At 53.3% G+C, this 60,948-nt stretch overlaps 2 long non-coding RNA genes across 2 annotated transcripts; both read right to left on the bottom strand.

The window, feature by feature from the left end:
* Positions 1-12,172: 12,172 nt before the first annotated feature.
* Positions 12,173-21,176, bottom strand: LOC121818779 (uncharacterized). The gene is made up of 2 exons (XR_006058890.2): positions 20,753-21,176; positions 12,173-12,605 (listed from the first exon to the last, which is right to left on the bottom strand). It is a non-coding gene; the product is annotated as an uncharacterized LOC121818779 (long non-coding RNA).
* A 9,647-nt stretch (positions 21,177-30,823) lies between these two features.
* LOC114112907 (uncharacterized) lies at positions 30,824-48,288 on the bottom strand. The gene is made up of 2 exons (XR_003588042.3): positions 48,081-48,288; positions 30,824-31,111 (listed from the first exon to the last, which is right to left on the bottom strand). It is a non-coding gene; the product is annotated as an uncharacterized LOC114112907 (long non-coding RNA).
* Between the last annotated feature and the right edge of the window lie 12,660 nt (positions 48,289-60,948).

Raw genomic sequence — 60,948 nt, forward strand, 5'->3', positions numbered from 1 at the left:
TGTTCTTGCCTGGAGAATCCCAGGGACGGGGAGCCGGGTGGGCTGCCTTCTACGGGGTCGCACAGAGTCGGACACGACTGAAGTGACTTAGCAGCAGCAGCAGCGGCTCTTAGGTCAGCCTTGGGCTCAATGCAGCTCCATTGGCAGCTTTGTTTCACAGATCTGCCCTCCCAGCTCTGGCCATGATTGAGCCCTGACCTTGGCCCAGCTGGTCTTTGACCTCGGTGATGAATGGAGTCCTGATCTGAACACAGACTGACTCTATCCCTGTCTCAGACTGACCCCAAACCGTATACTGACTCTTGACCTGGCCACCAACTGACTTTTGATCCCAGCTACAGATTGAGCCCAGCTACAGACTGACCCCTGATCCAACCACAAACCTCAGACCCAGGCTGACCTCTGATCTCAACCACAGGCTGATCTCTGATCCCAGCCACGGGCTGACCTCTGACCCCAACCACAGGCTTTCTGGGCAGTGCTGGTCAGGCCAAGGTTAGTCATCAATACTCCTCAGCTCCTCACCCTGCCAAGTGGGTTTGAGGTACCACCCCTCCAAGTAGAAGAGCCCCTCACTGAGCTGGAGGAACCCTGGGCAGGGTGGCAAGGAGGCTGGGCCTGTCTGACTCTGAGGTTCCACCACAGTTGATCACAGCCTCCAACTCCAGCTCTGCATTCATCAGGCTGGGATCCAGCTCCTATCCTTGGTTGATTAGTCCTTCTGGAGTCTGCATCCTACCCTAATTCCCTGGGGGCTCTGACCTCTGGGGTGCTGGATGTGATGTATTCCTTTGGATACTAAACACCCTCTGAAGAGCCCTGATACAGGGTCTGGATCTCAGCTCTGCTGCTGACTCACTGTGTGACCTTCCGCGTGACCTTCCTGGCTTCAGTTGCTCCATCTGTCCTGCCTCTTCCCTGCCAGACTTGGAAAGTGCTCCTTAAACTAGGGTATGTATGAAAGGGGTTTGGTTCAGTTCAGTTGCTCAGTCGTGTCCAACTCTTTGCAACTCCATGGACTGCAGCACACCAAGCCTCCCTGTCCATCACTGACTCCTGGAGCTTGCTCAGGAGTCGTGTCTACCACGTCGGTGATGCCATCCAACCATCTCATCCTCTGTTGCCCCCTTCTCCTCCTTCCTTCAATCTTTCCCAGCATCAGGGTCTTTTCCAATGAGTCAGTTCTTTGCATCAGGTGGCCGAGGGATTGAAGTTTCAGCTTCGGCATCAGTCCTTCCAATAAATATTCAGGCCTGATTTCCTTTAGGATGGACTGGTTGGATCTCTTTGCAGTCCAAAGGACTCTCAAGAGTCTTCTCCAACATCACAGTTCAAAAGCATCAATTCTTTGGTGCTCAGCTTTCTTTATGGCCCAACTCTCACATCCATACATGACTACGGGAAAAACCATAGCTTTGATGAAACGGACTTTTGTTGGTAAAGTAATGTCTCTGTTTTTTAATATGGTATCTAGGTTGGTCATAGTTTTTCTTCTAAGGAGCAAGCATCTTTTAATTTCATGATTGCAGTTACCATCTGCAGTGATTTTGGAGCCCAAGAAAATAAAGTTTGTCACTGTTTCCATTGCTTCCCCATCTATTTTCCATGGAGTGATGGGACCAGTGCTTATTTAACTTACATGCAGAATACATCATGAGAAATGCCGGGCTGGATAAAGCACAAGCTGAAATCAAGATTGCTGAGAGAGAAATCTCAATAACCTCAGATATGCAGATGACACCACCATTATGGCAGAAAGCGAAAAAGAACTAAAGAGTCTCTTGATGAAAGTGAAAGAGGAGAGTGAAAAAGTTGGCTTAAAACTCAACATTCAAAAAACTAAGATCATGGCATCTGGTCCTATCACTTCATGGCAAATTAGATGGGGAAACAATGGAAACAGTGAGAGACTATTTTAGGGGGCTCCAAATCACTGCAGCCATGAAATTAAAAGACGCTTGCTCCTTGGAAGAAAAGCTATAACCAACCTAGACATCATATTAAAAAGCAGAGACATTACTTTACCAACAAAGGTCTGTTTCGTCAAAGCTATGGTTTTCCCGTAGTCATGTATGGATGTTAGAGCTGGACTATAAAGAAAGCTGAGCCGAAGAATTTATGCTTTTGAATTGTGGTGTTGGAGAAGACTCTTGAGAGTCCCTTGGACTGCAAGGAAATCCAACCAGGCCATCCTAAAGGAAATCAGTCCTGAATATTCATTGGAAGGACTGATGCTGAAGCTGAAACTTCAATCCTTTGGCCACCTGATGTGAAGAACTGACTCATTGGAAAAGACCCTGATGCTGGGAAAGATTGAAGGCAGGAGGAAAAGGGGATGAGATGGTTGGATGGCATCACAGACTCAATGGACATGGGTTTGGGTGGACTCCGGGAGCTGGTGATGGACAGGGAGGCCTGGTGTGCTGCTGTCCTTGAGATCGCAAGGAGTCGGACAACTGAACTGAACTGATGGGGCCAGATGCCATGATCTTAGTTTTTTGAATGTTGAGTTTTAAGCCAGCTTCTTCACTCTCCTTTTCACTTTCATCAAGAGGTTCTCTGGTTTCTCTTCGCTTTCTGCCATAAGGGTGGTATCGTCTGCGTATCTAAGGTTATTGATGTTTCTCCCTGTAATCTTCATTCCAGCTTGTGCTTCATCCAGCTTGGTATTTCATGTATTCTGGTATATAGGCAGAGTACCTCACTGCATGTAAGTTAAATAAGCAAGATGATAGTATACAGCCTTGACATATTCCTTTCCCAGTTTGGAACCAATCTGTTGTTCCATATCCAATTCTAGCTGTTGCTTCTTGACCTGCATACAGATTTCTCAGGAGGAAAGTGAGGTGGTCTGGTATTCCAATCTCTTTAAGAATTTGGTGACAACTTCTGGAGAAAAATTAGGTAGAGGGGAAAGATGGAAAGCTTTTTGGAAGGGTGGTAGAGTCCCTTGAGATGGCTTTTGAGCAGAAAACTGAAGGAGAGGAGGAAGTGAACCTTGGGGATGTCTGAGGGAAGAGTATTTAAGCAGAGGACACAGAGAGTGCAAAGGCTCTGAGGCAACAGCCTCACTGATCCATCTCGCTCAACTTTGAGTTGTAAACCACCGCTGTACCCCTTTCATCCTGGAGTGTGCAGTCAAGGATGTCTGGCTCTACATGAGTGATCACACCATCGTGGTTATCTGGGTCATTAAGATCATTTTTGCCCAGAAGAACTATACAAGAAGGGTATTCTTCCTCTCCTTCAGCTTTCTGCTCAAAAGTCATCTCGGGGGATTCCACCTCCATCCCCAAAAGCTCCCTATCCTTCCTCCCTACTTAGCTTTTCTCCAGAAGTTGTCACCACCTAGCACACAATATATATTTAATTATATATTATAGTGACTTATTTTGCCCAGTGTCTTTTCCCCTTGTCTGCAATACAAGTTTCAAGAGGACAGGGATTTTTCTCTGCTTTATTTGCTGTTTTGATCCTGACACCTAAAACATAGGAGCACAGAAGATGCTTGATAAATATTTGTTAAGTGAATGAATGAATGAATAATAACTGACTCATGGGAAGTACTTAAACCACAGCACCCAGCACTAAATACTTAGTTGATGACACTTTCTGTCATGGTGATTGTCGTCATCATCAGTGGGTGATGGGGCTGAAAGGGATTGGGTCTGGCCTTTGGGATGGTGTGACGCCCGCCTCCTATAGGAATCCAAGCTGACTGCACTCGCTCAGATCTGCAGTGGTTATCATGGGGGAAAGTTGAATAAGCCCTAGACTTATTCCTTTCCCAATCTGGAACCAATCTGTTGTTCCGTGTCCGATTCTAGCTGTTGCTTCTTGACCTGCATACAGATTTCTCAGGAGGAAAGTGAGGTGGTCTGGTATTCCAATCTCTTTAAGAATTTGGTGACAACTTCTGGAGGAAAATTAGGTAGAGGGGAAAGATGGAAATAAGCCCTAGGAATCTGCCAGTTTGTGCTTCACTTCCCAGCTCCTCTATTCTTGGGTGGCGATGTACACAATTATGTCCTGTCTCTGAGTCTCAGTTTCCTAACAGTCAATGGAGAGAATATGAGTGGCTATCCCTTAAGATGATGTGGGCCTCAAAGTGATGGGCCATCCAAGGTGTTGGGTGCACAGCTGGCCAAGGCTGTGGCCCCTGGGACTTAGGCACACACACTCTCTGCTCTGTTCTGTGGGCCAAACTGCTTCATTTGTTGGACTGTGAGTCCCCAGAGGGACTGGAGCCTGATCCTCTTGGTCCCTTGCCTTCCCAATAGCCTGAGGTTGAAGTTGAAGCTCCAGGACTTTGGTTATGTGATGCAAAGAGCCAGTACATTGGAAAAAACCCTGATGCTAGGAAAGATTGAGGGCAGGAGGAGAAGGGGGTGACAGAGGATGAGATGGTTGGATAGTATCACTGACTCAATGGACATGCTGCTAAGTTGCTTCAGTCGTGTCCGACTCTGTGCAGCCCTATAGACGGCAGCCCACTAGGCTCTGCCGTCCCTGGGATTCTCCAAGCAAGAACACTGGAGTGGGTTGCCATTTCCTTCTCCAATGCATGAAAGTGAAAAGTGAAAGTGAAGTCACTGAGTTGCGTCCAACTCTCAGCGACCCCATGGACTGCAGCCTACCAGACTCCTCCATCCGTGGGATTTTCCAGGCAAGAGTACTGGAGTGGGGTGCCAAAGAGGTAGTGAAAGACTGGGAAGGCTGGCGGGCTGCAGTCCATGTAGAGTGGTATCAAAGGGTCAGACACGACTTAACTCCTGGCCTGCACCTGTAATGTGGAGATGCATCCCACTGGCTGATGGATCGACACTCTCCTGACTGTGCCTCTGGGTACCTGACAGTTACAGCCACCAGGGGGCGCCCTGGCTATGTGCACAAAGGGCTGCCCCGGGCTGGTAACTTCTAACTTCTGCTATTCTCTTCACAGACAAGGAAAGGCTTGGTCCATACCCGAACCTGTCAGCTATTTCTACCATTCTGGTGGAGAAAGAGACCAGGAGACTCGGATTCCCAGCCTGGCTTTGCTGTTCACATGCTGTGTGATCTTGGGGGGAAAACCTCTCCCTCTTTGGACCTCAGTTTCCTCAGCTGTCAAATTAAGAATACCAGCCATGGTATCCTATTGTGGGACCCAGAGTTTGTCTCAACTTGCTTTTAGTCAGTAACTGTTCCTGCCGGCTACAAAGTATTTCCTCCTTTTCCTCCTAATTCCTTCTTCCTGATGCCTGGAGCGAGGTCTTGCCTTATTATACATGCTGCCCTCTATTGGCTGGCAAGAGAACTACAGCTTCAGGAACCTCCCTCAAGTGTGGTTCAGGGGAAGAAGTCAGAGCTGGCGAAGTGTTGGAGGCGAGTACTATCAGGCCAGTGATTCCCTTAACGAACATTTACTGAGCTCCTTCTGCACACCAGGCCTAATGCTAGACCCTGAGAACACAGCAATGAAAACAGCACGGCCTGTGCCTTCAAAGAGATCACAGGCATTGCAGGGTTTGCACATCTGGGGGTGGGGAGAGGGGTTCTTTGGCCTGCTCCATGCTTCTCTGATCTGATACTGGAGTGGCTAAAAGCCTGGATTCAAATCTGGTGTAATGATGCCTGGGTTCAAATCTTGGCTTTGTCATTTGCTAGACGTCTGACCTTGGACTTCTCAGTGCCTTTGTTTCCCCAACTACAAAGTAAAATAAAAACACTACTCGTTTCACAGAGTTGCTGATAGGGTTGAAGTAGTCATACCTCTAAAGTCCTGAGAACAGTGCCCACTCAGTGCTGGATAGGTGCCAGCTACAATAATAATGAAAACATATTTGTGGAAAGATTAAAGGAACAGCATCCAATCTTAATTGGATAAGAGCTTGCCTGCATGAGCTATCTCTAAGCAAGCCTTTCATGAGGGTCAGGGCAGTTGAGTGCATTTTGCAGTGGGCATTTCAGTTCAGAATGGCCCCACAGGGCTCTACATGAGGCCTGAGCTGGGCATCCCAGCTGCCACCAGCAGAGGCAGGGTGACAGCGGAAACAGGGTGGCTGACGCAGTCTGTAAGGGCGATCCCGTGCTGATGGTGATGCTGAGGCGGTGATGCTGATGGTGATGCTGATAGCAGCAGTTAGTCATACTGACGATGGGGATGATGGTGCTGACGGTGGTGGTCTTGATGGTGATGGTGATATTGGTGATGCTGCCAGGAGCTCTGGGGCTTGGTACAGGGGACCTGACCTAACTTTCTTTTCTCCAAATCTCCTCAAGCCTCAGCCACCCTCCAAGTCCCGGGACAAGGAGATGGGATACAGATCACCTCTGAATTTCCTAGGGGCTATTTTTGAGCCCGAAAAAGGCAATCATAATCGAAGCACTAAGTAACCCTCCTCAGCCTTCCCATAAGGGCGGTGAGACAACTCCTGTCTCTTGGCTTCACTTTCTTCTCCTGTGAAATGGGAAAGGGGAGGAACGCACATTGATTCTGAAGTTTAAAGTTTTGCTTTGAAGACTTAATGAAATCTGGACCCTCCTCTCAGGAAATGCAGACACACACATGCAAGCAAAGCTCCACACACCCTGACACATGACCACACACACAAAAGAACCACACATACATTCAACAGCATGCGTTCAACCGCATGCACGTAACCACAAGTCTGCGCGACCTGGGAGTTTCCAGCTCTTCTTCAGGTCCATAGATCTCGGTTCTATCCCCTGGGTGGGCTAATCTCTAACTGTCTGTCAGCCCTGTCATCTAGGACTCCCTGGTCCGAGGCCCTCTCTCCTGCAGCCCAAGCCAGGTCTGGGTGGCCTGTGCCAGGTGGCACCAGGGGGGCCTGGTGTGGATGGGCTGCCCCTGTCTGACTTGGCCTGCCCATTCCGCTGGCCCCTACCAGAAAGGTAGCTTGTGCTTGCGGTCCTAGGCGTGTCCTCCTGGCCTGTAGGAGAGGAGGAGTTGGTGGGTAGGAGCTGTGACCTGAGGGGTGGGTGTCAGTGGTGATAGCATCTTTGGCTACTGATGTGGGCAAAGTGAGTTTTTCACACCCGGCCCCACCAGGAGCACGGCCTCCGGTGGTGACTCAGTGGACTCAGGGAAAGAGATTTGCATTTGCCGCTGTTGGTGGTACGGTGGTGAGCATCGCTGCCTTTCAGGCAGTTGACCCAGGTTCGATCCCTGGCCAGGGCAACTGGCATGGGCTTCCCTGATGGCTCAGTGGTAAAGTCTTCTTGCCAATGCAGGAGATGTGGGTTCGATCCCTGGGTCAGGAAGGTACCCTGGAGAAGCAAATAGCAACCCACTCCAGTATTCCTGCCTGGGAAATCCTATGGACATAGGGGCCTGGTGAGCTACAGTCCATGGGGTCGGAAGAGTCAGATATGACTTCAGAAACTAAACAACCACCAGGCAGCTTTCTGGGGCCCAGGATGTTCATTATACCATCGAGCCTCAGGTAGGGGGCAGCAGAGAGAAGAACGAACCATGAGATCCAGGTTCCAGCCTGATTCCACCTTGGCTAAAAAGCCGTTCATAGTCACAGCCTGTTACAGTTCGCAACTCATCCCCATGTGAATCATCACAGGTGAGCCCCGCCGGAACCCTGGGAAGTACAGCTTGCTCCCTCACTGCAGAAAAAGGCTCAGAAAGGCTGATCGACTTGACCAAGGTCCCATCGCACGGGAGGCCTGGAACCCAGTCCTGGCTCCCAATCCAGGGCTCTTTCCAAAACCTCAGAACCCTTGCTATACCTGACTGTGGAAACGGGAGCAACCCCCTTCCCTCTCCAGACACTGGCCCCGGGGAGCCCTGGGAGCCTTTCTAGCCCTGAGCTTTTACGACTGTCCGTTTTCATTCTCTGAGGTAGCAGGTAGGGGGATTATCGCCCCATTTCGCAGATGGGGAACAGGTCCAGACAGGGAAGCCGCTTGGCCAAGGCCGAGGAAGTGGCAAAGGTGGGACGAGAAACCGGGTCTGCAGACCCCTAGCCACAGAGCCAGGGCCCCAGGCCAAGCTGAGTTTCTAAGAATAAAGCCGGCTCCCAGAACAAACCAAGAACAGGGACTTTTGGGCCCAGCTGTTTCCCAAGTGTGAGCTCAGGCAGGGCCGGCTTGCTGGGGGGACGGGGGGTGGGAAGGGGCGACCACTTCCTGCTCGGGCTGGCGCGGTCCCCATGAGGTGGTCATCAGAGGCCGACCACTTCCCGGTCTGGGCCGCCTTCCCCTTTCTGAGCCTGGGAGGGGACGGGCAGCCCAGCGAGGCGCCCCTTGCGTGCTGCGGCCTGGACGGCGTCTGGCCTCTTTTCATTTCCCCCGCTCGCCGCATCCCTCTCCACAGCCACCAACGGTCGGAAGTTGCGCAGGGCGGCCTTGCTCCGTCCCCTGGCCCCGGCTCCCCAGCACCTCGGGGGTGCTGTCCACGGAGGGTCTGCCACGAGGCCTTCTCACTCCCCACTGAGTCTCAGAGAGGGGGTTGGAGACCCCAGGTCACACCGTGAGTAAGTGGCAGAACCAGAGTTAGAACTCAGATGGGCCTGCCTCCAAAATCTCCATCCTTTGTACGTTTAACGTTCCCCAGGTGCCTCCAGACAGAAGTGTGAGCCCGAAGGGGCTTGGACGTGAAAGGCATTGGAAGGATCCCACCAGACACTGAGCCCCGAGGGCAGCGAGGGCGTCTGCTTCTTCTCCTTGTTCTGTCCCAGAACCCGACCCATGTGCCTGCTCTGGAGCAGGTCCCCAGGGACACATGGAAAGACGAAAGGCGCCCCATCACCTGCTCCCAGCCAACTCCACAGACACGTGAGGGCCCTGGGTTTGGGGTCATGGAACTGAGGGAGACGTGGTCCCTTACCCCTTACACCATCATCCTTATACAGGCGCAGTGCTCCACATTTTTTAAGTTTTATTTATTTTTTGGCTGTGCCTCATGGCATGCAGAATCCTAGTTCCCTGACCAGGGATCAAACCCACGCCCCTCACAGTGGAAGCACAGAGTCTCAACCGCTGCACTGCCTGGGAAGTCCCTGAAGACTTTTAAATACGCCTCAAATCCCGCGGAGGAGATCGCAACAACCTATGTGCATAGTCCTTCTAGTGGGGAAGCCAGAGGCTCGTAGAGACTCAGAGTGTTAAGGAGGCAGCCGACTGCAGGGATACAGAGCATGGAGCCAGACCAGGCCTCCTTCAAACCCCAGCACTTCCCAGCTAAGGGTCGCCTTGGGGAAATGACTTCATGCACCAGTTTCCTCACCTGCAAAATGGGAACAAAGCAGCAGAGGCGGTCTTAACTGGCCGCCATCGGATGGATTCTCTGGATTTATAAACGTTCTCCCTTCCTCTGAAAGGCAGGCTAGTGAGGGTCACAACGTGCTGAATGTTCCAGGCTGGCGGCTTCTTTCCAATGCCATCAACTCCTCCAGCTGGCTCAGGAAGGAGCTGCCAGTTGTAACTGTTAAACCAATGCAACGTGAGGGAGAGCGGGACAGAGTTGATATGTCTCTGAAAACTAAGAAAGGGCCCCAGAAAGATCCAACAGAGGAGAACTGTCCAAAAAAGAAGAGAAACGCTGAATTAAATGTGAGCAAGACAATTACAAATTAGGGCTACCCTGGTGGCTCAGAGGTTAAAGCGTCTGCCTGCAGTGCAGGAGACCTGGGTTCGATCCCTGGGTTGGGAAGATCCCCTGGAGAAGGAAATGGCAACCCACTCCAGTACTCTTGCCTGGAAAATCCCATGGACAGAGGAGTCTTGTAGGCTACAGTCCATGGGGTTGCAGAGAGTCCGACACGACTGAGACTTCACAAGACAATTATAAAAGATCAGAAAAAACAATTGTTTAAATCCATCAGAAACTTATGTTGAATTAGGTATAGGTTATAACTTGGGGGGAGGGGTTATTAAAAATCCAGAAGGATTCTGCTTACAGATTGCTTGACAACTATCTCTAAGATATCTCACTCCATTTGAAAGAAACCCAAAGGGGGACCATCAACTTTGCTGCACAGGTTTGTTTTATGGAAGAAAAACAAGGTAGGACTCTAGCCAGAGGCCTTGGTCTCAAAGAGCCTTGGCCCTCCTGCAAAAGAGTATCTAAAAAATATAACATGCACAGATGTTATGTTTAATATAATGTCTATTTATGTATCGTAAGATGTCCTGCTTTAAATATTCTCTTTTTTCTAGTAATAGACCACTAGTTTTGCTCTCATTGGATAGGAGATTTCTTCTATTAATAGCACTTACCTCATGGTGCGGATGTAAGGACTGAACGAGGTAACATATGCAAAGCATTTGGTGCAATGCCTGGTACACAGCAAATGTTCTGCAAATATCAGCTATTACAGTTATCTTCAAATCTAGGCCTCCACTTGGCAGATGAGCAAACTGAGGCTCAGGGGACAAAGTAACTTGCACACAGCCACAAAGTAAGCGGGTTGCATGCAGATCAAAGCCTACAAATGGATCCTTGAATCCCAATCTGATTCCTGAATTCCCTGGGGCCTCTCCCCAATCCCAAATCTCAGAGGGCTAATGCTTCCCAGAGGAAGAGTGGAGGGCAGGCGGCAGTGGGCAAGAAGAGCCCAGAGAGAGGCTGGGGCCTTGGGCACCTCTCAAGAGCAGGCACCCCACCCTGACCTCCCACCACCCACCCCACTCCAGGGGCTACAAGAGTTCTCCCTCTAGTTACATTTACGTTAATTGCTAAGTTTATCATCTCAGTGGCCCCTCTGTGTTCCTTCACAGATCCTGTGTATTTTTATCTCAAAGAGCTTCATTCATGTCTTTAATTATTTGTCTCCACGGCTGTCTCCTCCAGCAGCCTGGGAGTCCCCGGGGAGAGGGCACCAGCTCTGATTCATCTCTAACCCCCGAGCCCAGCCCAGTGCCTGGCACCAGGGGGCCACTTTACAGATGTTTGCTGAACAAACGAGCTACTGAACAAATGTCAAGAAACAGGGCACCCCGGATCTCTCGCTGACTTCCTGGCTCGGGAAGTAGCAGAGGCCTGGAAGACATGGCCTCGGTCTGCTCCCCTCTGGCTCCTTTTTCTCCTTCTCCGTCCCTCCAGCCTCCTCTTCCCAGGGAGTCCTGAGAAACACAGGTAGGGTAGGGCAGACGCTGAGAAACCCAGCCCTGGGGGGCAAAGCTCTTCTCTTCAGGGATGAACGGGGTGTGGTGTGGGGCTTTGTCTTCTCTGAGTCACCTTGGTGCCGTGGGGCTGACTCAGAAGGAGAGTGAGAAGGAGAACTATGTCAGTCCTGGTTTCCACGGGTCCTGGGCCCGGCCGGGTGGGAGGAGGGGAGGGGCCTGGCACGGGAAGATGTTAGGATACACGGAGTGGACCTCCGATCTCCTCAGAAGCACCAAAGCCCCACACTCGGCTGCACCTGGAACTGAGGCTTGAAAGAGGCAGCTGGGTGTGGTGGAGGGAGGAGTCGGTCCTGTCTTTACCTCCTCCCCTCCCTGAACCTCAGATCCTTCACCTTTAGCCAGAGACTTAGACCCTGGACTCCTCCAGCCAGCTCCCAGCTGGGGGCCAGAGCTTTCCCCAAAGGCCACTGGGGCCTGCGAGAAAAGACTCACAACCAAGAACTGCCAGAGTCTGAGTGCCGGCTACGTGCTGGGGGCTGGAAGATCGTCTGTTTACAGATCTCACCAAGTCCTCATGCCAGGCCCCTGGAGCCCCATTTTGCAGACAAGGAAACTGAGGCTCACATAGTCAGTGATGTGACTCACGTGGTACCCTGAGCTAAAGGGGGAGCTAGACCCAGGATCTGTTGACCTAACATTCTCCTCCTTGTCTACTACCCTCCATGCTGCTGCTGCTGCTGCTAAGTCGCTTCAGTCGCGTCCAACTCTGTGCGACCCCATAGACGGCAGCCCACGAGGCTCCCCCGTCCCTGGGATTCTCCAGGCAAGAACACTGGAGTGGGTTGCCATTTCCTTCTCCAATGCATGAAAGTGAAAAGTGAAAGTGAAGTCGCTCAGTCATGTCCCCCATACCCCCCCCCCAAACTATCCCACCCCAAGATGCTCAGACTTGGGAGGCTGGCCACTGGTCCCTGTCCCCTTGTGTGTGAAGCCAAGTGGCCACCTCGCTGGGGAGCCCTCTGGTCGTCTGCAAGCCGCCCAGACCACCTCTCCTCGAAACCCTCAAGCCCCAAGTAGGTTAGACAGCTCTGGCTTAGGTATCTGATTTCCCTTTTATTGTTTCTCTTCTAACCTCCTGTAGCGAGTTTGAAGAATTTGCACATTTACACAGAAAAGAAAAAGGCAATTCATGCTTTATCCTCCTCAGTATTAACATTTGGGTACATGTTATTCCAGTATTAATCTTATGCACATGCACCCACAGTTTTGTTTTTATGCGAACAGGATCAGTGGTCAACAGACATTTCCTGAACCCCCACTGAAGGCGAGAGTTGTGCAGTCTTCCTGGTCCTCTTCCGTCTCGACACAGGGTCCTGCCGGGCAGGGCGGTGCTCCCGAGGTGCTGCGGGTGTGGGAGGCGGAGGGCCCTGCAGCTGAGCGGCTCCGAGCATGAGCTTCAGTCTTGGTCTCGGCTGTCATTTGACGTCTCTGCGCCTTGGCTTCCCTGGAAGCGATCATCACGGCACCTGTCATGAAACAGATGTGAGAACTAAACAGGCAAATGCATGGAAAGCGTCTGGCGCCAAGTCAGTGCTCGACGGAGATTCTGTCGTGTTCTCTGTGGCTGGTGGGCCCTCTGGGCCAGGGGTGTCTCTCTTCCTGACGTCCCGAGGATCCAGATCGTGGGAGATACCTAATGCCGGTTCAGCGATTAAATCTTGCCTGTTGGCCTTGAGGTCAGGGCCTGGAAAACCTTTCCACCACCCTGTGGTGTTTCCAGAAAACAGAATCTGGCCCCAGGCATCTTCCTTCCCGCGGGTTGTGAATGTGGGTGTGATTCTCAACCGAGAAACCAAAGCTGACCTCACAGCTGAAGACCCCCCGTCAGTCTCCCTCCTGGTGACAACCGCGGCCCCTCTGGGCTTCACCCCCGCCACCCCCCGGGCTCAGGTGGGGCGTGCTTCTGCGGTGACACGGGGGATGCAGGTGGGCCTACACGTGCCCACAGCACTGGGCCACTGGCCGGTGCTCATTCAATGAGCAAACCAGCCGGCTGAGGGGGTGGGTGCTGGGAAGAATTGGGGGGATATTTTATCCTTTCTACCAAACCTCAACCCCCAGTTCTCACCATAGAGCCTAGGGGTGCCCGCAGGATCCAGCAGGCCACAGACCACCTCACCCCCTGCTCAGAGCCCTTTCTGTGACCCCTCCCCGGGCTCATTCCCTCTTAAGTATGCCAGCTGCTCTGTTTCCTGGGAGAATTTACCAGGAATGTGTTCTGACCCCAAAGGATGGCTGGCTAGTGATGGACATTTTGGCCTCAGGGCGAGATATTCTAAAGTGGCGGTCCCCAAACTTTTTGGCACCAGGGACTCATTTCGTGGAAGACGGACGGGGTGTGGGGAGGGGGGAGCAGGGGATGGTTTTGGAATGATTCAAGCACATTACATTTAGTGTGTACTTTATTTCTGTTTTTATTATATCTGCTCCACCTCAGATCATCAGGCATTAGATCCTAGAGGCTGACTAGATAAAAAAAAAATCAATCTCCTGTAGGCAACCAACTGTTCCACCTGCAGATAGAACCTGCTTCAGGGGGGTGTCAGAGCAGCCCATCTACTCAGCCATCCCCAGGGACCCAGGGTCCGGAGATGGCTGACACAGAACGTGCAGTGAGAATGGGGCTGGGGTCTCCGCATGCTAAGAGCGCTGTGTGGTCCTGGACAGGTGGCTGAGCGAAGGCCTGCAGGAGGCCCCCCTCCCCAGCCTCTTGCCCAGCGACAGGCACAGCCATGAGGGCTGGGGGTACAGAGAGGGCAGAGGGAGGGTCCCAGATCAAGGCAGGGGGGCACCCAGAGACAAGCAGTGGGAAGCCGTGTGGACTTAGGAAGTGGTGTTGGCATTAACCAGGGAAAGCGAAGCGAGAGGAAAGCAATAATAATAATGATGATGATAATTTTCCATGGGGTCGCAAAGAGTCGGACGCAACTGAGTGGCTGAACAACAATGACAACAACAGGACAAGTGAGGAACTTCGCTCAGATTATCTCCTCTAATCTTCCCAGTGATCCCTCTTGTATGGCAGGCATCAAAGACGGTGGAATCTGGAGTCAGATAGCTGGCGTTCAGATTCTGGCCCACCAAGCCTCGTTCCCTCATTGCCCACAAGATTTAAAAAGAGCCCCTACCTTCTGCGTAGCTGGGCATGTCTGGAGTGGTCAGCTGGCCCTGGGGCAGAAAGGAGACGCTCAACTCATGTGATTATTAGTTCTATGAATGCAGAGTTGGAGGCTCAGAGAAGCCAAGTTACTTGCCCAAGGCCACACAGCAAAGAAGTGGCCTAGCAGAATTTGATCTCAGATCTCTGCGACTCAAAGCCGTACTCCTTCCCGAAACCCCCTGCCTCAGTCCCTCCTGTGTCTCTTCTGTTTCTTCAGGAGAATGAAGTATTCAAATGACATATATTTTAGAGGAGAGAGGAGAGGAAGTTGCTGGAAGTCACACAGTGAGCCTGCGGTCTGCCCAGGACTGGACCCTTGGAGGCAGACTCTCACGCCAGCACCTCCAGCCACGGCTCTGCAGTACCTGATGGTGGGGCTGCTCCCTTTCCGGACCTCTGCCCTGCCCTGCCCTCACCTCCCTTGGGGCACAGGAAATGATGGCCGCGATCCATTCCAAACCACAGGGGAAATTTTATGTCTGGGCTGGACTAGAATCCAGCCAGAGCCCCAGCTCAGATGTTCCCAGTCATATGCAAAGGGCGGGGGGTATGTAAGCGGGTGAGAGGGGGCATTACACTTCCACTCCTGTCTGACCTTGGGATTTCCCTCGCCTGGTGGCTCTGAATCAGGCGGGCTTCCGAGCTGCAGCTACGGACAGAGGTCCCTGACCTCACCTGCACAGACCATCTGGACGCCATGCCCAAGCCAGGCCTTGGTCAGCTCAGCTCCAACCTCAGATCAGAGGCAGTGCTAGGCAGAGCAGATGGATCTCCCCTGCTGACTCAGCCCAAACTTTCTGTGTGATCCTGGATGTGTTCCTTGTCCCCACTGACCCCAAATCCACTGTCTCAAATCCTCCCTGAACTGCCGGTCAGGAATTCACAGGGAACTTTCTTCTGCCTCTAAAAGACCCAGCCTCCTGAATCCAACACGGAGAGAAGAGCTGAGGTTAACTGTGGCTTTTCCACTGAGCAGGTGCTTCTGGCTTCCCTTCTGTTCACCCTCTGGGCTGGTGTGAGGCAGTGAGCTCTCCAAGGAGAAATCTTGGCTCTACAAACTGCAAAGGGCTGGGAAAGAACTGCAGATGGCTCCTCCTTACGTGGGCCCAGGGGGCAGCTCTTGGCCCTGCTGTGGCCTAATGGAGCCCTGGCACTAAACTCTGGCCAGGCCTCTCTAGCCCTTTCCTAGGGGCCGCTTGGGTGGCAGCAGGGAGTGCCCGGGGCCCCTGAGGCTGGCAGGGCTGAACCTCAAGGCAAGGGTGTGGTTGAAGCTGAACCCAGAACTGAGCAGCCCCAGACAGACCAGAGCTGACTTCTGGGGCCCTCGATAAATCCTTTTTCCTTTTTGTTTCCCGTGGTAGTGAGGAGACCACATGTTTGGACCGCTGGATTCAGGACTCTGCTCTGGACTGGCCTCCTTGAGGGGGAGGGGAGGGGTGGGCGCCTGTGATGAGTCCGTTGCCCTTGATGGGCCGCAGCCTTTTTCTCTGTGCCGTGGGGAGACCCCCATGATTCTTGCTGCTCCTCATGCTACCAGGGCGGGGAGTTGGAGTGGACGGAGTGGGGGCCTGAGTTTGAGTCCATTTGTGCCTTTCTGAGTGAGGTGGGCCGCTGTGGCCTCAGGCAAGACAGCGCTCTCTGTGTTTCAGCAGCCTGGCGGGCAGGGGCGGGCGGTGGGCACTGAGGGCGCAGTCTTCTGCCCATCTCTGCTGAGCCCAAACGGCCAGCGCTCGCCTTCCCAATCAAGCTCGGTCTCCCTTTGGGGTAACGGAGCTGTGCAGACCTCGGTGAGGAGCAGCCTGTCCTGGCCACGTGCCATCCCCCGCTCTGACCCCGTGAGACCCACCAGCTAGGAGAGCCCCAGGTGGGGGTGGAGGCCACGTGGCTTCACAGATGCAGGAAACTGAGGCCCAAGCAAGCGAGGCCAGCCTTCCCCAGCCCGCAGGCCCTGTTTCATAGCCTCCCTCGCCATCTTTCCTCTCTCCCCCTCCAGGAGCATCTGAGGGGTGGCGTGGATCTCACCCATGTGGAGAGGCCTGTGTCTGGGGCTTCCAGTCCTGGTGCCTCAGCTTTCAAGCTTCCAGGCTTCCCTGCCCCACCCCTCCCACCCCCCGACACCGTGTTCTCATCTGTGCTCCGGGTAGGGTGAGGGTGAGCGGGGAGAGGGCAGATCCCACTGTCCAGGATGGCCTCGCTCTCCTCCCCACCCCCCTGGCCTGTGCGGGGGCCCAGGCCTCTCTCCCACAGTCCTCCCGCACCCTGCCTGCGGAGTCCCTCCTGGGAGTGCTCCTGGGGCCTCCACGGGCCCAGGCTGCCTCTCACGAGGCCAGCAAGGCAGTCAGGAGAACCCGGGAAGGAGCCAGCAGAGATGCTGGGTGGTGGGCTCCCAAGGCCCAGGCCCCCGCGGGGGTATTCACAGCACTTGATGCCAAAGGGAACGTCTGTGTTTGGTGTCCGCCTCGCGGCTCCTGCTGGTCCTCTGCGCCGTTCCTACCAGGTGGGTGGTGGTCGTGGCTTCTTCCATGGTCCGTCTTCCGTTCCTCCCCTGCTCCCTGCTGGTGGGGCTACGCCCGATAATCACAGCCTTGCCCCTGCTGGTGTGACGATGCCCTCTTCCACGAGCACAGAGAGGGCCCCTCTGCTGGCACAGCACTCCTGCGGTCGGATAAGCTGTCCCCCGCTGGCATGGCTGCTGGGTCTGGGTCTGAGGCCACAGCTTTCTGTGTTCGTGGCAGTACCCAGGGCACCTGCCAGACATCACCATACTGCCTCTTCCACCAGGACAGTTCAGATCCATCTCTCAGGGGCCCCCAGCCCCCTCCAGTTTCCAGGGATCCAAGACCGGGTGCTCCTCTCTGGCCTGGAACTTCTCTCTGTCCCCAACCCTACCTGTGCTGAGCACCATCAGCCCGGGCCCTCTGGGCCCCCAAGGATAGAGCTGAGCGCTCCTATTTCATGGGACCTCAGCTGCTAGCAGAGTGGGCATACAGGACACCCTCCTTCCCTTTTACTCCTCACGAAGCTCCAGGGTCATAGTAAGCAAATAGCCAGGGCTTCCACAGCTACAGAGGGCTGGCCACTTGCTGTCTGTGGAAAGTGGTCCTCTGCCTGACCCCTCTGGGACCCTCCTGTCACCCCTAAACCCTCCCTGAGCAGCAGGTCCCAGGGCCTGCCTTTCCCAGAGGTCACCAAAGGCGAGAGGGAGAAGTTCCTGGAAAACTTTCCGAGTGACTGCTGCTCCACACTTCTCCCAGCCTCTGGCTGCCTTGGTGGCACTTATTCAGTCCACAGCCTTGGAAACCTACCATGTGCCAGGTACTGTGCCCGCCTGGGGTTGCAGCCATGAGGAGCCAGACTCGTCCCTACCCTGGGGACAGTCACGGTCTGGGCAGACACCCAGGCAGAAAATTGTGCAAACCGTGATTTAAGCAATTACGATGAGCATGCAGAGCGTGAGGGCATTGTGAGGGCATGTGCAGAGCCAATCCAGGAGGAAGTGACCTTCCAGCTCAGGTCTCAAGTTTGGGGAGGATAGGGTCAGGCAAGTGGTAGCTGGGGGGCAGGCAGTGCTCAGGCAGAGGAAAACTGCATATGCAAAGATTCTGAGCAGAAGGGCGTGCTCTCCATAGTTCCTGGGGTCCAGATCCTTTTCTTTTTTTTTTGCATATTTATTGATTTATTTGGCTGTAGGGTCTTAGTTGTGACACACAGGCTCCAGAGTGTACGAGTTGCTCAGGCATTGCTCTGCAGTGTGTGAGATCTTAGTTCCCTGACCGGGGATCGAACCCACATCCCCTGCATTGAAAGGCAGATTCTTAACCAGTGGGCCACAGGGGAAGTCCCTGGAATCCAACTCTTCAGCAGCCACGAGGTGCCAAGCTCCTGAGACAGGCTGGCCCAGTGTTACCCGCTCGGGTTCTGGGGCCACATCACGTAGGTTTGAATCTCACTTTGCACTCACGAGATGTGAGACAATGAGGAAATAACTCAACTCCCTATGCCTCAGTTTCTTCCTCTGTAAAACGAGATAATACTATTGACAGGAAAGGACTTCCTGGGGTTGCTGGGAAAATTAAATGCAATCACTCAGGTAACAGAAGCACCCAACGTTAGCAACTCTCCCTAACCATAAATCCCGTCCACGGAGCACCTGCTGCGTGTCAGACACCATGCTACAGGTTCTGCAGTTAATCTTCCCGCAGGATCCAAGCTTGGACTCAATGGGCCCATTTCAGAGATGAGAAGACTGAGGGCAGAGGCCCGAGTCACTAAGGGGGAGACTGGTTGAGGTTTCAGAGGGCTCGGGGGCAGCTTCTTGGAGGAGGTGGTGGCTGTGATGAGTCTTGAGGATGGGCACCCTCCCAGCCAGGCAGCCCCCCAACCGCAGCTGAGCATTTCAGCCCTTGGGCTTCCTGAGTCTGGTGACAACGGGACAAAAGGGCAGCTCAGGGCACTTCCAGGACCTTCCAGGAGTCCCAGCGAGGGAAGGCCCCATCGGGCCAGGTTCTCAGACCAGAGAGCCTCGAGCGAGCGCCAAACAACAAAAAGGCTTTTCTCACTCAGGATGAGTCACCAGACCGAGAGAGCAGACGCCCGGTCCCTGTGCTGAAGAAGACGAAACCACACATCTGAAGAAGTTTCCCACGGCCACCACTTGCTTTAAATAGCTGCAGAGGAGTGGGGGATGGGAGGTCGGGAGGCAGGGTTCTCCTGCCCTCGGGCCCTGGGCTGGGGTCTTCACCCCTCCACTCCGCGGGACCCTGGCCCGAAGCGACTCCCTCCCACCCTGCACCCCAAGACTGGTGGTTGCTGGGAACGCAAGGCCTCATGGGCACCAGGGGAACCCAGCAGAGGTCCAGAGCTCGTGGTGGGACGGTGGCGTGGTGGTGGGGGCAGGGAACAGTGGACAGACAGACAGCTGGAGAGACATCCCGCCAGGCAATTGGCGTGGGGGTACAGACCCGGGAAGGGGGAAGTTGACCTCCCCCTGCACCCCGGTGCAGCCTCCCGGCCCCCACTCAAGCTTCCTTGCAAGTCACCTGACTCCCCTCCTTGAGCTCCAGCTGCCCCCCCGCCGCCCGCCCGGTTCGTGACTGAGCCCCGGGCGGCGTTTCCGGAGGCAGGCCAGGAGCCGGGGCTGCTGACGCACTTGCTGCACTCCCCCCCAGCCAGGCCGGGTGAGAAGAGCGAGCCCCCCATCCCCCTTTCCCGTAAGTGAGCTCACCCCCCAGGCCTCGCAGGAATTCTAAGAAGTGGAAACCTCTGCACCTGCTCCTCGCCCACCATCTCGGCCTCCCCACGCCGGGGGAGGAGGGGTGGGGGTCCTTCCCCCTCTCCGGCTCAGTGCTCAGGCCCAGGCTGGGGGCTCAGGGGCTGACAAAGGTTTCTCCCCCACTTAGGTTAGGAAGGACGCAGAGATCAGGTTAGCTCAGGGCGCCCCCTTGGCTTGGGCTCCTTTTTCAGAAGATAAAGGGGGGAAATCCAGAGAGGCCTGTGCAGTCCGTCTGAGTCCCTCCCAGGCTGGGAGGAACATCTCCTCCTGGTGTTCAGACAGCCCTTGTGGGCCAGCAGTGGCTCAGGAAGAGTCAGCCCTTAAAGACTAGCAGAGCCAAGGCCCAGAGAGGCGGTGACTTGCCCATGGCCACCAGTGGAGACCTCAGCTACACCCCTCCAGGGGCCTACAACCCTGGGCAGCCCACTGATGGCACCATCACACATTTATTGAGCATCCTTTGGAGGGACCCAGGATGAAATAAGACGACACCCAGCTAGAATCACAAACATAACAAGTAGCAGTCAGCAGGGGCCCAGGGCCAGGGGTTCTCAGCCAGAGCTCTAGGCTTTGCAAAAATACCGATTCTAGGCCTCTAGCCCTGAAACTACGATTCAGCGGATTGGGAAAGTGCCCAGGAATCTGCATTTTATAAGATTCCTCTAACTGATCAGATGGCAGAGAGGCTGTGGGACAGATTTCAAGTGGCTCCAGGGCACGTGTGCCCTGGAGGGTGATTTGCAAGGGCTTCTAATGGGAGGCTCAGGTGAGGCTACAGCCTTCCCCTCTTGCACTGACCTTGGCCTGCACGTGGGGTCCAGCCCCAAGGGATCCCAGAAAGGATGCATCACTGAGTCAGGAGCTGAATGAAAGGATGTCCCCCACATCTTCCTCTTGCTGGGAAAAGTGGGGGACAGTATCTGAGCCCCAAGTGTCTGCTCGCTCTTGTCCTAATACTCAGGAAGCCTGGTGGCACCTCTCTAGGGAATTTGGAAAGCAACCAGAAGCTCACAGGCTGGGCTGCCTGGTGGTTAGGGGCTGGCCTGCCAACCTATCCCACCCCTGTGCCTGCGCTATGTCCAGCCAGGGTCAGGGAGGAGCCCTTGGCCAACCAGGGGGTCTGAGGCAACTGGAGCCCTCAGGTGAGCAGGAATCGTTTTGGTCTGGCACACGGGACCCACCTTCTAAGGCCACTGGTCCTCTCAGGGACTCTGTGTCCTCTTCTGTAAAATGGGCGAAATCATTTCTTCCAGCAGGAGCAGACGGAGTGGGGAGAGAGTGGGTGGTTGAAAGCCCACAGTTTTAATAGCAGTGGCTGGCAGGGGGGCCCCCTGCAGGCCCGATGCCACCCCGCTGGTGGGGTGTGTCCCGAGCGCCTCTCTGGTCTGTATCGAGATCACAGTGAGGAAGCAGAGGGCCTCTTCAACCTCCCCAAGGCCTTCCTCGGGCAGGCCACACCCCCTCCAGACCTCCGTTTCCTTCGGGCAGATACCCCAACTCCAGAAGGTCATTGTGAAGATTAAATGAACACAATCACCTGACCGTGTGAAGAGCGACCCTTACTTCAACTGACTGGTTTCTCACTAGCCTGTGAGTTCCAGGAGTGGGGGCTGGTCTCTGCGTTCAGGGCCTGTCGCAGCACCTGCTACGTGGTGGGTGACCCGCTTGCGCTGGCAGAGGGAATACCGGGCTAGAGAGAGAGCTGCCTTCTCTCGGCACGCGTGTGTGTGCACACGCGTGTGTCTGTGTGTGGGCCTGCATGCTCACTCCTGTATGTGGGTTTGAACCATTGTGGAAATGTGGGTCTGGGCATGGGCCTGTCTGGGTCTAGGTTTTGCATACGGGTCTAGCGTGTGTATATTTGCATGTACGTCTTAGTCTGTGTGCCTGGACGCATGGGCCCATGTGTACGAGTGTGCTCAGCCCACAGGTGTCCAGGCCTTATGTGGTTAGTTCTTTGTGTGGGGGGTGGGGTAGGTGGGTGCCCCTTATTCTCCTGACCTCGCCCTTCCCCTGAGACTCCAAGTAATGGGCCCACCTGGGAGAGCCAGACTATGCAAAACTGAGGCCAGGCCTGGGGAAGCCCCTGGAGAGCGGCCCCTGGGGACTGGCTAGGCCTCCGCCTCCCCCCAACCCCCCTCACAGACCCCCTCCCATGCTCCCCACCTGCACCACCCGCATAGAACAAACAGCCTGTCCCCTCCAGAGTCCTGTGAGCCTCCCCTCCCGGGCCTTCACTCTGTCAGGAGCCAGGTGCCTAGATTCCCCTGCCTCCCCGGCCCCACCCTGCCTGCTGTCTGCACCCCCTGCCCTCCCCTGATACCACGCCTGGAGTCTCTCCTCTTCCTCTGTGAGACTCCCTTTCACTTCTGCGCCTCCCTGAACTGCTGTTGTGAGCTGTACCGTGCAGCAGGTACTTGGCACTTCACCAACGGAAAGGTCTGGCAAGCACCCCATTCTACTGATGAAGAAACGGAAGCTCAGAGGAGTTAAGGAACTTGTCCAGGGTCGCACAGCAAGCAGCTGCGCATCAGACATGAACCAGACTCCATATCCAGATGTCTTACCCACTAGGCCACACTGCTGTCACACTTCAAGTCACCTATAAATGGCCAAGCCTTGCAGGGCTGACCTTGTGAACCTCCCCTCTCCAAAAGGGGCCTCAGGGGCTGGGCACCATCTCATACACTCACAGCTAAAGAGATGGAGGCCTCGGACTCAGGAAAGGGCTCATCTTCTTAATGGCAGAACTATGGTCCCTCCGTGATTCTGGGTCTGAGCCACATCGGGCCTAGAAACTTCTGTGCTCACCCTAGTCAGGCCAACTCGAAGCCCCCCAGATCTTCCCATTGCCTGGTGGTCCCCATGGAGAGTTCAGAATCCCCTTCAGCAGGGTGATTATTGTTCCTCCAGATCACGCTTCCATTTGGCAAGGGGGTGTGCATTGGGGGAGCCATGTGGCTTTGATTTAAATCTCACCCTGGAAAAACAATGGTTTGGATTAAGGGAAGAAACAGTGGGTGAAAAGTCATGAAAAGAAAGGAGGGCAGAAGTGGGGCCCTTGTAGCAAAAATGATCCCCAAACTTTTAAACCCTCATTCCAGAGGTTTCTCAAAGCCTGCCATCCAGCCGTGACCTCCCACGCCAGCACACTCCTGCCCCTTCGGTAGCTGGGCGGGCAATGCTGTGTGGGTTTGGGGGTTGTCCCCCTGGCCCCTCTCTCTCCTCTTACAGAGGAGTAAACTGAGGCTCAGAGAGGGTAACAGCGGATTCTGGTGGCTTCCATGCAGAGAAGAATAAAGGTGGGGGGACCTGGGGCTCTGGTGCCCCCATTGTGTTGGCAAGGAGCTTGCCCTCTTTAGGCCTTCTTCCCCCCTGAGAAAGGGAAGAAAAGGGCATTACCGTAATTTATCACCACTGAGCTGAGGAAAGCCCAGGAAGCCCACACAAAGGTAGCCTGTTCAGCTCTGACCTGCTGACCCTTTCCACTTGCTAGACTCTGTGCCAAAATCTTCTCACACATCTCCTGCACGAGTCTTCCCAGGACCCCAAAATCCCCATTTCACAGATGAGCAGACTGAGGCTCTGAGAGGCTAGGAAATTGGCTGAGGTTCCCCCCCACACCTCCCAGCTAGGATGTGGTGATTGTGTCTTGAGGCCAGGTCTCTGCGGCCCTGAGGGCTGTTTCTAACCACTGGGCTGTGAGACTGAGGCCAGGAAGTTAAGAGTGGAGGGCAGTCAGACTAGGGAACTGAGAGCTGGGAAAAGTCTAGAAGCAGGCCCACAATAGCATTTTGTGTCTCCTGAATCACTAACCTTCAGAGCTGAGAAGGCCTCAAAGATTATCCATGCCTCCCTGGGGAATAGTAGGGCAGAGCGGAAATTGAGGCCAAGGAAGATGGGACACGTCCAGGGTCACACAGCGGTTGGTGCAGGGCCCAGTTACAACCATGTCTCCCGAGGGCCGGCGGTGGCTTTGTGGCATGTATCCAAGTTGTCCTGGAGACTTGTGGATGGCCTTCACCTTTGGGCATGACCCCTCTGGCCCAGCAGGCCAGTCTCAGGGATGGAATGGCCTGTGCTCTTCCAGAACTCACATCTGTGTCTCTGACATGGCTGCTTGGGGTCAGGATGCTGTGGCTGTGGTTATGGGTCCATCTGAGACCAGGGTCAGAGCATGGTGTGTGGCCGGCCCTGGTGTGTCAGTAATCCGGGCTTGGTCTGTGGCTGGGATCAAGGCTGAGGAGTCCTAGGCAATGAATCCTGGAGTGGGTAGCCGTTCCCTTCTCCAGGGGATCTTCCCAACCCAGGGGTCGAACCCAGGTCTCCCACATTGCAGGCAGATTCTTTACCAGCTGAGCCACCAGGGAAGCTCATGAATTGACTATGGAAGACCAAATGGACTTCAAGCCCTAAAAAACAGGGTTACTAATGGTTCAGTTGCAGGAGCTGCGGTGTGCTGAGAAAGAGGTAGGAAGCTGGCCTCTGGCGTCTCCAGGGGCAGGAGATGGGGGCTCTCCATCCCATGCAGCTCCCCCTCACACCCACCGCTGCCTGGCTCCAGGTGTGTGAAGATGGTGGGCGCACCTGGCAATCCCCCTCCACCCTTTTCCTCTGAGGAGACGCAGCAGCCAATCAGGCCGTTCCCTCTCCTGACTTGCCGCCTATCAGACCGGAAGAACCACTGCCCCTCAGTTCTGGGGTTACCTGGGCTCAGAGCCCAATCTTGGCCCCTGCGATGGGGACAAGAAACAGCTGGAGGCCGGGAGAAGGGCAGTTCTGCTGGACTAGGTGTGGGGATGCTGAGCAATGGATTGTCAAGGGCATTGTTCCAGTTCAGGATGCCCCTGACCTATTCCTGTTACTGGGCACTCAAGCCATATGAGGTTGAGCCAAATACCCCCATTTTATGGATGGGTAAGTGGAGTGCTCAAGGTCACCAGCTGGCAGGGATGGAGCTGGGTTCATCAGGTCGGCCAGCTCTGAGCCTGGGCCATACCCACTCCACACGTGGCTTCACCAGCTCCTTGGCTCATCCTGGGCCCCGGAGGGCACCCCCAGCTGAACAGGCCAGGATGAGGCATCACCTGACCTGCCTTCTCAGGATCACAGGAGAAATGGTTTTCCCTGGAGGTGGGGAGAAAACCTCAGCTGACACGATGAGCTGATCTATCCCCCTCAGGTTTTGATGTCTGGTGTCCCCCATACCAAGGCAATGATGATAATAATAAATTGACTGGCACTTCTTGAGGGCTTCGTATGTATGGGGTACTATTCAAAGACGTTCCAAGCATTCGCTCATTTTACCCTTCCAACAACCCCATGAGGTAGGAACTGTTATTAATCCTATTTTAAAGTCAGCTTTAGTTTTTAGGACAGTTTCAGATTTACAGAAAAATTAAGAGGCTAGTGCAGAGTTCCCACGTACCCTACACATACGCTCCGTTTCCCTGTTGTTAACATCTGATGTTCATCTGGTGCCTTTGTTACAACTAACAAATTGATACTATCAATTAATATCCATACTTTATTCAGATTCCCATCATTTTTGCCTACTGTCCTTTTTCTTTTGCAGGTTCCCACCTAGGACACCACATTATATTTAGCTGTAATGTTTCCCGAGGCTTCTCTTGGTTCTGACAGATTTTCAGACTTTCCTTCTTTTTTTTTTTTTAATGTTCCTGACAGTTTCAAGAAGTTCTGGTCAGGTATTTTGTAGAATGCCCCCTCTGTTGGAATTTCTCTAATGTTTTTCTCACGATCAGACTGGCGTTACGGAATCTGGGAAGGCCATGTAGGTAAAGTGCCATTTCCATCTCATCGTATAAAGGACACATAGTATCCATAAGGCTTACACTGTTGATATTGACCTTGACCACTAGCTGAGGTAGCGTTTTTCAGGTTTCCCTACTGTAAATTTATTCTCCCCACTCTTAAACCTTTCCCTTTCTGTACTGCTCCCCTGGGAAAGAAGTCGTTAACCTATTTTACAGGTGCAAAACACACCCAGAGAGGTTAAGTAACTTGGCTCATGTCACACAGCAAAGGGCAGAGCCAGGATTTGAACCCTTGTAGTTTGGCTCCTGATCCCAATGCTTCCAATTGTACCGACCAGAGTTCTTGGCTTTCTTCAATCAATAGAAATTGACTAGAGGCCCAGCAAGAAATTCAGGCAAGGCTTTATCAGGCCACCGCCACAGCGGGGGATCAAGAACTAACAGGGGTCGAGAACAAACTACAAGTTCCCTTGTTCGCTCACTTCCCAAGCTTGTTCCTTATACAGGGTAAGGGTAGAGGTGTGTCCAGGGGTCAAACTGGAGGGGTGGCTTAGGTGGTTTGCCCACTCAGTAGGTGGTGTGTGTGCAGGGGGCATGTTTTTTCTCCCAACACCCTGTTTTTGTTCCAGGCTCCTGAAAAAGTGTGGCAGTTGGAGTTTTTGGTCTCTTTGTATCATTTGGATCCGGAATTGGCCCCCACGGTGCATGCACGCAGTTATTTTTAGTCCCATGCAGTTTCTTTGTATTTTGTTGCTCCAGGAGAGATGCATCCAAGTGTAGGCATTGCAGAAAAGGGTCCCAGATCCCAGCCTGTCTCACAACCAGTTTCCATAAACTTCCAAGAGCCTAGTGAGTAGCGATCCCATGATTTTAGCAAAGCAGGACAGAGTGGAGCAAAGTGCGGAGACTTGGGGCCACATGACCTGAGGGTCAGCCTGTATCCTGCCGTTGAGACTCTGAGCAAGTCAATTCACATCACAAGGGCTGAAATGTAGGGTCAGACAACAAACAGGGGCCTTAAGAGTCTCAGCACCAGTCTGCAGATCCAGGCGATGGCACACAGCCAGGGCAGGAGAAGCCAGCCTGAGCCTCCAAGCAGCGTCCCATGAGAAGGTGCCCCCTCCAGCCTGTCCTGCATGGGGACAGTTGGCAGCGCTGGCCTTAACTTTGCCAAAAGAATGGGAATCAGATCCAGGTGTCATGCCTGACCTTTGTCTGCTCATGATGACCACACCCTCTGAAGACAGTGAGAAAACAATCCCCAAGAACTGAGTAGGAACCACCCTCTCCCCATTTTACAGAGCAGAAAATTGAGGCTTAAGGCTAGGAAGGGACTTGGCCAGCATCATCCAGTGAGGTGCAAGCATGTGCCTGGCCCGAGAGGTGCCGCATGATAACAACAGGGGCTACCTTGGCCTGAGTAAAGCCCCTGCCAAGCCCCCGCGTGTCTGCTCTCATCTAATTCTGTCAGGGCCATCTGACCACCAGCCTCATCTTGTTGGGGGTGCCACTGGCGGGGGTCAGCTTAAGGTGACACTCACTCTTCCAGCAAATGAAAGAGATCATAGTCCAGGTTCGATGCATGAGACAGGGTGCTCAGGGCCGGGGCCCTGGGATGACCCTGAGGGATGGGATGGGGAGGGAGGTGGGAGGGGGGCTCAGGGTGGGGAACACATGTACACCCATGGCTGATTCATGTCAATGTGTGACAAAAATCACTACATTAGTGTAAAGTAATGAGCCTCCAATTAAAAGAAATTAATTAATTTAAAAAATGAAAGAGGTGCGACTCGAGCCTGGCAGTCAGGCACCAAGCCACGTGTCCCCATGTGTCCCCAGCCTCACTCCCAGCGGCCCAGGCCAGGGGACCCCCAGGCTGTGGCAGCCTCGTGCCCAGCCCCCCTCGTCCCCACATCTTTGCAGAAGTCCGGCCCCTCTTGGTTCCACAAGGAACGCTGTTCCCTTTACCCTCCAGCCCGTCTCACGAGAGGTAAGAGGAAGACAAAGCCACAGACGCAGGCGAAGTGACCCCACACCTGCCACCATTTCCCCTGGTGGATTTTTCCTCTGCCTCTGAATTCAGAGGAACCAGCCAAACGGGAGGAGAAACTAGGCTGGGGGTGAAGCAGCTGTAGCCAGGGGTGGGTGCGGGAGATGGGGGTGGGCGGTACACGACCAACCAATTGCAATCAGTTCATTTAGCGTCAGCCTTGAACAGTGGGCCTCCCTGGTGGCTCAGTGCTAAAGAATCTGCTTGGCAATGCAAGAGACATGGGTTCGATCCCTGGTCCGGGAAGATCCCACATGCCGCGGAGCAACTAAGCCCAAGCACCACCACTACTGAGACTGTGCTCTGGAGTCTGGGAGCTGCAACTACTGAGCCCACGTGCCTGGAACCCATGCTCCTCAACAAAAGAAGGCATAGCAATGAGAAGCCGGCACACCACAGCTAGAGAGTAGCCAGCACTTGCTGCAGCTAAAGGAAAGCCCGTGCAGCAACAAAGACCCAGCACAGCCAAAAATAAGTAGATAATTTTTTAAAAAACAACCTTCAGCAGAGTCAGAGTCCTGCTGGGCTGAGGGATGCCGAGACCCAGCTCTGGTGCCACTGCTTTGCTGTGTGACCTTGGACAAATGGCTTGGCTTCTCTGTCTTCATTATCCCACCTCTAAATTGAGAAGCTTGAATTCATCAGTGAGGCTCAATTCTGGCTGCACCCAGGGTCCTTTAAAACATACACTTCATTAAGGTTCTGGGGTGGGCACCATTTAAACCCACCCCAGGTGACTCAGCTGGGCCAGCAGGGCTGAGGTCCCACCGCCAGCTTGGGTGTGGGGCCCTTGGGCTCTGACGTTACCCACCCACTACCTCACACCCATCCAAAGAGTAGAACTCCCGTGGTCCCCTTTCCACAGAGGAGAAGCTGAGACTCAGAGAGGTGGTGTAGGTCTCCCAAGGTCACAGAGCTAGGAAGGAGCAGAGTCGTTTCAAGTCCAGACTGCCCACGTGAACAGCTGTGCCTGAAGACCTCAGGATAAGGGACCCACACAAATTCAAGAGGGCTCCGGATTAAGCACCCGGACTTTCTAGCCTGCTGCCTGGAATCTAACCCCAGCTCTGTCACTTACTGGCTGTGTGACCTAGGGCAACTAACTCACCCTCTCTGTGTGCTTCAGTTTCCCCATCAGTGAAATGGAAATGGAAACCGAACACTTGGGGCTTATGGGGTTGCTGGCGACACTTCATTTGTACAGCAGCACATTTGTCAGCCCCGTGTAAGCTGTGATCGTTACGATTATCTTACCTGCGCTGGTGGGATGCACCCAGCTGTGAGCAGTGGTTACTCTGGGAGTGGGCTGGCAGGATTTCCACCTCGAACTCACCACACTTCAGTAGCATTTTGCTTTTTTTTTTTTTCAATGAGCATTTAACCTCTATTGTGATATACACCCTTTTTAAAATAAAGAAAACCTTGGGTAGAGCTGAGGTGTGAGTAGGCGTCAAGAGGTCTCTTGTGGCAAGTTGCTCTCTTTAGAGAAATAGAAGAGGGGAGCATTTGATTGTACTTCATAGAACCTGAGTCACGGCTCGTGGGTGTGTGAGAGGCCGAGGCATTTCCATCAGCTTGCACGAGAATCAGTTTCACCCCCATCACACGCTCGGGGCTGCAGGAGGAACGCTGGACGGAGAGCCCCGAGATCTAGGATTAGCCTGACGTTCTGCCATCGCTTGTGATGAAGCCTTTATTTCTTTGCTCAGTATATTCTCCCCAGTGCCTCCTCAGTGCCAGGCCCAGGGCCCCTTGGGTTCTGAGGGTCCACTGCTTGCCAGTTCTGGCACAGGTCCTGGGGGACAAAATATAGGACAAGGCAGAGGTTGTCCTCAGAATTCTGTGACCAGCAGTCCCTCAGGGGAGGCCAGCGCTATCAGATCACCCCACCAGCAAATGTTTAGTGGCTATCTAATGTGTGCTGGGGGAGAGGAGGGGGACGGGGGCTCTGAGAGCCTCGATGGGGGCTGGCAATGGTCAAGGTGAGGAGGAGACAAAGGATGCATTGCGGGGAGAGAGGACAGCATAACCAAAGTCCAGGGGGCGCAAAGGAACACAGTGAGCCTCAGGAAGGGAAAATGTGCCTAGAGCGAACAGGGCAAGGGGAAGCTTGGTATGAGATAAGAGGGAGCGCAGGCAGAACCAGGCCGCACAGAAGGTCATGGTGGGAATCTGGCCTTCATCCCCCAAAGCCCCAGGCCATGAAAGGAAACCAGGGAAGAGTCAGGAAGGTCTTACCTAGTGAGATTCCCTCAAAGCCTGGGGAGAAGAGATTAGGTAGAGGATCACAGTGGACCCCTTCCTCTAGCTGCATCTTCACGGGCACAGAGCAGCATCAGTAAATGGCTCTTCCTCCATAAACTTCATCAACTCACAGGCAAAATTTAGACCAGTCTCTTTTTCTTTAATAACTTCTTTTCCTGAATACAAAATATGTATTCTATAGTGCAGAACCATGGGGAATGACCAAATATAAAGGGCTGCCATGGGAATTAGGGGCTTAGCTTACTACCCGAGTTTCTCACCAAATGGAGAATCAGGTGTATAGGATGTAGCTATAAGTGTGTGTGTGCTCAGTCGTGTCTGACCCTTTGCAACCCCATGGACCGTAGCCCGCCAGGCTCCTCTGTCCATGGAATTTTCCAGGCAAGAATGCTGGAGTGGGTTGCCATTTCCTCCTCCAGGGGATCTTCCCAACCCAGGGAATGACCTCTCATCTCTTGCATCTCCTGTGTTGGATTCTTTACCACCGAGCCACCTAGGAAGCCGCATAAGGATAAAGAAGAGTTCCTCAACCTGTTCTAGGGGCTGTTAAGCTGCTAAGATTTCTGGGTTCCTGGATGAGTAGTGAGTTCCTCATTCCTGGTAGTATGCAAGCTGTCAGAGGATACGTTTTAGAAAAGAAGTATGACTCTTATTCAAATATAGGTTGAACATACATCAAAAGTTTGTTTAACTCATGAATGAGAAAACCAGTAAGACAGTCATGCTGATTCAAGGGAGAACAAGAGGAAGACAGTTACAGGATACTGGAGAAAGAACATTGGAATAAAATAGCTCAGTTAAATACAAAACTGGTCAATGTCCTAAAGGACCAAAAATCTGTAACCTTTGGGTGTTTCCTACTAGAGAGAAATCTATCAGTTAACGTATAACTTCTGAAGTCATGCCTTTTAATAGCATGTGCCAATTGGTCAAAGTTAAACCCTCCAGATAATTAAACACCCTTGGTGGGTCAGTTATATAGTGCTCCAACATGTCTTTGAAAAGACAGGTTGCCCTCTATTTGCCTGTTTCCAAGTTTCTATACTTTTTCTTACAAAGCTGTGCAAATGGCTCCAGTGAGAGGCTGCAGGTGGGTTCTGGTGGCTGAAGGTTGGTTGGCATATTATTTTTTATGATATAAACTATTACCCAAAACTTAGTAGCTTAAAATAATCAACTTTTATTATGTTGCAATTTCTATGGGTCAGGAATGGGAGAGCAGTTCAGCTGGCATTTCTGGTTCAGGGTCTCTTATGAGGTTGCAATCATACGTCCGATTGGGCTACATTGACCTGAAGGCTTGACTGGGGCTGGAGGATCTCCTCCCAAGATGACTCAATCACATGACCGGCAAATTCGTGCAGGCTTTTGGCAGGGCTTCTCATGTGGGTCTCTCCATGGTTGCCTGAGTATCCTCACGATATGGCGGCCAGCTTTGCTCAGTGATCCTAGAGAGTTAAAACAGAAGTTCAGTTCAGTTCACGACTCTGCAACCCCATGGACTGCAGCACATCAGACCTCCCTGTCCATCACCAACTCCCGGAGTTTACTCAAACTCATGTCCATCGAGTCAGTGATGCCATCCAACCATTTCATCCTCTGTCATCCCGCCTTAAATCTTTCCCAGCACCAGGGTCTTTTCCAGTGAGTCAGTTCTTCGCATCAGGTGGCCAAAGTATTTGGAGTTTCAGCTTCAGCATCAGTCCTTCCAAAGAATATTCAGGACTGATTTCCTTTAGGACGGACTGGTTGGATCTCCTTGCAGTCCAAGGGACTCTCAAGAGTCTTCTCCAACACCACAGTTCAAAAGCATCAATTCTTTGGCAGCAATGTCTTTTATGACCGAGGCTCAGAAGTCATACTCCATCATTTCTCCAATAAGCTATTGGCTACACAAGTCATCCCTGCCCAGTGTGGCTGGGGACTTCGCAGGGGGTGAATATCAGAAAGTGAGGATCACTGGGGCCATCTTGGAAACTGTATCCACAGCTGGACACCTTTAAGTTTATTTCAGCCTGAGGCTGAGGTTAGTGCAGGTAGTAAGCAGAAGTTATCTTCAGCTGTCCCACTGCCTGTTGACTCTTCCTATTTGGCTCCTTAAAGCTACTACCCAGCCAAGGTCATGGGGTAGATGAGTCTGCACCAAAGTCTGTCTTTGCAGCACCTCGTTGCATCTTCAGAACAAGAGCTGCTCTTCCCATCCCAGAATCTCAGCCCAGAACCAAGCCTCACTCTGGAAGAGCTAGGCTGATCAGTCAGTCACACCTTAGTATGAATTAGCAGAAGTAGAAAAAGAGATTTGGGATGAGAGTTGGTGGGAAGCAGAGTCAAGGGAAAGTAAGCCAAACAGGGCACTTGGTGGGATTCCCCAGCAGGGAACAGCCTTTCTGGGGAGCACCATCTTGGGGCAAGTGTTAGAAAGGGGACACCTTGGGCAGTGCAAGCGTGGGATGCTTAAGTGGGTCAGTGATTGGGGAACTTGGGATGGGAGCTGGGGCCCACTGCTCAGGGTCATATGGGGGTTGCTCAGTGCCCAGGTGAGGGCATCAGGAGAGGGCAGGAGGCATGCAAGGGGAAAGGGCACAGCAAAGAGAAACTTCCGATCCTGGTGGGCGGACACTGGCTGGCAATTAGGATGTGGTGGGCTGGCTGCCCACCGATGTGTCTGGTTGAGGGGTGGTCCACAGCCCCCTAGTGACCTGCAGTTGGGCCACTCCCCTGTGGAAGTGGAGCAGGAAGAAGAATCTGTACTTTGCACAGTGGGCTGGCAGGGACCCAGGGGATGGTGACCAACCAAAAGGCTGCATTCCCAGGAGGCCTCCCAGGCATCAGGCCCATCAACAGAGGCCCACCCAAAGCTTCCCAGCGAGGGAGCTGGGATGAAGAGCCCCGAGTCCAGGGTCCAGTCTTGGCCCTGTCCTTGGCTGCATCGAGCTGAGACCTCCGGCAGACTCCTTCCCCGCATCTGGTACCCAGTTCCCTTCTGTGGGAAAGGCTGGGGCACCATGGTGGTGGAGCCAGCTCAGGGACCTACCCCAAGGGTTGGCCTCTTCCCTGGACAGGGCTGGGGGGCTGCCAGGCCTCCTCCTTCCTCTCTTCCCGGGCTGGTCCTCACTGAAAGAGGAGGTGGGCAAACAGGAAGGAGGACAATGATTCCCAGGGGCCCCATGGCCAGCTGATGCCCAGGATCTGATCAGGGGTGGGCAACTTCTGGGGGAGGTGAGAGGCAAATCCAGCTGGGATTTGAGGTCTGTGAAACTGTCCTAGAGGCGTTTATGCAAGGAAGAAGGGGAGGGAGGCTGCCAGTTTAGGGGGTAATTATTTTGCAAAACTTTACGAAGTTTCGGAAAATCTTGTTTCCCCCTTCATTGAAACCATTGTTTTTCAAGGGAAATTGAATTAGAAGGTGGTGGCTGCTGGAGGGGTCTGGAGAGGGAAGAGTAAGCCACATGTTTTTCTAACTAACTAGGCGTCTGTCCTGTGCCAGCAATTCCAGAAGCTCCTCAACTCTGCGTCTAGGACCACCAGGACTGCGGCCAGGGCTGGGAGAGAGGTCCCAGTGGCTCTGGGGACAGTGGCAAGGCTGTCAGTGTCCCTAAATCAGTCCCCTTCATCTGGGCTGGGAGGGCAATGGGCTTGAGGTGAGAAGTGGGGTCAAGCCCCTGGTGCTGGGATGGAAGCCTGAGAGAAGCTTTTGCAGAAAGCCAAGTGGCCTTGTACAAGTCTTCTTGTCTCTCCGCAACCAGTAACAGCAACCAGAAGGCAAGATAGCACAAAAGCTCTCCAGAAGGTGTAAAGTGCGGCTATCTTCATTGCAATTAGTATCCCCATCATGACTGTGTTGAGAGATGGTTACCCAGCGCCATCCTTTAGGTCAAGTCCATAGAGACTGGCTTGGGTGATTCGGAGTTGAAAATGAGTTCAGTGAGAGAGAGTGCAGGGATTGACTATTGATGCCTGTTATGGATATGGATGGGGAAGTAATATTACATGTGTTGGGGATTTGCCTTCTCTAATCTAGCCCAACTCCCTCAGTTTTCTGATAAAGAAGCTGAACTCTAAAGAAGCAAAAGGGCATTTCAAAAGGTGACTCTTCTGACTTCCCAGGCTTATTGCCACGTGGTCACTCAAAAATCTTCGATGACTCCTGCTGCCTAAAGAATAAAGTGACTCGCTCTGAGCTGCTTCCAAGCACACTTTCCAAATGGTATTTCCGTCCCTAGGACTGTGTTCCAGCTGAGCAAGACCCTGCAGGACCCCGTCTCACCCACCACGCAGGATTTGTCCCTGTGCTCCCTGGGCCTGTAACACCCTTCCCGTCTCCCACCTGGTCAGTTTTATCTCCCACCCCAACCCTCACAGCCCTCCCTCTCTATTTTCCCTCCTGGTCCTGGTCAAACTTTATATTTTACCGATATTCCCGTACGTTCTCTTCGCTGCTGAGTTGTGAGCTCCTGAAACCTAGCAGGTTGGCTACAATTTTTTCCTCTCCCCTTTCCTCGCACAGGGCCAGGCACACAGACCCTCTCAAATACTCAGTGAGTAAATGAAATGAATGGCTAACCTCACTGCAGGAGGCGGTGGCCTCCTTACCCTGGACGCTGAACCCTTGACTCCTGGATCAGAGTTTCTGTGGAAATCTGGCTCTCCCTTGTCAGCTTTCTCTTGGCTTCCCCAGGCCAGATAAGCCTCTTTTTCCCCCCACACTTGCTCCCTCCCACTCACCCATCCATCCTGCTTAGAGGTATCATGAGGACCCCATTCAAGGCTGGCCTGATCTAGACTAATGCCTAGAGGTATGACACTGCTCCTCCCTGCCACTGCCAGATGAAGAAAGCCTGGAGACCCAACCTGAAACTCCATCATCTCCCCAGCCCCTGGGCTCAGCCCATCTCTCTCCTCTGATGACCCTTTATCCCTAAGTGTGAAGGAACCCAGTGCAGAGAAAGATACCTGATTGGCGGGGCTGAGTCATATGCTCTGACCGCCTGACCTCGGACAAGTCCCTTCTCCTCCCTTGGCCTCACCTGCACAGGAAATCAAAGGACCCCTCCACCTCTCCTGTGCTTCCCTGTGGCTCAGCGGTCAAGAATCTGCCTGCCAGTGCCTGCCGCTGCAGGAGACACAAGTTCGATCCCCGGGTTGGGAAGATCCCCTGGAGGAGGGCACGGCAATCCACTGCAGTATTCTCGCCTGGAAAATCCCTGGTAGGCTATCATCCATGGGGTCGCAAAGAGCTGGACACAACTGAGCAACTAAACAACAACAGAACCAGCTCTAACAGATGAGGCTCATTTGCGCCTCTCAGCAGAGCAGGGGTACTGGGACTATGGGGGTGGAGAAGGGACCCCACTCTGTCTTGTCCTGAGGGTCTGGCCTTTTGCCCCGGTACTTGAGGCCCCTTCTCCAGCACTCTGTGACTCAGACTGCCAGGGAGGCTGTGGCTCACAAGCCCGACTCTGCCAAAGGCCTTCCTGGGCCAAAGTGATGGTGAGCTGGAAACCGGAAGACAGATCCTTTCTCTATACATTTGGCAAACTGAAATATTTGCTGGGAGGTGGGGGTGAGGTGGAGAGGGTAGGGAGGTGTGACTTTGATTAGAGACATTAACTTGAGTTTTTTGGGTTTCTTTTTTAAGTTTTATATATATATATATAACTTTTATAAATCATATATACGTAAGTGTGTGTGTATATATATATATATATATACTAATTTACATTGAAAAAATACATTTCTGCAAAGAAAGGGAGGCTCCAGGAGAGAGAGAGGGAGAAACCGGAGGGAGGGGGCGGGGGAGGGGAGAAGAGAATCAGGCTCTAATGACTGGGGCGTCTCCATACATTTCAGAGCTACATGCAGATGTCCTGACCAGGTATTCAAGCCCTGCCTCACCTTCCACTCCTCCTCCTCACCCCTCCCCTAGGCTTCAGAAAGCAGACTCCAGCCTCTGACCCTTTGCTCCTGTATTTTCTCCACCTAGCCTGTCCTCCCTACTGGCTCAGCCTTGCTGTTTCTTGGAGATGCAGGACAGGGTGAGAGATCCAGGCTCTGGGCTCCAAAAAGATTAGGTTCCAGCCCTTCCTCTGCCACTTTCCTGCAAGTGATCTCACCTCTCTGAGCCTAATTCCCTATCTGAAAGGGGAAGTAATAGTAATAGCATCCACCGGGTTTGAGATTTCAACACTCTCAAATACTTAGAAGGGGGTCTGGTATGTGTTAAGTGTTTGAGTCATCAGCTATTAAAAAATGATAAGGTCCATAAATGCCCCGCTGACAGCCTGCCTTTGCTGACTACTCAGCAGACAGCAGGTTCTCAGCAAATGTCTATCACTGGTGAGGCTGCGGTGGAAGGGCTGGGCAGCATCTCATCAAAGCCCCAGTCCCTTGGCCGGCCTCATCCACAACTGATCCCAATCTTGTACTGTTTGATTTTGGAACCACGTGAGTGTGTCACAAATTGCCCCAGTTGCTACTGCTGCATAACAAATTACCCTAAAATGCAATGGCTTAAAGCAGCAATTTTTTTTTTTTTTTTTTTTTGCGCATGAGGTTGTGGTCAGGAAGTGCTTGGCTGGGCATCTCTGGCTAGGGGTCTCTGATGCAGCTGCAGTCAAGTGTGGGCTGGGCTGCATTCATCTGAGGGCTTGATGGGACTGGACATCCAAGTGGGCTCCCTCCCACAGCTGGCTCCCCATGCTGGGGGCTCAGCCATGCTGGCAACTGGAGCACCTCCATGTGGCCTAGCATGGTGACCTCAAGATAGTCAGATGTGTTCCACTGAAGCCGACTTGTTAAGCAGTAGGGTCCCAAGAGAAGCAGGAAGAAATTGCGTGGCCTTTCGCGACCTAACCCTGAAGTCTCATCATGTCACTTTCGTCAGATTCTGTCGATGGAAGCAGACACAGGTCCACCCAGATTCAAGAGGAGGGGGGCATAAAGCCCGCCTCTTGATGATACGAGTGTCAGAGAATGTAGGCTACTTTCTAATCTGCCACATTGAATTTTTAAATTTTAATTTAATTGTTAAAAAACTTAGAAAAAACTTATATCCCCACATTAAACAGAAAAGCAGCATCAAAAATAAATAGAAGGAAACTGCAACTGCAAAAGTAATTGCAAACATGAATCTAAGGAAAGTAAAACCACTGCATTACTTTCCCATTGCTGTTCAAGAAAGACATCAGCTCAACTCAGCCAACACTTATTATCTCACAGTTCCGTAGGTCACAGCCCAGGCACAGGTTAGCTGGATTTCCCTGCCCAAGGTGTTGGCAGAACTGGGGCCCAGGCTCCTCTTTCAAACACACTGGTGGTGGCAGAATTCAGTTCATCGTAGCTGTGGGGCTGTCTGCTTCCTTGCTAATGGTCAGCCGGGACGGCCCTCAGTTCCTGGAGGCCGCCCGCAGTTCCCTGCCATGTGGCCTCCCATATGCAGCTCACCAGTGGCTGTTTGCTGTCACCCAGGTCAGCAGAAGTCACTTTTTGGCACTTTACCTTCTTTGAAAGTCTCCTCTGATTAGGCCAGGCCCACCCAAGAGAAACTTCCTTTGATGAGCTCACATGCATAGATTCTGCTCACACTCAATGAGATGGGCGTACACACGGCGTGGATAGGAATCTTGGGGACCCTCTGAGAAAGCTGTCTACCACAAAGGTACTGAAACTCCAGCTGGATGCTACGGTGTGTGGAAGCCTCTGACTCTGAGACCCTCTGTTTGGATGGGAGACTGGCAAGAACAAGAGTGTTAAAGACCCCCCAGCACCTGACTGATGGGAATCAGAGGTGCCAATGAGAATAGAAAAGGGCATTCCTGGCTCACTCCGGAGTCAGAGCCCATCAGCAAGCACCAGAAAAACTCAGAGACCAGAGAGCACATGGGCCTTTCCAGTGACTAAATTCTGTGACTTTGGGGCTTCCCTGCTGGCTCAGGGGTAAAGAATCTGCCCACGAGTGCAGGAGACTTGAATTCGATCCCTGATCTAGGAGGATCCCCTATGCTGCAGGGCAACTCAGCCCGTGTGCCACAACTATTGAATCTCTGCTCTAGAGCCTGGGAACCGCAACCCTTGGGCCCGCGAGCCGCAACTACTGAAGCTCGGTGCCCTGGAGCCTGTGTTCTGCAACGAGAGGCCGCCGCCATAGGGAACCTGTGCAATGTGGAAGAGCAGCCCCTGCCCGCCGCAACCAGAGGAAAGCCCACGCAGCGACAGAGGCCCACGCAGCGACAGAGGCCCACGCAGCGACAGAGACCCAGCACAGCCAAAAGCAAAGTTAAAAAAATGATTAAAAAAAAAAATTCTGTGACCTAGACCATCAATCTCCACTCTGTCCTTTGTGGCTACATGGCCTTGGGCTGCTCACGGTGAGCCCAGGATTTGAGAATGGGCTCTGCAAACTGTCAAGTGCTGGGCTAGTACATGGGGTTGTTATTCTTCATCCTGCCTCCTGAGCTAAGCCAAGCTGGACTTTGTAACTCCTCTGGGTACCCACACAGGTTGGGCAGACTGGAGTTGGGCTCCCAATCCATTCTTGTGACGTTAAGTAGCTTTCAGTGTTCCTGGTGCTGAGGGTGGCTCGGAAGGGGCCAGGCTGTGCCATCTCAGGGGTCTGACAAGAGAGGCGCTCAGGGATCTTCCCTAGGGATAATCATCCTAACTGCTCTCCAAGGCCTGTGTTATAGAGGTGCACCAACCAGTATTTGCTATTTTTGTGGTATTTCATGTATTTTAGGGTGGAAAGTGTAAGTGTTAGTGGCTCAGTCATGTCCGACTCTTTGCAACCCCATGGACTGTAGCCCGCCAAGCTCCTCTGTCCATGGAATTCTCCAGGCCAGAAATACTGGAGTGGGTAGCCATTCCCTTCTCCAGGAGATCTTCCCAACCCAGGGATCAAACCTGGGTCTCCTGCATTGCAGGCAAAGTCTCTGCTTAATCAGACCTGCGATTCCACAGACAAGATTTCTTAGGATGAGGTTAAATCTATTAAAGTAAAAACAATGAATACGTTTTTTAAAACACATGAAGTAAGGAATATTATGTGCAATACGAGTTTAGAGTAAGAAACGTCTTGAAGTTGTTACTGGAATGACTGAAATTTGGAGAAAAAAAAAAGGCATGTTTGGGAGGACAGCTCACCACAGAGCGGGGTGTGGCTCTGTTTCTTCCTGAGTCATCAAGCCAGAAGTCAGGGAGTTGAAGTCAGGTCCCTGCCTCCAGGCCGAGTTCAGGATGCTCATCTCTCACAATGGCAGAGAGCATCTCTTTGTAGAGCGAGCTGCCTGGCTGGACCTGGCAGGAGCGTGGCTCTGCTATGTCCCGTCAGGCTAACCGGTGTGTAGTCTGCGGCCGTCCTAACCCAGACCAAAGGGTGACCTGGGCTGAGGCTGCTGCCCGTGGGTGCCAACTTCCTGCTGAGGAAGAACCCGAGGGCTCCTGAGTCTGATTTCCGGTGCCCAGGGAGGGGACATGGAGGGAGAGCTTGTGGCCAGGGTGGAGGGGGTCCAGGGTGGGGCGGATGGAAGATGGGCCGGGCAGGGAAAACCCAGGCAGGAAACACGGTCAACCAGCAGGACTTCACCTTGGGGACAGAGAAACCAGCATCAGCGAGGAGTAAATAAACCCACCCTGTCCTGTCAGAGCCTTTGCGGAGAGGCTGGCCTTGTCTCTGCGTGGGCACGGCAGGCAGCGGCCATCGCCGGGTGCAGGGTAGGAGAACCAGGGCGGATGCCCTGGGATCTTGTGTGGCCTCTTCAAGGGGCTGGAAGACAAGCCCATGGCCCTGTCCTGATCCAGGGACCACAAGGGCTCAGAGCCGGGTTTCTGCTGGGATGCACGGGCCTCTGTCTGTTGTTGGGGAGGGCCTGCAGGGAAGGGCAGGATGGAAAAGACAAGTGGGGGGAGTTTGCACCCCAAGCACATCCTCAGAGCTGTGATAACAGAGTATGACACCCACTGGGCACTGACTGTGTACAGACCCTTCACAGCGTTAGCTCATGGATGCCTCCTGACTCCCCAGGGAGGGAGACACTCTTATACCCACTTTACATATGTGGAAACTGAGGCCCAGAGAAGTGGAAAAACTTGCCCAAGTTTACACTTAGGGAAGCAGGGAAGTGGCTAGGCCCTGCCGATGTCACCCTCAAGAGCCAAAGTGCATTGTTACATCGAGAAAACACGTCCTTCATATGAACATAACTAACTGAGATGAGCTCACACCCACATAACTGTTCTGTAATCAGCCTTTTCCCTCAGTGTGCTGAGAACCTCTTGACACCTTATGACCTCCATCCTGACATTTCTCAAGGCTGAGAAAACCTAGGTCTGGAGTGGTTGGTCCCAGTCCTGTGCTGGGCGTGATGGAGGAAATGGATGACGGGGAAAGAAGACAAGCCTCCAGGACGTGCAGACGGTGGAGCCTGGCACCTGGTGGAACGTCTCCAGCGGACATTTATCCCCTCTGTGCCAGGCCCTGAGCTGGACAGGGGGTGCAGACATACACCCAACAAGGCCCTGAATTTGGGGCACTCTCTCTTAACATGAGCAGGGAATCAGTTAAATCCAGGGCAATGAGTTGAGGTGCCTGCAAAGAAGAGAAACCCAGAGCCCTCAGAGCACGCAACAACTAACCTGAGGGGCAGTGCTCTGCTGTGCCGGACAGACGATAGGGTGGTGAGCCTGAGGAGGGACGGTTCTCTCGGGAGGGACCCGTCAGAGAGGCTTCATGGGGGAGCGGGACCTGGGCACCTTGGGAGGACAGGCCAGGCGCAGAGCCCAGAAATGATGGAGTGAAGGCTGCAGGACGGAGCCTGGGAAGCAAACTGAGACAGTTGGTCACCCTGGAGCAGAGCTACTGGGCGTCAGCACTACCAGTCTTTGCGACCAGCTCTTTTTCATTGGGAGGGGCTGTCCTGCTCCCTGAGGGATGTTTATAAGCATCCCTGGCTCCTGTCCACTCATTGTGACCCCCTAGCTGTGACAACCGAAAACGTCTCTAGACATTTCCAGACATCCCCCGCCCCCCCTCGCCACCCACCAGGAGCAGAGTCCCCCGGGGCCTGAGAACCATCACCTTTGAGGAGAGGAGAGGCTGAGAGACGAAGGCACTTCCCCAAGGCCACACAGCAACAAACAGCACGTCTAGGGCTGCCTGAATCGCAAACACATGGACTTTCCACTGGGCCACGTGGCTGCTCCTGGCGTGGGGAATCGGGACATCTGGACGAGGGCCCTCGTTTGCGTCTCATGTGCTGTGTGTTTCAGGCAAGGCACTCCCCGACTCTGGGCCCCAGTTTCCTCGTCTCTCGATCTGACAATCTCTGAGGCCCCCAGATGCTCTGATGTTTAGATGCTCTGCCTTCCCAAGGGATCAGGGGAGGGTCAGCTCGGCTGGCATGAGTGGGAAGTGGGGTGAACGGCCAGAGGCGGAGAATCAGCTGGGGGGCAGGGTGGTTAGTGGGCGCTGAGCGTCAGGCCTGCTGTCTGGGTGTCTGGGTTTGGTCACCCTCGAGCATCTGTCTGCCCACAGGCATATCTTGCTAGGATGTGGGAGGGCTCTGAGCTGCTCACGGTGGGTGTGTTCAAAGAAGAACAGAGGGTGGAGCAGGGATGGAGCAGGGGGAGTGGGAAAACAGGGGTCCGCAGGGTCACTCAGCCCTTCGGGAAGCCAGTTTGTCTTCATAGCTATCACCAACACTCCTCCCTTTGACTCTTGCCTGCCAGGGCTTTGCACGTGGTGCTCAAGAAATAGTTGGTTGCTTTTTTTCTCTTTTATGAATGAATGAATGAACTCCAGCCCAATTCCCACCACAGCCATGTAGGAACCAGTTCCAGGCACCCTGAGCCCTCCCAGGCCTGTAGTTTAATCATCACCCCTGCCTGGTGAGTTAACCATCATCAACCAAGGCTCCTGCCTCTCTGAGGTCTGTCTTGGTCTCACCCTCCTCTGCCAGGGCCTGGCACACAGTGTGTGCGCCCCATATAGGGAGGAGATGCTCCCCGCCATGGGGTCAATCTCCAGCTCCCTGGTAGAGAGCACCTAGCGTGTAAGCTGGGGGACGCCTGGGAAGGTGGGGCTCGGAGCCCCCCTGCTCCCCACCTCTCCTGCCCCCCACGCTGCGGTTTACTCACAGAGGAAGCAGCAGCTGGGCCTGAACACGAGGCCTAGAAGCGTGCTTGTCAGGGCCGTGTGGAAAGTTACAGCCGCCACCACTGAGGTCTTTGAAGACCAAACTGTTTGTGTTCCCCACAGCTATTTGTGGCCAAGGCGCCCCCCACCCCCACCCCCAACCCCAGCCGTGCTGGCTCAGAGCTGGAGACTGAGCAGAACCCAGAGCACTGTGGCTAGACCCCAGCCAGCTGGGACCCCAGCCAGCTGGGACCCCAGCCAGACCAGGGCAGCCTATAACCCAGCCCACCTTGCCCGTCTAGCCCAAGCCAGACAAGCCAAGCAACCCAACCTATCTAAGCCAGCCCAGTTCTAGAAACCCAAGTGACCCATCCCATCCCACTAGCTTTACCCAACTAACCTTGCCTGCACCAACCCAAACCAATCACCCAACCGACTAACCCAAGCCAAGTAATGAGTTCAGCCCATGTAACCAAGCCTAATTCTGTCAACCAGACCAACTCAAGTAGCCCTGCCCCACCCACATAATCCAGTTTATTCAATGAGTTAGCCCAACTCAACCCACCCATCCCAAGTCAACCAACTCAACTTGTTATGGACTGAATGTTTGTGTCCCCTCTAAATTCATATGTCAATGCCTAAATCCCCAACATGGTGGTTTTTGGAGGTAGGGCCTTTGGAGGTAATTAGGTCATGAATGTGGTGCCCTCATCCTTATAAAGGGATGAAGCGAGCAGGGCTTTCTCTCTACCTTGTGAGGATATAGAAAGAAAAGGCCCAGTTGTAAACCAGGAAGAGGGCCTTTACTAAGAACCTAACCTTGCCGGCACCTTGATCTTAGGCTTCCAGCCTCAGACCTATAAGAAATAAGTGTTTGTTGTTTAAACCATCCAGTCTATGGCATTCTGTTTTAGCAACCACAACTGAGTAAGACTCAACTCAGTAGCCCAATATAGCTAGCCTAGCTGAATCCAACTAACCAGCCAAATCCAACTAAATCAGCCCAAACCAAGCCAACTTACCCAACCCAAATGAACTGGCCCAAGCAAAGCCAAGCCAATAGCCCAGCTCAACTAGCTTAAACCAACTCAGTCTACCCATGCCAAGCCACCTCAGGTCTCTCAATCCCAAGTAATCCAACACAATTCAACTAAACAGCCATTTCCCCAACCAGTCCAGTCCAGTGAAACCAATCCCACTCTATTAACTGGCCCGATCCAGTTAACTCAGTTTATTCCAACTAGGCCCAGATAACCCGGCCTCACCCAGCCTGACTAGCACACCTAACTCAACTTAATTCAACTAGTTTAGGATAAATCCTCCCAATCCACCTCATTCCTGTTTAACCCATCCAGGTCCAAAAAGACTACCCATGCGTTCCCTCCAAAGGGTACCCCAGCCCAGTTCTATCCAACAAGTTGCTATTAAGAAGCTACTCTTCAGGCTCCTCTGGTGGCTCAGTGGTAATGCCAATGCAGGAGACGTGGGTTCGACCCCTGGTCTGGGAAGATCCCATGTGCTGCAGAGCGCTGAGTCTGTGCACCACAACGGTTGAGCCTGTGCTCTAAAGCCCGAAGTCACAACAGCTGAGCCCACGTGCTGCAGCTCCTGAAGCCTGTGCACCCTGGAGCCCACGCTCTGCAAGTGAAGCCTGCTCGCTGCAACTAGAGAAAAGCTGCATAGCAGTGAAGACCCAGCCAGCCAGAGATAAATGCATTAAGTTTAAAAAAAAAAGAAGAGGAAGCGACTTTTCCTCAGACTTAAACAAGTCCCTGACAACACAACAGGATGAGAAGAGACTAGGTCCTGTCCTCAGGGCCCTCATGGTCTCCTAGAATTTGGGAGGCAGCCTCTATAACATGGAGGGGTCCCCTGTTGTGAGTTCAGTTCAGTTCAGTTCAGTTGCTCAGTCGTGTCTGACTCTTTGTGACCCCACAGATTGCAGCATGCCAGGCTTCCCTGTCCTTCACTGACTCCCAGAGCTTGCTCAAACTCATGTCCTTAGCATCGGTGATGCCATCCAACCATCTCATCCTCTCTTGTCCCCTTCTCCTCCTGCCTTCAATCTTTCCCAGCATCAGGGTCTTTTCAAATGAGTCAGTTCTTCACATCAGGTGACCAAAGTATTGGAGCTTCAGCATCAGTCTTTCCAATGAATATTCAGGACTGATTTCCTTTAGGATGGACTGGTTGGATCTCCTTGCAGTCCAAGGGACTCTCAAGAGTCTTCTCCAATACCATAGTTCAAAAGCCTCTGTTGTGAAGGCCACTTCAAATCTGACGCAGACCTGCAACATGGGAGAGGCTGTAGCCAGAGCCACGGGGTTTCTGAATAGTGGGTACCACGGCTGACACGACCTATGTACGGGTCCTGAAGAACAATAGGGTGGACAGAAGGAGAAGGGAAGGAAGGGAAAGAACAAATGCCCAGAGGTGGGAAAGCCCTACCTGAGAAGCAGGATCAGTGTATTATGGCTAGAGAGCTGGGGGCATGGTGGGGAGTGTGTGTCGGGGGGTGGGGGATGGGTGAGAACAGAAGGGAGGGCTGGGAAGAGAGCATAGAGCCGCTGATTGGACTTCTACGTCTTGGGCAGTGAGGAGCCAGGGAGAAGGATAGGGTCTGATCAGACACATGTTTTTGAAGATTCACCTTAAAGGACAGAGTGGAACAGGGGGACAGAAGGGCTAGTCTGGGTCAGGAGGCCATGAAGAGATCAGCCTGGAGGGGCCTCAGCGCTGCCCCCAGCTCAGTGCACCCCTTCTGCAAATGCGGGCACTGCAAGCCAGAAACCAGGGTGTGTCCAGGCTTAGACCCTCAGCCCAGTGTTCCTTGCCCAGCAAATACAGGAGCCCAGCTCTGGAAGCTATCATAAGGACCCTGTCTGCAGGCTCAGCTCCTGAGGTCCCCTTCCTGGGGGTCAGCACCACCCCTGTAGAGAGGCAAAGACCCAGGGCCTACTCCCTGACCGCAGGGGAAGCTACACCTTGGGAGACAGGTACAGGCCCGGGGGATGGGGTGGGTTGGGAGGTGGGGCTAACTATCATGAGGCCTTTTGAAGGGAACTTGCCAGAAGGTAGGAGTGGGGAAAAGGAAAGAGTAATTGACACTGGGATGGCAAGGGTCAGGCTGTGAAGTGGACCAGCTATGCACTGGCAAGGACCATGCCCACTTCATGGGCCCCTTCCTTGGCTAGTGCAATGTGCCCAGACACCAGGGAATGTTGTCACCACCATCAGGGAGAACAGAGCTGACCGTCCTTACTGACGATCGATCTGAACTTCTCCTTTGGCCCCTGGGAAACTGAGGCCCAGAGAGGGACAGAAACTTGCCCAAGGCTACACAGTAGGTCAACGTCAGAGCAAGGGCTAGAACCAGATTGATGATCCCGGGCCAGAGCTGTCAAACACAGACCACCAGGCTATTTTTCAGGTTCAAAATCTAGGGCTACAGCAGAACAGCAATGAGCTGAAGCACCAAAAATGTATCAAGGTTATCCTTGAACCTGGAAGGTGTCTCCTGGGCTAAGTCTCCGTCCTTACAGGCTGGGGCTTCCCAGCACGCTCTGCAGTCTGCCCACGCCAGCTGACCTCCAAGCAAAGTGTTTCCAAAAGTCAAGGGAAATTACTTCCTGCCTCCAAACCCTCTGCCCTCATCTGCTAGGCTGAGTCCGATCGATTTCAGATTTGGAAAATAACAGCTGTTTTCCCTGTGCTCATAGCACAGATCAATAGAAATAGCCCTGTCCTTGCCAGGCCAGACAGGTTTGCATGGTGGGTGGGCAGTGGATCTATACCAACCCAAGAACTTGGAATCCCACCTGCCCCAGCTGTCTGGGGAGAGGCCAGGGATATTAAGGGAGAGAGGCCAGGAAATATATACATACACAACCCACTGTTTCTCAGAGTGAGTTCCCAGGGGAGGGAACACGGTTTGGGGATGGGAAGAATGGACCACATGGGGGCAGGAGGCAGAGAGGTGCTAAGAGCCCAGAAGGTGGAAAGCTGTGGAGCAACTTCTTTGAGAATGCATCTCACTGACAGAGGAAAAGTGAGGCTCAGAGAGGAGCCAAGACCTCAGGGTCACAGGTGAGTGAGGTCAGAACTGGGATTCCCAGATCTGGGACATGGCCTATTCTGCCTCCTCGAAACCAGAACCAACCAGGAAACTAGAGAGAGGGTCCAAGAGCCATTACCCTTGCTCCACAAAGACAGACAAACTCCCCCTGGCTCAGCACAGGTGCTACAGTGAGTAGTTTAAGCACGTGGACCACGAATCAGACACCTGAGCTCATATCGCAGCTCTCCACAAATTGGCTGTGTGAGCTTTTGGTGACTTCAGTTTTCCTACCTGTAAAATGGAAATAATAGCATTTTTCTCAGCTGTGAAGCATTCAGAGCAGCAAGCCAGGGCTCAGTAAATGTTAGCAGTTTTATTTCCCAGCACTTGACAATTAATGGTTTAGTAAATAAATGAGGACCTTCTCCAAGATCACAGAGTGAGTCAGCTGCAAAACCAGCACCAGACATCTGTAAAATGAGTAGAAAAATGCTGAGAAGAGGCAAGGAGAGCATGCCCAAACTTGCTTGGGACAGTGCCGGTCACATGACAAGAGCCGACTCTGCCTGAACTCAGGGTTGGGCTCTCATTGGCCCATCTTGGGTCACATGCCCAGCCACAAACCAATCAGAAAACCTCTGAGTGGCCAGGTCTGGGTCACGTGTTGGCCCCAGAGATGGGGGTGTTGCCACCAGAACAGCAGGAACTGGACCGCAGGTGGTGATATGGCACAGAGAGGTTCGCCTCTCACGTCCGGAGCTCGTGGAATCTGAGCAACCAGGAAGAAAAAGAGTAATACCGCCATCATTTCCAAGCACTGCCAACGCGGGTGCGCACCCCATGTAGCAAGTGAGGACACTGGGGCAGCGCTGAGTCATTAAGAGCCTCTGAAGGCGTATGCCTGGGGAGGAAAATATATGGAGTTCGTCTCTATCAGGGGCCTCCTCAAATTTAACTGAGAAGGGTCACAATGTTCTCCTGTCAAATCGCTGTTAGGAATGTAAAAATCAACGGTAATGATAGCTTGCATTAATTAAGCACGTACTATATGCTGGGCATGGCTTTAAACATTTTTCATGTATCAGCTTGTTTAACCTATGTAATATTCCTATGTGGTAGGTCCTGTCGTAAACTCCACTTTACAGATTAGGAAATTAAGGTGTGAGTAGGTTAAGTAACCTGCCTAAGGTCCTACAGCCAATTATTAGGGGTTTCAAGAGAATTTCAATTAACCGTGGTTTTGCCATATACAGGGTGGAGATTTCAGTTAGTATCTACAGAGAACACCTCCCTTCCGCTTCCTCCCCATTGGACAAAATAACTAATGTTACCTCAGCACCACCTACTTGCCAGGCATTTTTCTGGTTATATGACCTCCATTTAGTCTCTCACTGGCAAGAGTCATCCCCATTTTACAGATGAGGACACTGAGGCTTGGAGACGCAGAGTGTTGTGTGCCTCAAGTCACACCCACACCAGAAAGAGCTGAATAGAGTCGACTGGCCAGGGCCCCTTCTTGCCCTGTGGTGAGGACCTGGATAAATGGGGCCTAACAGTGGTGTGCAGTGGAATGCTCCCTGCCCATCCCAGCTCTCTCCCAGCACATGTCCCATAAATGTATCTTCCAAAAGGATGGGAGTGGCCTGGGTGCCCCATGGGCTGCTCTGTCTCAGGCCTGATTCCCGGTGACCTTGGCATCAGCTCCTCCAGGACCACAGCCTGACCCTTGTTTTGCTCAGAAAGCCCACACATCATTTCACACAGGAAATTCAACCTGGCCCTCTCACGTCCTGTTCTCAAGAACAGGGGAAAAAAACCTGTAAAGTGAGTCGCTGTGTTGTTTTTTAAGCCGACTTTGAAAAGTTTCCTGAGAGGGAGGGAGAGTCAAGAGAAGGAGAGAGAGAGAGAGAGAAACCTGCAGGTAGAAATGGGAGGGGAAATGTGTCAGAAGGACCAAGAATCAGAAAGGAAGAGAGATGGAGCCGAGGGGGCTTTTGGGAGGAGCCCACCATGGGAAAGCATCAGATGGCACCAGCAGGTGATGGAGAGAAACAGAGTAGCGAAGGGAGCCAGTGGGGCTGAGAGAAGCACAGGGGGAATCTGAGCCTGGGGAGGAGCCCTACCCCCGCCTCCAGGGCCACCCTCACCCACATCTCAGCTCCACCGGCCTGTGCTCCCACCACCCACTTATCCAGGGCAGTGGAAGGGGGCCTCATCTGGGGGTAAGACAGACCTTTAGATGTGCGCTGAAGCCAGCTGGTGCTGGTTGCTGTGAGCTTGCAGGAGGCAACTGTGAAACCCTTGGGAATTTTGTAGGTCAGTTGTTGGTAACTTGAAATTGACCTTGGTGGGAGTTACACCATAGAAGTTGGCCACAAATCAAGGCTTTCTTTCTTTTTTTTTTTGAAAGCCAGAACACCACTGCCTGGAGTCCAATTCCATCCATGTCTCCTAACAGCTGTGTGTCTGTGGTCTTGTCACTATCTAATCCTCTTTCTCCTCCTGTGCAATTAGAAGACTGATACCCACCTCCCAGGGCTGTTGGGAAAATAAACCGAGAGTCTGTGTGAAGCACCTGCACACAGCAGACACCTAGCATATGCTCCCTTCTTCCCTTGGAGAACTTGGAACCCTGTTTCTCTTCACCCTCTTTGCTTCCCCTTCACGTCTGAGATTCCCCTGCTAGAGGAAGATGGATTTAAACCTTCCTGTCATTCAGTAGAAAAGTACTCCTCTTCTGGGTAGGGGAGGACATTGGTATGTTTCTCAGGCCTTTAGTCGTTTTAATTCAGTAGGTATTAAGCCCTTTGTAGGCCCCACATGCCAGGAAGGGCGTGGGAAGGGAATGGGGAGGCTAGAGGAAAAGATGGAGATGAAGATGTATTTCCTAGAATCACAGAAAGGAGAGATGAGGTGGCATATCCCAAAATGACTGATGCTCAGAAATACTGACACGTGGCTTTGAAACATGGAAATCAGGGGAGGCTCCCGAGGAAGATCACATTTGAACTGGGCTGTCCTCCCTTCCTCCCTCTGTTCCTCATTCCCCCTTTCATCACTCGATTATAATTTATTTGTTCATCATTCATTATTCAGCCAGCATTTCCTGCCCACCTGCCCAGCTGAAGTGATGAGGACACAGGAGAACATGTTCCCCCCTCCCTCCTGGAGCTTGTGGACAAGTTGGGGAGACAGGCCCACAAGTGGCCCATTTTAGTGAGTCATGGTCCCCTTTGCAGGCTGGCTGGATCGCGACACGTGCAGATGGTCAGGCGGTCATTCCAGGAAGAGGAAATGGCAGGAGCAAAGGCCCAGAGGCTGGATTGGGTGGAGCATGCTCAGAAGCAGTGAGGAGCCTGAGTGGCTGGAGAAACAAGACAGGGAGGAGAGCAGGAAAGAGAAGCCAGGCCCTTGAATGCCTGAGACAGGACCTTTTGATTCATAGGGTAGGACCGTTTCCAAGGACTGACAGCTTAAAGCGAGGAGGAGCAGGGAGGAGGGTCCCCAGAGACCCCGGTCCCTAATACCAGCGCTGCCTTCCAGACAGCCCTGTTCCATGAGCCAGCCTTCCTCTGCAGAGCTGGGCAGCTGCAGTGGACGCCGTGTTTGGGGCACCCCCAGCATCTGTCCTGTCTTCCTTTGAAAACGCTATCTGGATTTTCTTGTGAGGAACCACCCGTCCTTCCTGCTCCCTCCTTGTGGTTCTGCATCATCTGGTTACAAGTGAGATCAGGCCACTCCTCTGCTCAAGATCCTCCAATGGCTCCCACCACCCTGGAAAGATGAGAAAAAGTCCTTCTCATGGGCTTCAGGCCCTACGAGCCTGGCCTGTGTTACTTTCAGACTCCTCCTCTCCCCTCACTCACCCACTTGGTTCACACCAGTTCCTGCACTTCTCCTGGGAGCACGCCAAGCCTGCTCTCACCTCAGGACCTTTGCATGTGCTGTTCCTTTGCCTGGAATGTTCTTCCTCCAGGTCACAGTGTGGCTCACTCACTCATTTCATTGAGGCCTGTCCTCAAATGTCCCCTTGTCAGAGAGGCCTTTCCTGACACCACGTAACTTTCAGTCCTCTTATCTTGCATACTGTTTGCTTCTTCGTGCTCTTTGCTGTCCGACATATCCCATCGTTGTTTGTGCTTTGTGGTTTATTATCTCTCTGAGTTCTCTGGGCCTGGCCAGCAAGAGCCCTGAAGTGGTTTATTATCTCTCTGACTTCTCTGGGCCTGGCCAGTGAGAGCCCTGAATCCAAATGCATCTAGCCCTTGGTGTAAAGGTGAGCACATGATCCAAACCAGGCCAGTGAGACCCTGTCCTGCGATTTGCCTAGATCTATGGAAAGGCTGAGATGGCAACTGGATGGAGAAGGCAATGGCAACCCACTGCAGTACTCTTGCCGGGAAGGTCCCATGGATGGAGGAGCCTGGTAGGCTGCAGTCCACGGGATCGCTAGGACTCGGACATGGCTTCACTTTCACTTTTCACTTTCATGCATTGAAGAAGGAAATGGCAACCCACTCCAGTGTTCTTGCCTGGAGAATCCGAGGGACGGGGGAGCCTGGTGGGCTGCCATCTATGGGGTCGCACAGAGTCAGACATGACTGAAGCGACTTAGCAGTAGCAGCATGGAAAGGAGAGCTCATTTCCTGGGACTGCTAAACTGAAGAAATGTAAATTTTTGGCTACTGAAGGCCACAGAAACTAAGAGGAAATGGTGCCTGAAAATTGGGCCAAGACCGAGGATGGCATTCTAGGGAGCTGCAGAAGAAGAAGGAGAGAGACCTTATCCTGATAATGCTGCTTGAGCCTCTGGATCCAGCCATGCCTGAAGCCATAGCCCCTTGGAATTTTCAGTTATGAGCCAATCATTAGACCAGTCTGAGAGAAATTTCCATAATATGGAACCATAGAAGTCCTTACCAACTCAGCTCAGTCCTGGCCATCCCACTGTGAGAAGCTTTTATCTACTGAACCATAATCAGAAGAAAGTTTCAAGGATAGCAGGGGTTTCTTGAAACCATATCATTTGAGGAACTGTTGAAGGCAGATTAACCTGGTGGCAAAAAACCCCACAGGATTTAGAGTCAGAGCAGGCTTCCTACTCTGTCCTGTATCAGTTGGGTGACCTTAAGAAACTTCTTCAACATCTCAAGGCTCACAATGGGAGTGCCCACCTCAGGGACAAGGGCATGAGATAACGTGAGTAGTATTCATGGCTCGGCATCTGGAGAACAGCTGATAGGAGAGCTGGCTTAGAGGCTGGAGACTTCGGTGTGGGTGAGGGGTTAGCATAGTGCTGGACTGGGCAGAAAGGGACAGCAGGGTGGGAGACAGAATGGGAGAGGGCAGAACTGTGGCTACTGAGTGAGCAGACTCCAGCTCAACGTAAAAGGGAAGTTTCACCTAGTCAGAACTAGCCAAAAATGCCATGGGCTGCCTTAATAGGTAATGAATTCCCTGTCACTAGAGGCATGTAACCGTTTGCAAATGGTATAGAACTGGCTCAAGTGTTGGGCAGAGGCAGGCACTAAAGTCTCCTGAGTTCCATGGAGGGTAGGGAAGCATCATGAGCCAGTTCCCTGGAGATTTCAGTTTCAGCCAAACTGGTCCCCAGGGGACGATTCAAAGCCTGACTCCACCCCCAAAGCTGTTCAGACGCAACCCTGGGCTTTGTCACATAAATGTGCTTTTTCTTCAAATCTGCAGTTTCCAGTTCAGAGTGATTCCATCCCCTGGACGCACCTCAAGGCAGTGAACAAACAAACATGTAGGCGTCATCATCAGACCACAGAAAGGAGGCTTACCTGGTTCCCTGGCCAGAGTCTCAGCAGTTGGCTCAGGACAAGTCACGTGACCTAAGCAGGCCACTGAGTGGCAACCCCAAAACTTTTGCTGGAGTTATTTGAAAAGCAGCCCTCCCTTTCTATGGTTTGCTAAGCTTAGACAATAACTTAGAACATGAGGCAGCTTTCTTTGTGCCCCATGAGGAGAGCCTGCTCAAGAATGAAGTCAGCACAGAGGAAAGAAGAACAGAGAGAGAGATTCTAAGGAAGAGGTCCACTCCGGTGAGCCTAGAACATCCACAGTTTGCAGAGGAAGACCTATGGGAGAGCTGACGTGGCAGTTCCAGTCTGGAGGTCTATCTGCTGACCTCCTTCTCCGGGGAAGTCAGTCTTTTTTCTCTTAAGGCCATCCACTGATTGGATGCGGCCCACCCACATTAGGGAGGACAATCTACTTTACTCAAAGATTTAAATGTTAACCTTATCTAAAAATCCCTTCCCAGCAACATTTAGAGTGGTGCTTGATCAAATATCTGGGTACTAGCACCTCGCCAAGTTGGCACACAATATTAACCATCACGGTTGGGTTCCTGTCAGTTGCAATAGGGCTTCCCTAGCAGCTCAGCTGTAAGAATCTGTCTGCAAAGCAGGAGACCCTGATTCGATTCCTGGGTTGGGAAGATCCGCTGGAGAAGGGATAGGCTACCCACTCCATTGTTCTTGGGCTTCCCTTGTGGCTCAGTTGGTAAAGAATCTGCCTGCAATGCGGGAGACCTGGCTTCAATCCCTGGGTTAGGAAGATCCCCTGGAGAAGGGAAAGGCTACCCACTCTAGTATTTTGGCCTGGAGAATTCCATGGACTATACAGTCCATGGAGTTGCAAAGAATCGGACTCAACTGAGCGAGTTTCACTTTCAGTTGTAATAACCAAGGGAGTTCTGACTAGAAGCAGGGGAATGGACCAGGTGACCTTTCTGTCTTTTTCTAGCTCAGGGGTTCCACCTGAAACAGAGGCAATAGAGTGTTTTAGAAAGAGCCCTGGATTAAGTGTCAGAGCTGAGCACAAATATCTTTTGTTGTAAGAAAAGACATAAGAAAGAAGAAAGAGTAGGTTGAAATGAAAGTCAGTGTGAAAACAATCTGATCACTCCTCTCTGCTTCTTCCAAAACACTATTTGATGGAAGATGTTCCAGCTGGAAAGATAAAGTGTGGAGTAGAAACACCGAGATTGTGCACTCAGGAAGGCCTCAGCATGGTCTCGACGCTGACACTTCCTGGCGTGTGACTCGGGGGTGTCCCTTAGCCTCTCTGAATCCCAGTTTCCTAGCATGGAAATGGTGGCAGTAGTACTGACATCACCACACCATTATGTAACTTTAAGGAGGTTGGTTCTGTGAATTCTAAGGCTGCATATAGTAGGTGCCTAATATATGTGAGCAAAACCTGAAAGGGTAGGAAATCCAGTGAATGCCTTCACTGATGCCCATGCTCTACATCACACGGTGCCAGACACTCAGGGGGCGCCAGAAGCAGAAGCTAACATCTTGGCTACAAGAAGCACAGAAGAATGGAAGCTTCCTGGGGGAGGGGCACTAAAGCCGGGTCATGAAGGGTGAGCAGGATTTAGACAGTGGCAGAAGGAAGGGGGGGACTTCCAGAAGGAAAAATCCCCATGAACAATGGTCTGAATTTTTTAGGTGCAAAGCATACCCTATCCCGACTAGTACAAGATACATAATTAGAAGCAGCAAGAAGGTTACCTGGAAGGCCTCAGACTCCAGGCTGAAGAGTGGGCAGATGTTACAGTGGGTCCTAGGGAGCCGTGGGAGATGGTATAGCAGGAGAGGACCACGCATTTTGCCTCCCCTGGGGCTGCAATGGAACCGAAGTATCCATCCCAGCCCGGGCTCCAGGAGTGAGCGGCCTCTGCCCACGCCCTCCCCAGGTTTCCCAGAGGCCCAGCTGAACGGTTAGAACCACCGAGGGAAGCAGACAGCAACCGGCTCGTCTGACACCTCGACCACATACAAGACAAGAGGCTTATCTGATGTGCCTTAATGTGCAGAGTTGACAGAGCAGGCAAGGGAAGTGTCTTGATTTCTCTCTTGCTTCTGGTTGCTCTGCTTTGGAAATATCACTGTAGGGGCTGGAGTTGGGGATTGGAGTGGGGGCGGGTGTGAGTCCTGGACTGTCATTATTGGGCCACCAGGAGTGGCAGGGCCCAGGATGACACCGAGGCCAGGCCCCTGGTGCCAGTGTAGTCGCTGGCCCTGCGTGGCTGGGACGAGATTCCTCTCTCTCTCCTGCACCTGAAATCCCACCGTCTCAGCTGCCACCCTGCTGGCTGAAAGCGTGCTCGCCTACTCACCAGAGCGCAGGGGAGGAAGGTGGCTCTGTGGTCGGGGCCTCAGAGGGAAGGCCTTCGGGTTGTTTTCTGGGAGTGGATTCTGACGGGGGAAGAATGGAAAGCATAGAGATGCTAAAGGTTGGGGGGACAGGACGAATCAGGCAGGATAAGGGACAGATGGGGACCCTGGGACTTCTGAAGCCCGTCTCTGCCGCCTTTGGCACAGAGCTCCCATGTGGGTCACTCACGCCTCCTATTCCCCCGCATCCTGTCCCCACCACACCAGACCTTGCCACGGAGCCCCCAGTTCCCCAGGCCATGGTTCACCTTAGGGAGTTTCTTTCCACCTCCCACCTGCTCAGAACTTGACCCTTTCCAGAGTCCGCCACCTCTCTGCAGCCCTCCAGGAGAGCCTGCCCCTCCCTCATTTCCCCACTGTCCAGGCTGCTTCTGGACACTGCCCCGAAGAGTCCCCGCCTTGTCTCCCATGGAACCTTCTGCTCCTCTGGGCCGCTCACCTCTTCACTGTACCTTGGCTGTGGTCCCCTGGCCACGCCCCCTGGCCACGCCCCCACCCTTCCAGCCTAGGCCCCCCCCACCCTTCCAGCCTAGGCCCCCCCCACCCTTCCAGCCTAGGCCCCTCCCACCCTTCCAGCCTAGGCCCCCCCCAACCCTTCCAGCCTAGGCCCCTCCCACCCTTCCAGCCTAGGCCCCCCCCACCCTTCCAGCCTAGGCCCCCCCCACCCTTCCAGCCTACCCCCCCACCCTTCCAGCCTAGGCCCCTCCCACCCTTCCAGCCTAGGCCCCCCCACCCTTCCAGCCTACCCCCCCCCCTTCCAGCCTAGGCCCCCCCCACCCTTCCAGCCTACCCCCCCCACCCTTCCAGCCTAGGCCCCTCCCACCCTTCCAGCCTAGGCCCCCCCCACCCTTCCAGCCTAGGCCCCTCCCACCCTTCCAGCCTAGGCCCCCCCGAAGGCCTTTTTCCTCTTTGCTCCAAGTCTGAAACAATGAATGAATTGAATGGAGGAGTGAATCAATGATCTGGCATCTGCTGCCTCCACTGAACCCCTCCCATCTGAACTGCACCCCGTTAATCACCAACGCCATCCTCCTAACCGAATCCACGGTCACGTCTCAGGTTCTCTGCCCCATTCCCTCCCATCCATGACACCTTCCTTCCAAACCCTGGCCTGGATGCCCTCTACTTCCCAGTCACCTTCCTGAGCTCACCGCGCCCCCCGCCATCCCTCTGGCTGGTGTGTCCCAGCTTCTTGCCCTCCATTTGGATCTCTTCATACCCATTCTTCCGTGGCCCTGTGTGGGCAAGTGAGGCCCCCATTCCTTTCGGGCTCCAGAGTGATACCTCTACCTGCCTGCTGGACACCTTCTCCAGGAGACCTGCTCAGACATGGCAGGACCAACCTGGACCCCTTGCATCTCAGGCCCTCCCAGGTTCCGCCCGTGTTCCACCCTATGCCCTCCCACTAGACAGGCCCCAGCCCAGTGCTCCTTACCACCGTCCACCCAGCCTCTAGACCACAATGCCAGAGCCACACTTGGCTCATTCTAACCAGCATCCTAAGTGCCTCTTGAATCCATCTCCCCTCTTTCTTGTCACTTCCAGCCACTGTCCTGTTTCAGGCCTTGGTACTCAAGCCCAGACATCACCGAAGCCTGGATACCTCCCTGCCTCCAGGCAGATACCTTAGGTATAGGTAAGGTGTCTTCAAACCCCTTTTCCCACCCATGTAACTCTTCCCAACTGCAAACCAGCCTCTCTGCTCCCACTCAGTTCCCCGCATGGCTCCCCATGGCCTGCCCAGGAATCAGGGCAGACGCTGTGGCAAGACATACCTGCTGTGCCTTTTGAATCTCCTTTGCTGCTTTAAGGCCCACCTGTCCACAATCCAGACCCAGGTAGGACTGATGATCAAATACAGAGTTCCCAGTTAACTCTGAATTTCTGATAAATCGGAATCATTTTTTAGTGTATCTCAGGCGATACTTTGCCTCCTGCATTTTTATTTGCCAAGTCTGGCAACCTGAGGTCCAGAGCCACCTCACGCTGTGTCCGCTGACCACTGGCCACCAGTGGTCTTGACCACAGACTGGCTCAGTTGACCCTTGGCATGTGGAGCTGACCTTGTGTGGTGGGAAGGCGGGGAGCCGCCGCCTTCTGACCGATGCTCTGCACAACTCTGTTTTGGCTGCTGCTGTGGCCTGGAATACACTGTTGTTCAGTCACTCAGTCGTGTCCGACTCTTTGAGACCATGGACTATAGCACACCAGTCTTCCCTGTCCTTCACCATCTCCCAGAGTTTGCTTAAACTCATGTCCATTGAGTCAGTGATGCCATCCAACCATCTCATCCTCTGGTCCCCGCCCCCTTTTCCTCCTGGCCTCAGTCTTTCTTAGCATCAGGGACTTTTCCAATGATTAGGCTCTTCCCATCAGGTAGAACACACTTCTCTGGACTAAATGCCCATGACTCATCCCCTCGTTTCCTTGGGGTGGGGGTCTCTGCTTATTTGTCACCCACTGAGAGGTGCCCCAACGACCTACCTAGGCCAGCCCCTCACTCTCTCTTTGTCCCTGTTCCTGCCTCGATTTCTTCATCTCACGGGCTCCACCCAGCACGATGCCCACTTACCTGTTTGCTGTTCTTGACCATCTGTCTCCTCGCCAAGGACCCAGCTTCAGGAGGACAGAGACCTTATTCTGCTCACTGTGAATCTTAGAATCGAGACTCATGCCTGACACACAGTCAGTGCTGAATGAACACCTGTGAGTGGAACAAAGCGATGCAGCCTCCTGCCATTTCAGCTCTCTGCCCTGGGGAGCCACACACGAGGTGGCTGGACACACTGCCCCAGCTCCCCAAAGTAAAGGGCACCTTGGAAACCAGAGGGGACTCCTCAAACATTGGTGGAGGGCTCTTTGGAGAGCCATCACATGGGAGTGGGTGGAAGTGGCTGCAGACCTGGGGATCTGTGCTGTGACAACCCCCAGATGCACGTGGGCCACAGACCTTGCCCCCCAAAGACCCGCACCATCGAGCTCCTTCCCGCAGGCAGCCCTCTGGCACCGCAGAGCCCACTGTGAAGGGCAGCCATCCCAGGACACCCAAAGGGCAAGCCTTCCCCAGTCACAGCTCCATCTGTGACCTGGGCCAGCGGGCAGAAGAAAGGGGGGATCTTAACCTTTATGTGGGCCCTGGGCTCCTTCGGGAATTTTATGAAAATGAGGGGCTGGAAACTACATATCTGACATGATTTTATGTGTGGTTTCAAGGAGTCCCCAGGTACCCCCAAAGCTTGTATACTCAGGGGAAGAATGCCTGCTGTGGATTTCTGAAAATTCAGCTATGATAATGACATCTGGGGAAAAGAAAGAAAAAAAGGAAAGAAATAGACAGACCCTGACTCAAGAGAGAGAGACACACCAAACTATTGACAGTGTTTAATTTTAAGTAAGAGGTGTGGGGTGATTATTGTATTTTTTTTTTTTTCCTCTTTGGTCTTCCCAAGGCTTCAGCATTGTACATGTGTGGCTTTTGTAATTAGGGAGGGAGACAACTAACTATAGGGAGAGGAGGAAGGCAGGAGGGGGGAGTTGGCCCCAGGGTAGGGGGCAGGGCAGGCAGGCAGGCCTGGAGGGGGCTCCGGGAGGCAGAGCCCAGCTCCACTCAGGGCTGTGGAGCAGCCCCTGACCTGCAGGGTCAGGGACTTGCCTGGCTTGAGCCTCAGTTTCCCATCCATTAAATGGGGACAAGGGTGACCTTAGCCAGCAGGTGCGGGTGGCGATGGAGCAGTAGGGGCAGGGAGCGTGTAAAAGTCCAGCAAACAGAGCTGAACCCCCAGTCACCTCCCCTCCCGCCCTCCCCCTCCCCCGAGGCAGCTTCAGGCTCTTTGATCTATTTCCTCGAAAGAGGGAACTTGAACATCCACGCCTGAGGGGCAGGGTGGGTAGGAGCTGGGGTTGGGGGTGGGCAACTTCCCCTAAGCCCCTCCAGGTTCCTGGAGGGCCCCTTCCCCCACACCAGGGACAAGACCATTTTCCGAGGGTCCTTGGTCCTCTGAGGGGCCACAGGCCAAGGAAGGGGCCTCCTGGGTGGGCTGATGGGCAAACCTGAGCCTGTGGGGCTGACCCCTGGGGCCAAGGGGACTTGCTGAAACCACCTGCCAACTGGTTGCCCCAAATCCAGTTCCCCGATGCCCTCCTGACCCTCAGTTGGGAGTACAAGTTCAGAGAGGTTGAGGTGTTCAGCCTGGGTGCACAGCAGCAGGTGGCAGAGCTGCAAATTTAACCCAAGTCTTTTCCACCCACCGCCTTGACAGGTGCTGTTGTCGCCCCCATTTATAGACACAAGAGTCATAGCTTGTGCCGTGGAGCAAACGGCAGAAGGGGTGTGAACCCAGGATGGGTGGCCTGGCTGGCAAGCCCGTGCCTTTCCACGTGCAAAACTCACTTCAGTTCGGCTGAGAGCCATGCACTGAGCAACACACGATGGGTGGCAAGCCCCAGGTAGGCATTTTGGAAGCAGGGGCCCAGTCGTGTTTCATGCACAAGGTCCATGCTGTCAGACCCTGGACAGAGCACCAGCCGCCAGCCCAGGATCCCAGCGAGGAGGGATCTCAGCTGCACGCTCGTCTCCTAGGTCTGCCGAAACGAACCCTCACCGACTAGGCAGCTTGAAACAGCAGAAACCTGTTCTTTCACAGTTCTGAGGGCCAGGACTCCCAAATCAGGGTGTGGGCAGCGCAGTGCTCCCTCCCGAGGCTCTCAAGGACAGTCCCTCTCTGGCCTCGTCCCACTTCCGGTGGGGCCAGCGTTCCTTGACTTGCGGCCGGATCCCTCCGGTCCCCGCCTCCTCTTTTCCGAGTGGCCTCCCTTTGCCTCAGAGACATGTGAGACGGCACCTAGGGCCCACTGGGTAAACCCAAGTAACCTCAGCTCAAAATCTGTAATTTAACCACAGCTGTTACCATATAGGGGCGGGCTTCCCTGGTAACTCGGCTGGTAAAGAATTTGCCTGCAATGCGGGAGACCCCGGTTCGATTCCTGGGTCGGGAAGATCCACTGGAGAAGGAATAGGCTACTCACTCCAGTATTCTTGGGCTTCCCCTGTGGCTCAGCTGGTAAAGAATCCGCCTGCAATGTGGGAGACCTGGGTTTGGTCCTGTATTGCCATATCGAGTTTCCCAGGTAGATCAGTGATAAGGAATTTTCTTGCCAAAGCAGGAGCTTCAGGAAATGATCCCTGGGTTGGGAAGATCCCTGGAGTAGGAAACGGCAACTCGCTTCACAATATTCTTGCCTGGAGAATCCCATGGACAGAGGAGCCTGGCGGGCTACAGTCCATAGGTTCACAAAGAGCCGGACTCAACTGAGCATGCATGATTGTTACCATACAAGGCCATGTTCTCTTTTTGCCATATAAAGTAACCTTCACAGTTTCCAGAGACACTTTTGGGGAGTCACCACTCAACCCATGACAGGCAGGCAGGCCTAGGGTGAGGTGTTGGGACCGGCTGTCCCCTTCTCCAAAAATGTGGGGCAGTCCAGGGAGACCCCTCATGGGGGGTATTAGTCGGGGGACAGGTTCAGAGGAGACAGCCTTATCTCAGGGAGGTGGGGCCAGGGGCCCCAGGGCTAACCTTAACAGGAAGCCACCACACGGGGTGTGGGGAGGGAGGGTGAAGGGTCACCCCGTCCTTCTGCCCTTGGTGACAGGGGCTGCAGCCTGCGTGCGTGTGTGTGTACACAGCCCCAGTCCCCCTTCAACTACTTCTCTAGAGAAAGCCTAACGCGTGCACGTCTGACCGCGTGACACCCCCGCCCCAGGACTTACCAACACTCTCTTCACCTCTGGCTGCCTTGACATCCTTCCAGAGCTGTCCCCGCCTACCTGTTCAGCCTCCCCTCTGCCTGGGCCTACAGCCTTGATCTGCAGCTCCCGGGTCAGGCTGGCCCCTTGCCCTCCTCTGGTCCTCGGCCCGTGCTGTGCCCTCCTCTGGCCCTAGCCCACTCCTCACAGACCTCACCCCTACCCACGGGTCACCACGGCTCCTGACTCTGTAAAATGTCACTTCACCCGTGGCTAAAATGAAGTAATTATTTGTGAAGTTACTTGTTGAATGTTGATTTCCCCCTCCAGCCTCTAAGTCCCATGAGTGGAGAGATCGCGCCTGTCGTGTTAACCGCTGGGTACTCAGTACCAAGCACAGAGTGTCACACATGGTAAGACCACAATGCACAACTGTTGAGTAAATGACACGAACGTCAAGCCCAACGGCCCAAGCCTTCTTGTCTTCAGTGTTTCAGAAAAGGAGGGCCCTTCATTCAATCACTTGTTTGGTCACTCGATCATGGATTCGTTTGTCAAACATCATGGGTGCTTGCTTAGGGGATCTGGAGACACACTTCCTGTTTTTGCAAACTCACAGAGGGTGGAGGGGGCCAGACATAGGAAAGACAGCAGCTAGAGATACGGAGCGAGCAAGGAGGTTGGATGACAGAGCAGTTTCGTGGAGGCGTGAGCTTTCTACGGACAAGAAGCAAGGGCTGGGGGCAGGCAGGCCTCTCGGGAGAGATTATAGGAGGGGCAGAGTCCTGGAGATGTGAGGACCCCACACCTAGCCTGGAAGGAAGATGGAGGGAAAGAGCAGGGGTTTTCCTGCAGAAAATGGGAAGTTGTTGAAAGCATAGGCAGAGTACTGGCTGATTCTCCACCTACCTGGCTGATAGATGGAGAATGAGCTGCCATCCCACCAGACAAGAAGCAACACGGGGATTATTTTGAAGGCAAATAGCGTATTTAAAAGCAGAGACATTATTTGCCGACAAATGTCCGTCTAGTCAAAGCTATGGTTTTTACAGTAGTCATGTAGAGATGTGAGAGTTGGACTATAAAGAAATCTGAGCACCAAAGAACTGATGCTCTTGAGCTGTGGTGTTGGAGAAGACTCT

Source organism: Ovis aries, chromosome 2, assembly GCF_016772045.2.
Source record: "Ovis aries strain OAR_USU_Benz2616 breed Rambouillet chromosome 2, ARS-UI_Ramb_v3.0, whole genome shotgun sequence".
In the NCBI taxonomy this organism is placed as follows: domain Eukaryota; kingdom Metazoa; phylum Chordata; class Mammalia; order Artiodactyla; family Bovidae; genus Ovis; species Ovis aries.